The 72,089-nt window shown below is 45.7% G+C and overlaps 1 protein-coding gene across 1 annotated transcript; it reads left to right on the plus strand.

Moving 5' to 3' along the window:
• The first annotated feature begins 339 nt into the window (after nucleotides 1-339).
• LOC147733127 (uromodulin-like) lies at nucleotides 340-45,935 on the plus strand. Its single transcript, XM_086957663.1, has 9 exons — nucleotides 340-514; nucleotides 3,468-3,485; nucleotides 10,859-11,047; nucleotides 14,689-14,790; nucleotides 18,272-18,492; nucleotides 18,908-19,053; nucleotides 26,159-26,356; nucleotides 33,255-33,417; nucleotides 42,944-45,935. The coding sequence occupies exons 1-9, from the start codon at nucleotides 466-468 to the stop codon at nucleotides 43,010-43,012; spliced, it is 1,155 nt and encodes a 384-aa protein (XP_086813789.1). The 5' UTR covers nucleotides 340-465; the 3' UTR covers nucleotides 43,013-45,935.
• Nucleotides 45,936-72,089: the final 26,154 nt, after the last annotated feature.

Below are 72,089 nucleotides of genomic sequence, written 5' to 3' on the forward strand. Positions count from 1 at the left end.
CGTCCTTTCGAGTGGGTGCGTGCGGGGCAGGTTTGAGAACGTGTTTGTCCAGGATGTGAAGGTCGAGCTCTAAACTGCCTGGAGCTCCGTGGGAGAGTTCCTGTCACAGAAGGTGTGTTGCTCGGGAAGGGGCGTGGCGCCGGTATGAACGGGTGCGAAGGGACGACAAATCTATATTCTTACTTTGTGAGGAATGTCCTCCTGCTGTGACAACTTTCAGCGTTGTGTGGCCGTGGGCCACAGGAGCTGTAGAACCGGTGGGTGGAGCTGTCACTGGTGAAGGGCAGGAATCTTACTAAACAGGTGCGCGCTCTGCGAAAGACGTCAGTCACCCGGAGACGCTTAGTCAGAGAAGTCCATGGCCAGCCTGAGAGGACTCTAGGCAGAGGCGCGTGGGGGTAAACCCCAGCTCTTTCCTGCCAGTGTCTGGGGCTCTTCCAGAACTTGGGATGCGAGAAGACCTCGATGAATCCTCTGCTGGGAATACTGCTGGCCGCCCTCCTCGGAGGAGCAGGTGAGATGCTGTACTGTTTATTTATACATATATCTTGTTGGAATAGCGCTTCTGCATTCAAAGCCCTGACATCAATTTTGCCATTAATCAGACTGAACTGAAGCGGCGTCACTGGTTTTAAGCGCGCGAGGGGCATGTATGGTGTGGTAGGAAGCTGAGACTGCGGGTAGGGTGAGTAGCAACGAAGAATGAGTTGAGAGTTGCAGACAGACATAGCAATATTTCTCGGCGCCCGTGTTTTGGTGCTTACAAGACAGACAGAGGTCACGGTGTGGGGTAACGGCCTGAGCTACTGACTTCGGAGTCGGTAGGAACCAGGTTCGAGACTCAGCGTCAACATCCTGTGATTCTGGGCAAATCACTTCATCTCCCCATGCCTACAATTTAGCCGCTTGAGTCCCTCCCAGGTGAATTGATGCTTTACAAATCATGTGTTATTTACTTATAGTTGGCTCTGGAGGGAGAAGCCTACAATGGCTCAGAAATCTACTTCATGCCTCTGCCCCTAGCAACAGTGCACTGTCAACGTACCCGCAGCTTCTCCCGCCATCTAACCATATTCCCCAAACCACTGCACTCTATTGATCCATGCCCTCCAATGACTGTCAAGCTATTAGTCCACGTGACCCAAACTTCCTGGGGCAGAAACAAGCTCCACATATTATCCCTGTACAACAAGTCCAACTTTCTTTCGGCCCATTTGTCAGCTCCCCCGCTTTCTTACCACAGCTCCGAGCACCTCATTCCGTTGTGTGTCACAAACTCCGCAAACATCAGAATGCCTAACGAACAACCAGGCAGTGCCTGTAGGGCTGGTCTAATAGATCTGTGTGGGACTTTTTGTTGGCTTTTTCTGGGCCTGTTGTATAGTAGCTCTCCTGGTTTTTACAGCTCATTAACCTGATATTAAAACAAACACACATTGCCTGCAGCAAGCTCAGATCCATGCAATCTCCCATACCTTCAAAAACACTTACACAGTGTGTCTTCAAAACTGCCCAAATTTGCACACTTGCGCTTTTTTAGCTTTCTAATTCGCTAATGGGGCACATTGTTATTTTGGTGCCGTGGCCTATTTTGAATCCCAGTCCGCTCCCTCGTCCATGTGTGTTCAAAGAGCCTCACTCTTTTATGTGTCATAATAAGCTCTTCATACTGTCTGTGTGCAAAGCTCCTCACCCTTTCGTGTGCTCCAAGATACGCACAGTGTCCATGAACACCAAGCACCTCACGCTCTCTCCATCTGTTGCCAATTCCTCGCACCAGTATTAAGCTCTTCGTCCTATGTACCTAAGATTCTAATGCTATCTATCCATATGCCCCATGTCCACAACTCCACCAAACAAGTCATGTGTCTGAAGCTCCTCACCCAGTCGGTGTGACCATAGCTCCTCACTCTGTCCATGTGTCTGAAGGTCCTCACCCTGTCCACGTGTCAGATGCTCCTCACCCTGTCCACGTTTCAGACTCTTCACACCCTGGCCATGTGTCTAAAGTTCCAAGCCCCTCACTCCGTCAATGTGTCTGAAGCTCCTCACTCTGTCCATGTGTCAGACAAACCACCCCCTGCCATGTGTCTAAAGTTCCAAGCTCCTCACCCTGTCCATGTGTCTGAAGCTCCACACCCTGTCCATGTGTCTAAAGTTCCTAGCTTCTCACACTGTCCATGTGTTTGAAGCGCCTCACTCTGTCCATGTGTCAGAAGCTCCTCGCCCTGTCCATGTGTTTAAAGTTCCAAGCCCCTCACTCTCTATGTGTCTGAAGATCCTCACTCTGTCGCCGGTGTCTAAAGTTCTAAGCTCCACACCCTGCCCATGCGTCTAAAGACCCTCACCCTGTCCATGAGTCTAAAGTTCCAAGCTCCTCACCCTCTCTACGTGACGAAAGGTCCTCACACTGTCCATGTTTCTGAAGCTGCTCGCCCTGTCCATGTGCAAGAAGCTCCTCACTCTGTCCATGTTTCTGATGCACTTCACCCTGTCCATGTGGCTTTAAGGATCCTCACCCTGTCCATGTGTCTAAAGTTCCAAGGTCCTCATCCTGGCCATGTGCCAGAAGTGCCTCATCTCGCCCCTGTATCTTTAGTTCCAAGCTCCTCACCCTGTCTATGTATCTGAATCTCCTCACCCTGTCCATGTTTCTAAAGTTCCAAGCTACTCACTCTGACCATGTGTCAGACGTTCCTCACCCTGTCCATGGGTAAAAAGTTCCAAGCTCCTTGCTCTTTCCCTGTGTCAGACGCTCCTCACTCTGTCCATGTGTCTCAAGTTCAGAGTGGCACAGAGGCAGAAAGGTCCCAGGAAAGGGCAGAAAGGTCACAAAAAACGGGGGGAAACGTCACAAAAGGGCAAAAAGGTCACAAGAATACAGGAGGAAACGAGTGGCACAGAAGGCAAAAAGGTCACAAGAACGGCAAAAAAGGTCACAAAAAACGGGGGGAAACGAGTGGCACAGAAGGCAGAAAGGTCCCAAGAAAGGGCAGAAAGGCCACAAAAAACGGGGGGAAACGAGTGGCACAGAGTCAGAAAGGTCACAAGAAAGGGCAGAAAGGTCACAGAAATGCTGGGGCAGCTAAGCAACAGAAGGCAAAAATGGGCAGAGAGACACGGGGGCCACAAGGGGAGCAGAAGGAAAAAACGGGCAGAGAGACACGGGGGCCACTAGGGGAGCAGAAGGAAAAAACGGGCAGAGAGACACGGGGGCAGCGAGGGGAGCAGAAGGGAAACCGGTAGTGCACAAAACAACAGAACACATCACAACAAAAAATGTGCACATTCTCATCACATATTACTATCTACAGAATCTTGTTTCCATACTACACTGGTGAAAGGTCTCTGGAGCCAGCAACGCTTTAACTTATCACCAAAGACATGAGTAACCAGCAACAGTCAAAAATGTTTTGTGGTCTGGCCCTTGAACTCTGACTTATGACCTCTCTCTCTCTCCCTTCCAGGCGCAGCCTCCTGCTTTGGTAAGTTCTGCACCTTGTGTTAATTTCCTCCACTATAAATTTTGAGAAAGTTGAAACCAGGGAAGATGGGGCAAATAAGGAATATGTCTTGTGACATCAGAATAAAGTCTGACATTTGGTTATCTAAAAATAAATGCTGAAGTTCCAAAAGTGAATTTTGAACTTGATGAACTGTATGATGTGCATATGCTCAAAAAATCCAAGAAAGCAAGCATTACCATTTACATTCTAATGATCATTTAAAAGATACAGTCAAATGCACAGGAACACAGAGAAATATATGTGCTGGTGCACACACCTACACACAAATGAACAGGAACAAGAACCAGTACTACTGTGCATGTATATATCTGTAAACATCAGTGCTTAATTTGAGCCTATGGTTTCCGGTGCTTTTCACCCCCACTTTATTGTCAACACCGGCTCTTATAACTGTCTGCCACATGGTGGCGCTGTTTGTATAATTTTGTGGGGAACACAACAGTTGTTTAAAAAAATAAATATACATTAAAATAACAAATACCTTCCACCCAAAGCTATAAGAATAGGGTGGGCGGCATCCATTAGTCATTTTTAATGTATATTTAAATTCTGAATTGTCACACTTGTATGAGCGTGATGGTTAGTTGTGATGGTACTGTCATTGGCAGCACTGGGACAATTGGTGGTGAAAGCTGCAGTGGCCTCCTGACAAGAGCCCTGGCACTTAATGTTTTTTTTTTAACAAATTAAGTACTGGGAAACATGCACACATGTAAAAAAAACACAGATGTACTCCAGGCTTTCTCAACACAGGTCCAGGAGCTCCAGATCCATGCCAGATTTTCAGCTGAGATACATACCTTAAAGACTACTGTTGCATTTAGTATGGTGTTATTATACAAGCTCTATGCAAATATACTACAGAGAAAAGTTTGGGCGTCCTGACTTAGTTCTGGTAATTCTCGGTGTCTCAGAGTAGTTTACTTTGGGCTTTGTTTACAAGTTCCAGTCAACAGGAGAACATTGCTGGACGTAATGCTACAATATATCACGTTGGCTATGATACGTCAGAAATTTGGGGTCTATTACAATGTGGGGCAGCTCGCCACTACCTGCGTTGGCGATCTGCCCGACAGAATCTCCCGCCCGCCTGCCATTTACCCCCGCCATATTATGATGGTGGAGGGTACCGCGGCAGACGGAAAGACCTTCTGCAGCTTTTCCGCCCAGTCGACCAGGCGGAAAAGGGTTGAATATGGTGGCGGTGTCTGCTAGACACCGCCATCCATATTACAAAAACCAGCCTTTCTGTGGTGGCGTTGCCACCATAGAAATGCATGCGGTTTTCGCAGTTGAGGGCCCGCTGCGGGCCCCCAGGATGTTGTGGGGTGGGGGGAGCACACCCGGCTGTATTTGTATGCATGACGGCCTGCCACGTTGTGCATGCAAATGCACAGATGCCTTTTTTGCATTGCGGCGGGTGCTGCTGACAGCACCACATGCCGCAATGCAAAAAATGCGGGATGCGCCTGCCACTGTGGCGGGCGCATCCTAATTGTACATACCGGGACCGCCGCATACATAGCGGGCGGTCCCATCTCCAGGTGCGTCCGCCCGCCATTGTAATAGACCCCTATGTCTTTAGATCTTTGTCGAGGGGTTGGAATCAGGTTATTGGCAACCTGCTAAGATGTACAAAATTCCAGTCACCCTAAAATGAACAGAAGATCTAATTTGAGTGTTTAGGGTGCTCAGGGAATGAGTGCTCTAAAAATTAAATGTCCCGTTTAATGGAGCACAGAGGATTCAGTGGTTGGGCCACTGGATTGGGTTCAAAGGGGAAACCAGTCATTCCAACAAATGGTTTTAAAGTAGCCAAAACTATTACTACCAGTGCCAACAAAAAAGGCTAAGCAAACCTGTTGCTACCAGATCTACCAACCTTCAGACGCCTATGTCTCGGAACTGAACAGCGACATCCAGCATTTTCGGTTGGTATGTGTATCCGTAAGACTGGACCCCAAGTTTATCAATTAGAACTGGACCTTAGGGTTTGACGTCCTTCAGCAATATCACAGTAATTGCTCGGAGGATGATTTAAGCGGCGCTGGCATTAGAGTGATGGCTCAGAACTAACAGGATACTTGCCTTCACCTTAGGGTTGAGAAGGAATGCTCGTTCATTCTTATGCTGGATACAGTCATGCTTGGGCTCCCTTAAAGTCAGAGATGGTGGAGTGAGACAGGGAGGATGCGGACTCTCCGCATTCTCCACTGGTCCTAGAAGCACTTGATGAAGTTGATGTTCTTGGGTTAGTTCTGGTAAGTGGACTTGCAAGATCTTTGTGGCTGCTGATTATCTCACTTTGAGTGACTGCACAAAGCTTCTGCACATTGTTTACATCTGCTTAAAAATAGTTCCTGAGTCTCCAGTGACAAAGCTCTTTCAAAGTGTGCTTCTGAATTGTATTTTTTCCATGATATTTATATTAAAAAAAGTCTGTTCAGTTTACCCACACTTCAGGTGGCAAGTTAGATGGTGATTTTTTTCCTGTCTAATTTATGAACTTAATCAAGTTGCTGTTATGAAGTGCTACAGTGACATTGTATCATTATATCTGCCTGCAGTTTTTGTGCATGGTTCGGTGAGGATTTGTACTTTTCACCTTCAAAAATAATAGTAGAATTCAAGACACAACAAAAAAGCTTGTTATTAAACTAAACATTATGAGTAAAACAGCAGAATCAGTGACTGAATTTAAAATTCAACATTTTTATTGCAATCATATGATCATCTAGGTGGTGGTCTATTTTCAATTTTCTTCTTTTTGGTGTTTTGGCATCTGCTTGCGATAAGAAATGTAAAAAAAATATTTTCTCCAGTATGGCAATGTCAAACACACTGGTTTGCCAATTCTTGTTCTATTTGATTTTGAAAATTAAACCATTAACCCTCTCAAAGTAAAGTAGAATGGATCATTACCGTACAATAAAACGATTAATGATGAGATTCGACAACGTCATCACGTTAAGACATCACGTTAAGACAATCAATAACCCTTTTAAGAAATGATAGGGGGGAAGAAACCTTTTCTTACTACTTCATCATTTTAGATTCCGTTTTCATATATCCGTCTACATAGTGAGTAACACTGGTAAAACAACTCAAACATTGCCTCTTGTAACATGGGTTCTTCTTAAGCCAGACAAAAACCTAAAAGCTGGGACTCTGTAGGCAGTCCTGATCTGTTACCCATTATGTATATTAGTGGAAGTTTTCCTAGGTGAAACTAATAATAGTAAAAATAATATTCAGCTGTTAGCAAGAAAGAGAACTTCATATGAACCGAGGGCAACAGTCAACACTGCTCAGGGCAACCATATTATACACAACATAGAAGATCATCCTCAGGTAATCACAATCACTTTTCTCAAAGATTTCACATAACAGTTTTAGGTCTAGCCTAGACACAGGTTTGGCTGTTTCGCCAACGTCGTTTTCCAAAGAATTAATAAAATAAAAAGACATAATATATAAATTCGTAGAGGGGCTTTCGCTCCCGTCATCCATACATTGGTCTGTTAAACTTGTATTTAAAATGTAATTCTGCGCATGCCATACTAAAGCTTCTGGCAGTAGGTAAGCCCACTTCCGCCACTGGATCTTTAGTGTGAGTCATGGCATTTTGCTCTTGCATATGTGCACACCGCCTAAAAAGAAGTGCACTTCAATGCTGGGGCTTGTAGACCAATCTCTGCTTTCGGTTCTATTTTACTTTCATGTTATTTTATTTATTTTTGCAATGCTTTATTTTTCATTTACTTTTTTCCCCTAAACATATGTATGCTTTTAATGTTTATTACATATGGTTGCTAAAATAAATAAACATAGGCTTGTCAAGGCCTAATCAAATTGGCTATGCAAATGCTTGTTTGCTGTTAACAGCAATAGAGCCATGTTAGGTACTTTTAAATATATTTTTGATACGACAAAATCAGACTCTTAAAAGAACAAGGCCAATAATTTGTCAACGTCACCATTAGTCGCATCATAAAGCCACACCAGGACCACATGGCGAATGGAAACGTTGGCAGAAACAAATACTAGTCCAGCCCAGGGAATGAACAGGAAATGATTTCCTGACAGAAGGGCATCTCTCTGGAACATTTCTTTAAAATTATATAGGTTTGTTTCCGTCTGAAGTCACTATATCGGTGCACCATACACCAGCTATGCAGTAACCATTGCATGAAGTGCATTTACAATCAAAGGAATTTTTAACAAGGGTAGTATATGGACTTCCTGGAAGGCGACCATCTTAGTTTATTATTGATCACTAAGCCAAGGTAACAATAGTCAACAAACTGCTCTAGTTTTACTCCCTCAATCCAGATCTTCCTCTTGAGAAATTGCTTGCCAAAAGCCATAATCTCAGTCTTGTTTGATTAATTTTCAATCATTATTTTCACAACTTGTCTCCACTTCTGCCAAAGAGTGCTGGAGACTAATGTTCGAATGGAGTCATTGCTGTAGAAGAGGGTGTGCAGTCACTCTTATTCCAATTCAGACAGACTATTATTCACAGATCTCAAAATAAACTCTAGATCACCAATATATAAGAAGAAATAATGGAGCAAGAATATATTACTGCTTCATGCTGTACTTTACCAGGGTGAGACTCCTCAGTCGGGGCAGAGATCCTCGCATGTTAAACTATAAGGAACATTAAAAAAGTTTATTAAAGTGGAAAATAAAATTGTCAAATATTGTTAAATAATAATGTAAATTCATTTAATATAAATCCTTTACATGTAGAACAACATTTTAAATAAAGCTACAACACTAGTAAATTAACTTTGAATAAAAACTTTAATTGATAAAAAATACATTAAAGAAATTACAATTATTGTTCTGACATATAAAATTAAAAAAGCTCCCATCTAAATACCTTTTATGTGCATTAATAATTATTAAAAGTGATGTACAGAATTAATTAAAATTAATGTAATTATTTTCAAAATAAACGTGTTACTTTAATTAGTAAATTGAAAATTGTTTTTAAAATATGTTATAGTTGAATAATACATATGAATTACTTTATAGATGTTTTAACATTAGTTTACGTTTGTTTATGTTTTAGAAAATTTAAAATAATTTTATTTCGTTTAACATTATTTCCTATAAGATTGTATTTTAAGTCCCTACCTCCATTGTTTTCAATGGGAGGGTGTTGGATTACCAGTTGTTCTCCATGTGTAGAGCTGAACTTACTACTGTTTTGTAGCAGTAACTTACACTTGGAGTTTGTAAATTATTTGTATGTGCATTAATAAGTATTAAAAGTGATATACAGAATTAATTAAACTTAATGTAATTATTTTTAAATAAATGTATTGTTACTTTAATTAGTAAATTAAAAAAAATGTAAGATACTTTATATTTGAATAATACATATATACTACTTTATAGATTTTTAACTTTTTAATTTAAGTTTGTTTATTTTTAAAAATATTTTAAATCATTTAATTTAGTTCAACAATATTTCCTATGGGATAGTATTTTAAGTCCCTACCTCCATTGTTTTCTATGGGAGGGTGGTTTACAGTGTGTAGTGCTGAACTTACTACTGTTTTGTAGCAGTAACTTAAACTTGAAGTTTGTGAATACCGAACAGCAGTCAACCTACTCAAAAGTGTAAATTTACTCATAAGTGTAAGTTACTTTCATGAGTTATACCTATAGGCTTTGACCTTCTGTCACTGGTGTAAGTAACAAATTCCAACTTTTACCACATTTTGGCCCGTCTTTTATCTCAGTGGCGTGGCTAATAAAATGTAAGTGGCTCTGTCAGATTTTGTATGTATGTTTTCAGTTTTACATTCACAAATTCAATTTTCATTAAAGATGTGTTTCAGCACATTTGTTTATAATGTAAGAATGAAGGAGCAAAACGTTCCATTAAAAAAAATATCAATATGTATAACACAGGATGAGGACACCACACGTACAATAATGTAAAACTAACTATAGCAAACACCAAGATATGAGTTTCAGTTTGCCATTTTCTCTCCCAGAGTCCCCCTAATTGTAGTACTAAGGCTGTACTTACCATCCAATGACCTTAGGGGGGCACTGCTCTAAAACGAAAGATCCCCAAACCATGACTAACAAAAAAAAAACCATGTAGAATCAGTAACTTCACCCTCCCTGGACACAGGGAGCTATAAGTGTAAAAGATTAAGGGCCATTGAGTGGCAGCTCCCCTTGGACCATTATTACATACTCATTCTAATCCCCTGTAGAGTGGTGCCTTGCCTTTAAACCCATTCCTGCCCCCCCCCCCATCACCAGAACTAATAAAAAATACAACAAACACAGCCACTTTTTGATAAAAACAAGATTGGTGAAGCCATCTTCCTTCAATGAAAAGATTAAAAATGCCAAACCTATGTTGTATGTCAGCATATCGTTGACAAAAATATTGCCTGACATAACTATTGTGGCCTGAATAGCATTTTGCGGATTATTTTCCCATTGGGTGTACACCATATTTTTGTCAGATGATACTTAGTTCATGACATTTTGGTACCTACCTTGCCCTCAAACGAAAAGCCAACCCTTCAAAATTCCCCCACACAAGACTTACTGGACAAACTTAAAAAACATGTAAAGAAAAGGTAGCAAATGGGAACACTGGGCAGGGGGGGCTCCTCTGCACTGGCGGAGGAGCGTCGCCCCACTGCCTGTCTCAGAACCAGCAAATGGAAAATAAAACGATCTTCTAGCATTGTTTTATTTTTTATTTGCCGGCTCTGAGCCAGCTTGTGCAGGGAGGGGCGGGACACGGGGGAGGAGTTCTATGTGCAATCCCTAAGTGCGCATATGTGTTTGGCCATCTGTCTCAGGGCAACCAAAACACACATGCGCACATAGGGAGTCTGTGGCTGTTTCTCCAACCCGGCTGTTCAATGTAGCAGGGTTGGAGAAACCCCCACAGACTCCCTGGCCTAAGCGGAGGGTCTTTTCAGCCCGCTCAAGCCAATCCCTGTGCGGCTCTTCTTTCAGGAGAGCAGCATGGGGATTGAATGGGAGTCTGTGACGTGTTTCCAGTGTCTGCTGTAAAACGAAAGAGAAGTAGAAGCATGGCACAGGAGGTGGCCGGCACCTTAAGATAAGTAATTTAAAAAATATATATTTTCTAACACGACCCCCATGTGCTGTCTCCCCCCATGATCCCTCACCTGTGTTTCCTACACCCCTCACCACCCTTTGTTTTTGGCGGCCGCCACTGACACTGAATCGCTCAGTCTATTAACTTTTGCTAGGCACTGCCTATGGTTTGTTGCTAGTGCTATGAGTACAACTGACCATGGATTCTTCTGTTTCCTCAGGCGGCAATGCACTGTATCCCTGGTGTGGTGATGATTTGTGCGCTGGAAGCTGCACCCTGAATAATGGTTGCTTGTGTAGTAATAGCAGCACTACCTGCATCCCAAATAATTCCACCCCATGTGTCCTTAACTCCAGTTCGTGCTGTCCTGCTTGGCTCTTTTGGGACCCAGCCCAAGCCTGCTGCTCAGGTAAGTCATGTCAATTTGAACAGGATTCCTGTCATTTGATTACAAACAAGAAAGCACACTTCATTATTGTGGCAGAAAAAGAGTTGCAGAGATAAAAGGATGCAGTTTCAAAATGCACATCATACGCATAATTACTGACCACAATTCAAAGGTTCACACTAACATTAGCCTAACCCTAAATGCAATCCAGTCGTAATAACTAGCCTACGTAGTATTGTATCAGAATATCAAGTTTTAAATATTGTAGCCAGAATATCGACTACCAAAATATTGGGAAGGTAATTATAGATGTACACAGTCTTGGACTGGGCTACAGGGCAATCAGGCAGTACCCGATGGGCTGGTCTCACAGTTTAGGGAGTGGGCCGCTTTTCTGGCTGTTTGTGGGTCTGTTTGATGGCATGGTGGGCTAGTTTTTACTGATGCGTGTCCTGATCTCAAAACAAACATTGTCTGCAGCAAGCACAAATCCATGCAGTCTTCCATACCCTGCAAAACACTTACTCAACTCGTCTTTACAAGTTCAGAACTGCCCCGATTTTCAAACATGGGCCACTTTTGTAACTATCTGATTCACTAATGGGGCCACTTTTATTATGTTACGAGGGCCTATTTTCTGCCTCAGTCCAACCCTGTACGTACAGTTTTACTATCCTTCACTCCTATCTTTGTTACCAGTTGAGGTATTTGTACAGATTGGGCACAGCCTTTGGAAGCCGCTGACGCAGCCCGTTCTCTCTCTCTTTTCCTGTAGTAGGCGCAGTACACCGATTGTGAGGTAAACAGTGATAAGAGAGGCAGGGATTCAGGTCAGCTTGTGCATTGCCTCCAAACTTTCTTCTTAAGCTCACTGTGCCACTGGTCAGAGAGACGGGGAGATCCACTACAGCACTCCGGTTGGCCCCTGCAACCTTCCCATCGTAGTCTCCTAAGCTGTCCCTCCACTCAAGCACAGTGGCTGGGCCTATGAGGGCAATCTCTTTCTGCAGGGGTAAATTCTGCTCCCTTTTCTCAGCAGGCCAGACAAGCTCCGGTAGAGGCAGTCCCATAGTTTCTCAAGCAGTTCATTGTATACTTCCAGGTGATGTCCTCTCTCCTCTTGAAGACTAGCTGCTAGAGACACCAATTCTTGTCTCAGCAGTTCCACCTCTTTGGTCAGTAACCAATCTGGAATCAAGTTGTGAAGTTTTAGTCCCACTCTTATAGTCATGTTGCAGACAGGGAAGGTTGATTCACAGCCAGGATCCTAGAATCAGTCCAGAGTGATTTCCTCTCTTATTGTATCTCTCCCCTACACGGCAGATACAGTCTTTGTTTCAGGTGATGGTTTCGTCAGCAGGTTATGACAAGGGGCTTCTTAAACGGAAGCGATGAAAACGCACACACTCACACAACCAGGAACCACATAGCTGCATTTTTTATGAACTACAACATAAATCATCGAAATGAAGCACTTGCACTGTTGTGGAAGGTTGTGTTTTTAGATGTTGCATGCGCCCTGACAAAATATTTAAAAATATGTTTGGATCAGTGATGTAAGAGGCTTGGCCAAGAGTATTATTTAGTTACTCTACAATTAGGGTGTTGCGCAATGGATCGTTTATACATTAAAGGTTGTGGAATGGCGATTTTATGTATTAAAGGTTGGTGTATTTGGCTTGGAGCTTGACTCTGAGGCATGGAGTGTGGGGAGAGAGCCAGCGGTTTTAATTCAATGTTTATTTTGTTTTAAAATGTATGTTTTAAAGACAGGTGTCTAAACATGAATACAATTGAACTTGAGAGTCAGAGGGGTGTCTTCGCAGTGTCAGGGCTCATCATGGTACAGAAATGTACCTGAATGAGGTTAATTAATTAATAATTGTGGGTTTGTAATGCGCTAGAATCGACTCCCGAAGGAGTATCTCTGCGCAGTAGACCTCGGGGGAACCCGTCCTGGCTTTCCCTGTGAGATGGTCCCTACTGGGTATCTCCAAGGTGAAACCAGGCCTCCCCGGCGTAAGTGGGGGCCGTTGTGGAGATGAGGCAAGCTAATGCCCAGAGTTGCCAAGTGTGATCCCTGGTTAGAGTAGGCACCGAGGTGAGAATTATCGAGTCCGCTGACCCTGGTCCACGACCCTGCCGCGTCCGGAATTGAACCCTGGTCCCGGGCCGTCCTCTGCTCCCGGGTCTGCCGCCTCTAACCAGTGAGCCACACCACTCGCCACAGGTTGGTAGGCATCTCACTTTTCAAAAGCAGGAAAAAGTCAGTTCTCTACTACCGATCAGAAAATGGTATTCTGCCACCAACCTTGGACATGGAAAGTAGACCCATGTACTCTAAAGACATGCTCCTTACTTCTCTTCAGACCACAGAGACATGCTCTTGGCCTCAGAATCTTTTCACATAATCTAACCATAGCACATGTCTGTCATGTGTGCCAGGCACAACGCATTTAGATTACCTGTGTAAGCCTACCGTTGTGTTACGCAGGGGTGAGTTATACTTCTGTAAAACCATGCAGGGGACATTCCCATGCCAACAGCGTGTGTTCCCTATCCAGGCCCGATATTCCGTTTTTTATTCTTGTGTTGTGCCCTCTTGAGATACATAGCTATTGCCAGCAGATAAAGCAGGCCTGCTGCCACACAGTATCCCCTGCTTTGTCCCCAGCTCTGTCTTTGCTCTCTTACAATGTGAAAATATGACTTTTTGAACTCCCTGGCAAGTTGATATCTGGTCACTTGGTCCTGGGGTGGTGTTGCTTTATGGATGCATAGACCAGGATAGACAGGAGAAATCCCCCTCTGATCACAGAGTGTGAAGAGGACACCACCTTGCATCTCAAGGCTTCTTTTCAGCTTCGCATGTCTATGGGATCTCAGGGAGTTCCTGCTATGGTGCTTCTGATTGTATCTTCGGCAGAGGCTGTAGTGAAGCTGCTGAGGCCAATTTAGTGGCCGGAGGTATACATACACTCAGTTAGACACTCATGACAGTTTAATTCACCCCTTATTTATGTTAATTGAAGGATGTTCTCATTTAAATGTTGTGGGCTCCATTCATTTTACTTAAACAGACTTCAGTCACTGAACCTCACCTGAAATGCCACTGTACGTTGGCTTCCATGGCTTCCCTCCTGGTGTTGATTTTCCTATCTAGTGGGGCATCCCTGGGGCGGCGGCCTACAGTCTGTTCTTTTTCAGTATATCTGTCCTGCTTTCATCTTCCACGTTCCCACTGTTTCTTGGTGCTACATCTGCCTTCAACCCCGTAAAGAAGTGTTTGCCCACTCGTTTTTCAATCCTCTGTTTCTGCTGTCTTCCAGTAGAGCTGTATCTATCCTAAGCTGAGGTCTCTCCTTCCGTCTGGTGGACATAAGTTCTTCTCCCAGGGGTTCCACTTCTGAGTGGAACTGTCTCTTGAACCTTTTGTTTCTTATTTTCACCAGTGATAGTTTCTGTTCCATGGTGCTTCATCCCTTCTGTCTTCTAGAGGAGATACATGTTTACACGTTGTTCCTGCTTTCTTTTCTCTGAGTAAAGCCATCGCTTAAGTCTGCTGTTCTTTTTCTCTATGTAAAACCATCTTTTGATTCTGCAGTTTCTTGTGCCTTTGGATAACGTTTTCTATTGAATCTGCTGTCTCTTCTATCTCGCAGAGGAGCCAATCTGCTCCCCGGAATGTTTGGATGATGAGATATGCACAGCCTTCAATGGCACAACGAAGTGCAGCTGCAACCGGACCAGGTATCAACTCTTAAGTAAGTCTGCATCCATGCAAGGATTTTTGGGGCTCAGGCCCATTCTTGTGTCCACTGATCATACCTGCTGATTGATGGTGGACCAATACCTTGTGATGCCAGCTTCTAATATCTGGTGAGTTGGCGCTCGGGCCCCCTCCGCAGCCACCCAATAAAAACCTGGCATTTGGTGTCAGATCTCAGAAATCACAATTGCAAAAACAAGGTTTGGTGGGGAAGTGATCTCTTGTTCCTCTATTGAGGATGTTGGCTCTCAAGCCCTTTCTATTCCTAAGGGTGCTGGGTGCGATGAGGAGCGGTCTTTGGTGCCGTAACTGATATCAGCCACATATATCAACTAATGTGAAATGAAGTTTAACTTCAATGAGCCTGTGCCAATCTCATCTAATCCCAGACAGTGAATCTCTGATGTTGGATTATTCTGAGACATTCAAACATTTGGTGAATATTTGGGATGATATTGTTAGCTGAGGCTGATACTAATTGAGTTTCTGAGAGTCTGCTGTTAAGTTAACATGTAATAATCTGCTATGAGGTACTCTTTGCCAGTATGATGTCACAGGTTTTGCAAAAGTCTGACTTTAAAATCATTTTGGATCCCTTCATGCATGGGCATCTGGGATACTAGTTATCTCCATCCCTTACTTCTGCATCACCAACCACCACCTACATGTTTTTTCTGATGTGCAACGGTATAGCACAACATATAGTGATAGAATGGATGGCTGGCAGAGTGTTGTGAGCAAGGGAGATGAAGGAACATGACTAGTGGAACCCCCACGGTGGCAAGTAACCCTACTATGATGTTCTTGCCAATTGGTTGGGAACCTGATCTCACATCCTTTAATGCTGAGAAGGGAGAATACAACATGTGTCAACCAAACATTAGCAGTTACATCTTTTTTGATACATGGATTCGGAGAGTAATGCATGCAAAAACACCTAAAATGGCTCATGCTGCTGCCTTGCAAATATTTGCAAAAAGGAAGTGTCTACGAAAGACCACAGCTGCAGTCTTTACTGTGATGAAACTAGCAGCACTTCTTTTGGGATCCTGAACATGTCCTTGAGCAATGCCATCATATGGGAGGAACAGATGGTCAGCACCTTGTCCTTTCCTGGTAAAACTTCACAGTTTTAGAAACATCTCAAATTTGTCAGCTACGAAGGCATTTTCCTATTCAAATCAACTGGATTAGTACCTTCAGAATTAAAGAAGGGGTGATAAATTGATAATTTATCCTTGTTAAATATATTTTAAGGCTTTCCAGAGGAAAGAGTGCAAAGATAGTGGGTCCTCCCAGATGAGTTGATCGCTACCAAGAAAGCTGTGTTCTAGGTTGCAAGTCTGCGGGTTATAATTGAGCAAGGCCAAAACCAAATTCAGATCTTACCAATGGGCTGTGTTCTTAATAGGAGGACAGAGGTGAAGAAGACCTATGAAATGGCACCTCAAGGAAAAGACTTTTGAAGGCACACTTAGGTATGATGCAGTGTCCAACATGTAATGTTCACAGGAATCAATTGTAATTCCAGTAGCAGTTCAATAGAAAACTTTAGTCCAAGAATATGGCCTTAGGCCTTAGGAGGTTAATGTGCAGATGTCTTCGATAGGCATGTAATCCCTGCAGTGAGTCTATAGCCATAAAAAGGATAGTCTGTGCTCTGTGTAACTTTATGAGTGGGATGCTGAAAGGGGGTATCCTAAAAGACGTTGGATTACAGAGTCTAACATTTAGGAGTCTCCAGTACCTGACTGTGAAATGCAATCTTCTTGTAGATGTAGATGTAGAGTCCATTTATAACGCGCTAGCAATCGCTCCAAGGAGCATCTCGGCGCCAATATGAGGACAACCAGATGAAAAGGTTGCCTTACTGCTAAGGAGACCATAACCGGGATCACACTTGAAATGCAAGCACAGTTCTGGGCCAGATGGTGTTGACAAACGTGTTTGTGAAGCTGGTCTAAGGGAGCCATATGCATAGTGGATGCCATTGGTGATAAGGGACTGGAACCACCACACTCAAGCCACAGGATTTCTGGTACAATGTTCTACTGATTGTTTCAATTTTACTATCCCCTAATGAGGTGGAGTTAGAAGGTCTACATGGGAGTCTTCACAGCCTGTCTGCTGAGAAAATATGTACTTTGTATGATTGAAGCCCCTAGATCTTAGAGGGTGTTTCAAACTACGTAGAGGTTCTCTTGGCAAACAGTGGGAGGGGCGCTTTGGCCAGACAGCATCTTAAAAAGTTGCACTTGAGCACCCCGAAGATGAAGATGGGCTACTGAGAGGACCTTTGTGAACACGATAGGTGTGGACTTCAGTGCAAGCGAATTAAAGGTTCAGGAAGAAGACCAAGGGAGGTAAGTCAGGGAAGGTGAGGTTCAGAAATAAACTCAAAACAGATCCAGGGGCCATGGGGCACCCACCAAGATGAGCGTTTAGCAAGATCCTAAGACTCTCAGAAAAGGAGAGATTGAGGACGGCCCAAAGATAACCAGGTATGAAAGAACCTTGAAGAAACAGCCAAGCAGATAGAAAGAGGTCTCTAATGTAGATTTGAGTATGGTATAAAGCCTTTTGACCTGGTGCCTTCAACAGTTACTCATTAGTACTCGCACACAGGGGTTCCACCGATGACGGGTGATAGAAGGCCTTCGAAAGGTGAAGCAAACTTTCAGGCAGGTTCTAACAAAGGAGTGTGGATTCCAATACTCTGTCTTGTACTGAATTCTTCCTATCCATGTGTAACAGCTTCTGCATCACCACATAATTCTAGTTTTTCTTTGCATTTTGCACCATGTTTGGCATTAGCGAGGATGGCTTTTGAGCGCCTTTTGATGAGTTTTAGTGAAAAAAACATAATAACTTATCTGTGACACTAAATGCAAGTCCTGTGACTGTCAAAAGCAGTCACTTATCCAGACACAAAGTGCAAGCCTTGTGATGGTCAACGGCAAAGTGATGGTCAACGACAAAGTGTCATAGCAGAGACAACTTTTTGCAAGCCAATGCAATTAAAAATGCAATCTAAAGCAAGCCCCTTGCAGGATGTGGAGACAGTGAAAGGCCAATATGTGCAATCGAAAAGTGGCGCAGCAAAGCGGACAACCCGTACGTTCTCCCTCACAGGAGCTTTGTGTTGTGGTTGCATGTGTGAGTGAGTGAGCTTGCAAGCAGGGGGACCCTAGGTTTTTGAAGGCTACATAATTATTTTAAAGTGACACTGATGGACCGAATGTACTCCCGCTCCTACGTATATAAGGTTCTTGATGCATTGTTCATCATCGTATATTGTTTGCAAGAAAATCTCAACAAAAACATTATTTTTTTTAAGTGACACTGACCATTTTAAAGAAGCTATCTTTGCATCATAACTGTCATTACAGACAATTACATACAGTTGTGAACAAGAGAGTGCAAGGTAGTAAAAGTTACTCTGAAAAATTCTGACCTAATGCCTCTGTCTGCTCTAGATCGCTATGACCTCCAGCCCGTGGTCCAGTGCCGGGGTTTGTGGATGAACATCTCCATCAGCAGGTGCCTGCTTGAGAGCTTCGGCTTCGACAGCGCCACAATTTCCCTGAGGAACGACACCAGCGGATGCACCATACTGAACCAAGGCATCCTGGACAACAAGTCTGTGGTCACAGTCCCAGTTCTGCTCCAGGCGGGATGGTGTGGAAATGACCTTTCGGTAAGGACCAGCCCGTACCGGTCTACTAGGCTCCTAAACTGAACGTCTCCAGGCAGAGGAAGGGCTTTTCATTCTCTGTGACTTCAACTCCCTACCACAGAAACAGGGCAGAGAAAAGGGACAGTCTGACGTACAAACAGCAGGAGCAGTATGGAAAGACCACAGAATTAGAGCAAGCCTAGGGTACCTGAGGTGGCATGGGCCGGGTCTCAGGGGGGCGGTGATAGAAAATGCGAGGACAGGGGATTAGGAAAGGACATGGTGGTGATGAGAGGAGAGAAGGAGAAACAGGAAAAACACTTGTTTTAAGGAGTCTTCACCACATTATAAAGTCACACTGCTCCCTGAATGGTGCACACATAGGGGATCCATAGCAGGGAGTTCAAGTCTAACTTTCATTCTCCTTCCATTTTAGGTGAACGCCTCCCGCATGAGGTATTCCAACGCCCTCCATGTGCGCCCAGCGTCCTCTGCGATTGTAAAGGTGAACCCCCTGTTCCTGAGCTTCTCCTGCAGCATCACCCGGGCTGTGTTCTCCCAGCTGGAGCTGGTCCTGAGCAGGTGCGTGTGGTGCCGACTTGTGATTGGTGGGCCTGTTTTCTGGTCAGTGGGGCAGAGATGATCAGTGTGCAGCTACCGGTAAAAGGGCCCGAGTCAACAAGTTTGCCTTCTTGCAATCAGTGGGTCTGCTACAGGGCAATGGGCCTGCTTCTGATCAGCCTGCCCTCTTCAATGTGCACACGTCCAATCAGTCTGCCAGTAAGAGAGCCTGGTTTGATATGTTTACTGAGGGCCACTGAAAATATGCGATTGTGCGACTGCTGCATTTTTTGCATAATTATAGATTTGCTGCATTTGCTAAATAATCCATCAACTGCCTAATATTTAATTTAAATGTTTCTAGCTCAAACGGTTCAAAGGGTACTACAATGCAGCGTAATGTGTTGTTGAGGGTCCTTTACAATGGTTGACTGGTGACCTTTCTATTGTTTCTTACTATATGTGAGTGTTAAACTTGTATTAATGATGTAGATCCTATAGTCTGATAGAGTTACCAAGTGTCAAAATGCAGAAATAATGAAGGAATACCATCACAAAATGTGCTGCATTAAGCTGCATAATTTGTCTTTTCTTGCCACATAATTTAGTCGACCCTGCTGCATAATTTAACCCTCCCCTGCCACATAATTCCAGTGGCCCTGGGTATGCCTGCCTTGAATTCAGTGCAGCCGCTTCCAGTGCACCTATTACTTACTAGGGTGTCTGCTAACGAGCCGTGTTAACTGTAGCGATCAGCTGATTAATGTGCCCGCTTCCCATGAGTGGAACTGCTTCCAATTAATGGGCCTCCGATCATTGTGCCTTCTACCACACAGTGTGCCTGATAACAATCAATGTGCCTGTTCCCATTCAATATGACTTTTTCTATCCGTGTGCCCCCTATTGATCAATGTTCTCGTTAACAATCAGAAGGTCTGCTTCCAATCAGTGGCCCTAAATCGATTAGTGAGCCCACTTCTGATCATTGGGGTTGATTCTGGTCAGTGGACCTGCTTCAAATCACTGCCTGCTTCCGGCCAGTGAGCCTGCTTTCAATCTGTAGGCCTGTTTCCAATCCCAGCACCTGAGTACAATCAATGGGTAGGCCTTCAACAGCGGGCCTGCGTCAGAAGGTCCAAGTACAGACATACCAGCGGGGTCACCCCTTCGGATCATGCATGCAGCAGTACAAACAAGAGGACGCGAAAGGTCCTTCAGGCTCGTGATCAGCTGGCCTTTGCTGCACTCCCATACCAAAGGGTTATACACCTTGAGGAGGACTTGAGTCCAAGGGTCAACCAGGAATTGTGAGAGGAGACGATCATAGGCAGGTTCAGAATAGATTAGGTTTGATTAGGTTTCTACAAATGTGTCATAATTTTCCACCCATTACAACAAAATGTGTGTTTGCTCAACTGTCCAACTGATGTGCAGCTTGGAACATCAATGGCCATGATCCAGAAAAAGCTGGCCAAACACCACGAGACATCTGTTATAAGTGACAGTTTTTGAGAAAACGCTTCCCTTCTCGTGGGCATTATGGACAATGATTGACAGTGATCTAGAAAGAGCTATCCGAAGCCAAGACTACCTCAGTTATAAGTGACAGCAATCGAGAAAGAGTTACCCATCCGCACAGCAACAAGTGCTCCAAGGGACAATGACCCTACAAGAGACAAAGAAAGAGCTGGCCAAATGGAGGGACACATGGTTCATCAATGACAGTGATCGGGAAAGGGTTATCCAATGGGCCGGCAAAATGTGTCATTAGTGATAAATGAGTGAGGGATGGCCTGAGGTTTTCAGATATGTGCTTTGATGAGTAGTCTGACTTAATCGCCATTGTTTGTTGTTGACTTTCCACTTAGTGATCCAAACCCACTTCTTTCTTAGGTTAAAGGCTTGTCAAGCTTTGCTGAGCCTTGAACTTGAGCGGCAGAGATGGAGACTGACAATACTGAGCCTGTATCTGTGGGGATATTGGAGGCCCTGCCTTCACCAAAAATGGAAGAATGCCATTTTGCTATTCAACTGCTACAGGAATGTATACCCTCATTTACAAATGTGTGAGAAAAACTCTCCCACTGTGAGCCCTTGTGGTGCATCCCCACTCCCGGAATATCTGTTCCACATCTAGTCTTTACCCAGTTTGTCATGTCCTGGTATGAAATCCCACCTGAGTCACTACCTAGAGTTTCTCCATCCATAAATTCAAAATTCTAGCTGCCTGTATCTCAGAATAAATGACCTCAGCAGAGTCTATCCTGGTCATTGTTTTTCCATGTCCAAACAGACTGAGGGGCATATTTACAAAGGAATGATGCAGCGCAGCTCTGCGTCATTTCAAACGTGCAGGGATGCAGCGTATTCACATGAATATGGCGCAGCCCTGTGTTTTCCTCAATGCCAGCGCTAAAAAAGCTGACAAGCGCCGATGTTGACACCCATGTGCCATGGTGCCTGCCCTGCAGGGATGATTGTTTATGTGCAGGAAGGGACACCTTCATGCACATAAAGAATTATTAAAGGCAATTTGCTCCTTCTACATGTGCTGTAGAATACACCACAAACAAGGAGAAATATATGTAGTTCTCCTCATTGCGCCACTCTAACACCTGCTTTTCAGTGGTATTCGTTTTTGGCACTTCCCCAGATTTACAGATCCATGTCAATCTGTGGAAACAATGGGTGTTGCGGTGGAATGCCCACAGCAAAACCCAGTGCACACTCATTTGACCCAAAAAACTGCATGAAAGGGTACGATATTTACAATGCAGCATTAGCTATGTAAAGTAGCTTAGCGCCACATTGCAGGAGGGCATTGCGCCTCCATAGTGTCGTACAAAGTGACACCCTTGTAAATATGACCCAGAGAGTCTGATAGCCTTCCCTGCACATGGACTCCCCTGAATTGTATCTATTCTTCTATTGGTCTCCACTCCTGAAAGTTGGGTTTGTCCTCCTCATGGCTTGGACTCCACTGAGTACAGTTTAGCGTCTCAGGGGCAGACTCCGAGGAGTCTTGTTTATCTTCTCTAGGACCGTTTTCTCCTCGAGTATTTGTTTATCCTCCGAGAGCGTGACCACGAATATTCCCTCTAACTATGTTTGTCAGTGTGGCCTGGGGTAGCTCACAAAGGCGGCAAGACTTTTAAGCTTCCCTGCGTTCCCTTCCCCTGCCCATCCTGGGAGAGGAGGCTTTGCACTTCGTCCCAGGATGTGCATTGTTTGAGACTCTTGAGAGCAGCAAGCTCTCGACCCATTGGGCCAGAAACATGTCTGGTGGTGGCAGCTGGTGGGCAGCCACTCAGCCAGGACACTAGTGTTAGGCCATTTTTCAGGGGTCATCTCTAAGATGCCCTCTGAGTGCATTTTTCATCAAATCCCACAATGACATCAGTGTGGGTTTAATGTGCTGAGCAGTTTGATACCAAACTTTCCAGTTTTCAGCAAAGCCATTAATATGCTGTGCTGTTCGTAATGATTCAGAAAAGGGGGTGGTGATGAACAGAGTGTCTGAATTAAGCAGACCACTCTTACCCAGTCCAAAGATCAGGGCTTGATCCATCACCGTTTTTTAGCTCACTGCACCATCCCAGCTCAGAACTTGGCTATATGCAAATTAGTCTGACCCTGGCCCAGTGCATCATGGGAACAGGGCAGACCAAACTACCAAGCCAATTCTTATACTGGGAAGGAAACAAGCTTCCGGGGACCGGTTTCTGGCATTTCAGCCGTCTTCGGCCCGGCTTGCTTGAATCCTGATGGTGCAATGAGCAAGGGGCTCACATCTGAGTATACCCTTCCACGCTTATGGTGGACAAAAATGATTCAGAAAAGGGGGTGGTGATGAACAGAGTGTCTGAATTAAGCAGACCACTCTTACCCAGTCCAAAGATCAGGGCTTGATCCATCACCGTTTTTTAGCTCACTGCACCATCCCAGCTCAGAACTTGGCTATATGCAAATTAGTCTGACCCTGGCCCAGTGCATCATGGGAACAGGGCAGACCAAACTACCAAGCCAATTCTTATACTGGGAAGGAAACAAGCTTCCGGGGACCGGTTTCTGGCATTTCAGCCGTCTTCGGCCCGGCTTGCTTGAATCCTGATGGTGCAATGAGCAAGGGACTCACATCTGAGTATACCCTTCCACGCTTATGGTGGACAAAAATGATTCAGAAAAGGGGGTGGTGATGAACAGACATGAGTCCCTTTCTCACTGCACCATCAGGATTCAAGCAAGCCGGGCCGAAGACGGCTGAAATGCCAGAAACCGGTCCCCGGTAGCTTGTCTCCTTTCTGGTGAAGAATTGGCTTGGTAGTTTAGTCTGCCCTGTTCCCATGATGCACTGGCCAGGGACAGACTGATTTGCATATAGCCAGGTTCTGAGCTGGGATGGTGCAGTGAGATAAATAACGGTGATGGATCAAGCCCTGATCTTTGGACTGGGTAAGAGTGGTCTGCTTAATTCAGACACTCTGTTCATCACCACCCCCTTTTCTGAATCGTTTTTGGCCACTATTGGTGTGGCAGGGTATACTCAGACATGAGTCCCTTTCTCACTGTACCATCAGGATTCAAGCAAGCCGGGCCGAAGACGGCTGAAATGCCAGAAACCGGTCCCCGGTAGCTTGTCTCCTTTCTGGTGAAGAATTGGCTTGGTAGTTTAGTCTGCCCTGTTCCCGTGATGCACTGGGCCAGGGACAGACTGATTTGCATATAGCCAGGTTCTGAGCTGGGATGGTGCAGTGAGATAAATAACGGTGATGGATCAAGCCCTGATCTTTGGACTGGGTAAGAGTGGTCTGCTTAATTCAGACACTCTGTTCATCACCACCCCCTTTTCTGAATTGTGCTGTTCGTAATGACAAACTCCCAACACCATATACTCTTAATGGCATTACTGAACTTACAATGTATAATAATTGGCTTAGATACTGTAGGGTACAGGGCTCATGCACCTGTATCCTCACCACTGATCTAGTGCACCACACAGAGATGTGTGCCATGTCGACTCTTTACTTTGTTCTTAACCAAAATATGCAGCCTACAAAGGCAGTGCATGTGTGTATGTAAAGATACAGACCCTCTAAAGGTGGAACAATAAGTGCTGCAGTTCTTAAATTGTCCCAGCGGAGTCCCAGCTCCATATCAACTTTCTGGAGCTACGGGCGATCCGTTTTGCCCTGAAGGCATTCCTTCTGTCCGAGAAAGAGTAATGCAGGTGTTCACGGACAACACCACCAGCATGTGGTACTGCAACAAACAGGGCGGGTGGGGTTGTGGACCCTATGTCAAGAGGCTCTCCACCTCTGGACATGGCTGGAACATCAGGGCATTTCCCTTTCAACACCTGGCAGTTTTTCTGAATGCCAGTGCACACAAACTCAGCCACAGATGAGTGATGGATCAGGAATGGCGTATTCACACGGAGGTGGTGCAAGGTCTCTTTCGTCAGTGGGGTGAGCCTTGGTTAGATCTATTCGACACCGAAGAGAACGCGCAATGTCAGCAGTTCTGCACTTTGGAGTTTCCAAGGCGGCACTCGCTCGGTGAGGCTTTTCGACGCAAGTGGGACTGCTGCCTCCTCTAGCCCTTTCCACCTGTACCACTTCTACCCAGAGTGCTGAAGAAGATCAAGCGCGACCGGGCCCAAGTAATTCTTGTGGCTCCAGATTGGGCATGAAGAGTCTGGTATCCCGAGCTACTCAACACGGCCATTGATCCTCCGCTCAGACGGCCTCTTCGGGAGGATCTTCTGTTGCATTACCACGGGACGGTTCTGCACCCGAACTCTCCACCTCCTTGCATGGAGATTGAGCGGTGGCAGTTGACATCATTTGACATGCCTCCCAAAGTCTGTGATGTAATCTTGGCAGCAGGCATCCCTTCACTAAGATGGTATACGTCCGTCGATGCAACAAATTTGTGGCATGGTGCGCAGCAAAGGCTGTGGATCCCCTTTCTGCCCCACTTTCTGAGGTTCTCTTGTTTCTCATTTCTTTGGCCCAGCAGGGACTGCTCTGGGCACTATCAAGGGCTATCTTTCAGCCATTTCTACCTTTCTTAGGCTTCCTGACCAGCCTTCTCTTTTCAAGTCCCCGGTTGTAAATCGTTTCTTGAAAGGCAGTACTCATCTCTTTCCTCCTATTCCCTTAGTAATGCCCCAGTGGGACTTGAATCTGGTCTTTACCTATTTGATGTGCACTCCCATTGAGTCGCTTCACAACTGTCCTCTCAGACTCTTAACTCTTAAAACTGGATTCCTGGTAGCCATCACATCTGCCAGAAGAGAAGGCTTCTTTGGCCATTCTGTTCTCCAGGACTTTCTAGTGTGAACTTAGTTTGCAGACCCACCTCCGGGATTTGTATTGCTGGGGTATCTATTCTAAGGTAAGGAATCTGCAATTAACTGTTTCTTTCAGATGAACAAGTTACGTACCTTCAATAACGATATATCTGTTAGAAACATAGGTTAGTTATTGATTCCTTACTGCCCCACCCATCCTTCCTGTTCTGCGAACTGACTTCTAGGGTTAAGGACATCCTTTCAGGGCCCTAGTTTTGTGCACCAGTGTTCAATGTCTTGCATGGCTCTGCGTTTCTGGCACGGAAAGTCGTGTGCCGAACTGACGGCAGTGTCTAAGTAGCTACCGCTATGTCACCCCGGCGACCACGATGCCAACGACAAAAGCGGAGCCGACCGACGCCACCTTCTGACGCGCAGAGGTACTGCTGACGAAAAACTTTCCGGATCCAGTCTGGAGCCTGAGGGTAATTCTAAGGTAAGGAATCTATAACTAACCTATGTTTCTTACAGATATATCGTTACTGAAGGTAAGTAACTTGTTCATCCTCTCCTCTGCTCCTCTGAGTCTGGCTTGTCCAAGTCTGCCTCCCCTCGAATCACTCCTAAACAGAGTTCAGTCTATGATCGCCCAGGCCTGGCCTCCTCCAAATTTTGACTGCGCTTTGGGGTAGTCCTCCTTCTGCCCATTAAATCTAATCTTGTCTAGTCACATCCGGTTCCTCCTGATGCTCTGGTGGATAGCTCTTTTTGAATGCTCAGTGTATGAGGAGTCATGTGTTCTCCCCTTCTTAACACACAGTTTTTTCCCTCCAGCTCGTCGACCCCTGGTGCCCGCTTCGCCAGAGATGTCTCACTGCCTTCAACTGTGATTCTGAATGCGCCACCTCTCTATGTGGGGCTCAAGGTGACCACCAGCGACACGAGCAGAATCGCCTTACGGACAGAAGAGTGCTTCTCTAACCCATTCGGAGACTCCAGCATTGTAAACAGTGTGCAGCTCATCACGAATGGGTAAGGAGGGAGTTTGCTGGGAACAGAGCAGTCCAAGGGTTTGAATGGTGAGGAGAGCTCTTGTCGGTGCACTGCTCAATAACCGCAGTATTATCTAATCTGTACTATGGTATTCGGCCTGTGGCTTTCTGGTTTTTCACAGATTGGGCCTATGCAGGGTTATTCAAGTCCATGGACTGAGACTGTTAGGTAGTCATCCCTTATAATCAGGTTTGTCGATAAGTTCTAGCTAACAAAGAAATTTTAAAACGGGGGAAGTGGGCTCACAGTGCCTAATTCTTAGGAGATGGGAGGCAATGGTGTGACCTCCATGGTGCCTCTGGTCAGGACTGAGCCATAGCTGAGTGACCAAGTAGAACTTGCTGTTGAGACATTTTGTACCATCAAGCGACCTCTTGGCAACAGCTTGAACTACCAATTCTTAGTTATTGGCTTTACAAAGTAGCTGCTGGCACAAGCCAGCGCTTTACAAAACAATTAATTAACTAATAAAGTTTAGAAACTACAGTAGTGGGCTGTAAAACGCTGTCAGCAAAAAAAAATTAAATCATTGACTAAAAGCAAAAATGTATTTGGTATCAAAAAGCATATTTAGGGCCTTGTTATGACTTTGGCGGTATGGGAGCAGGCCTCCATGCTCCCACACTGCTAAATCCAAAACGCACCGCCCTCCAGATTATGACTTTTTAAGTCACTGGCAGGCAGTTCTTTGGTGTTCCCACTGCAGTGCCTTTGAAATAAGAACTACAAAGGGAAAGTCAAAGAATGTTCCTGCACGGACCAAAATGCACAGTGTTGTGCTTTTCAATCCATGCAGGAGCATGGGACTGCATACAAGACATATAGGTACACCATGTGCCCACCTGCATGCACCCCATGGTGCCGAGGCACAAAGGGGCCCTGTAGGGCCCCCTCTGTTTCCTCACTGCCGTACTTTTTATGATGGGCGCACCACCATGAAAAGTGCAGAGCTGAGGAAACTCCTAATATGCATATTAGGTACCTGAGAGCACTGTACCAACGACGGGGATCATGGATACCTGGTGGCAGCAGCAGTCCGTGGCTTCCAACTGCCACAGTCCTAATGTAGTGGGCGGACAGCCAGTCTGGCGCTCTGCAGACCACCACCACGGGTTAGACGATCCATTAGACTGCCAAGCTCGTAATTGTGATCTGTGATTAAATTGCTCATAGCGCTGACTCTGCTTGTGATCTAAATTGGTGATTGTACTCTGCTAAGATCGTAGCGCTTCACTGCTCCTGGCTGCCCACTCTGCATACTGTGATCTGTAATTAAATTGCTCGTAGCGCTGACTGCAAAATTAGCATTGTGTACATTAGCAAAGCCCTGCTTGTGTTGTTTTCGTCTTCGCTTTCTGCTGCCACCATTTTGTTGTTCTGCCTCCCAGCCCCTCTCTCCACCCCGCTCCCGCCTCCCAGCTGACCCCACCTCCCACGGATAGTACAGGAAGGACCCGCCTAACCCTGCGCTGTGACCGTCCTGGCTGGCTCAGAAGCGGTCGCTCCCCTGGCATTGGTATCGTAGCGCTGACTCTGCTTGTAATTTAAATTGGTGATTGTACTTTGCTAAGATCGTAGCGCTTCACTGCTCCTGGCTGCCCACTCTGCATATTGTGATCTGTGATTAAATTGCTCATAGCGCTGACTCTGCTTGTGATCTAAATTGGTGATTGTACTCTGCTAAGATCGTAGCGCTTCACTGCTCCTGGCTGCCCACTCTGCATACTGTGATCTGTAATCAAATTGCTCGTAGCGCTGACTGCAAAGCTAGCATTGTGTACATTAGCAAAGCCCTGCTTGTGTTGTTTTCGTCTTCGCTTTCTGCTGCCACCATTTTGTTGTTCTGCCTCCCAGCCCCTCTCTCCACCCCGCTCCCGCCTCCCAGATGATCCCACCTCGCCCCTCCCCCTCCACTATCCATATATGACAGATGATTCTACGTGCAGCATTCACGCGCAGCGGTCGCGCCCCATGCGCGCCGAAGGTGCGCCAAAGGTAAGCCTGTCTATGCCCGTCCGCGCCTGGACCGCGCCCAGCGCCAGACCCCCTGGACCACGCAAACCCCACTCCACCCGCATAACGCTTGACGCCGCCACCCTTCTAGACCTTAATCCCGGACGCACACCACAATGCTACGAAGCTGCCCCGGGACGTACCCACGGTCCCTTCACCTGCCACTCCTGCAAATTCACCAGCATCAAGACCCATACCACATCCACTAAACCCATAAACAGCTCCAACTCTAACCACCTGAAGTGCATCCTGCTGAACACCCGATCGATCCACAAACATGCCACTGAACTCTGGGACCTACTCGACACTACATCACCAGACGCCGCCTTCCTTACTGAAACATGGATGAACGCATCATCAACACCCGACATCGCCATAGCCATCCAGGACAACTACAAGATCATCCAAAAAGACCGCCCCGTCCAAACAGGAGGAGGCATCGCCATCGTCCATAAGAACACGATCAAAATCACGACCAGCTCCAACGATATCCTTACAACCGCCGAACATCTCCACTTCCAGATCCACACCGACCCTAGGACCACACTCAGAGGCACCCTCATCTACAGGCCTCCAGGAACCCGTAAACAATTCAGCGAAGACATCACTGACCTTATCAGTCCACATGCTCTCGCCTCTGAGAACTGCATTCTACTAGGAGACCTCAACTTCCACCTGGAAAAGAAAAACGACAGCAACACCACCACCCTTCTTGACAACCTGGCCAATCTCGGCCTCAAACAACTTGTTGACACCCCCACCCATTTAGCCGGACACACGCTCGACCCAATCTTCACCTCCAGCAAACACATCTCCTTTGATCACACCACAGCTCTCCATTGGACGGACCACAGTTGTGTTCACTTCAGCTACAAAACCACCTCGACCCACAACCCTCCACAACCTATTCCCCGAAGAAAATGGAACAAAATCACCACCGACCAACTCCTCACATCGCTCAACCTAAACCCACCGCCGTCTCTTCGGAACCAAACCAAGCGGCCATCAATTTCAAACAATGGATCACTCACAGCGCTGACGAATTAGCACCCTTGAAAAACCATCACACCAAACAAGACAGCAAAAGGCCCCCTGGTTCAACGATGACCTTAAGAAATCCAAGAAGCTATGCCGCACCCTCGAGAAAACATGGAGAAAAAACCCAACCACCGACAACATGACCACCTTCAAGGCAGCCACCCGCAAACACCACCAGCTGATTCGGTCCACCAAGAAATCAGCATTCAAGAATCGACTCGATAACAACGCCCATAACAGCAAGGAACTATTCAACATCGTCGAAGAATTCACCAACCCCACCACAGCCTCAAACGACACCACTCCCTCCCAAGACCTCTGCGATTCGCTATCCTCCTTCTTCTACAACAAAATTGCAGACATACATAACAGTTTCAAAAACAGCTCCAACGAACAATCCTCTCCACCACCCTCAGAACCCAAACCGTCCTCTAACAAACAAAGCTGACTCCATCATCGCACCCCATCTCCGTGATATCATCAACTGCTCTTTCAATTCTGCTACCTTCCCAGAAAGCTGGAAACATGCCGAAGTCATCACCCTCCTGAAGAAACCCACAGCAGACCCCTCTGAACTTAAAAACTACCGCCCCATTACCCTCCTCCCATTCCCGGCCAAAGTCATTGAGAAAGCCGTCAATAGCCAGCTCGCCGCCTTCCTTGAATTCAACAACTGCCTCGATCCCTCAAAGTCCGGCTTTCGAGCCAAACACAGCACCGAAACCGCCCTCATCGCAGCAACAGAAGACATCCGAACACTACTGGACAACGGAGAAACAGTAGCCCTCATTCTACTCGACCTCTCCGCCGCCTTCGACACTGTCTGTCACAGCACCCTCATACAACGCCGCAGCAACATCGGCCTAAAAGAAAAAGCCTTGGACTGGATCATCTCGTTCCTAGCTGGGAGAACTCAGAGAGTCCGACTTCCCCCGTTCAAATCAGAAGCCACCGAAGTCATCTGCGGTGTACCACAAGGTTCATCACTCAGTCCCACCCTCTTCAACGTTTACATGAGTCCCCTCGCATCCATCACGCGACAACACAACCTCAACATCATCTCCTACGCTGACGACACCCAGCTGATCCTCTCCCTCACCAAAGACCCAAACACGGCCAAAACCAACCTACACGAAGGAATGAAAGAAGTAGCCGTATGGATGATAAACAGCCGCCTAAACCTTAACTCAGACAAAACCGAAGTGCTCATCCTAGGCTCATCCCCCTCTGCTTGGGACGACTCATGGTGGCCTGCGGATCTGGGCTCAGCACCCATACCTATGTACCACGCACGTAACCTGGGCTTTATTCTGGACTCCTCACTCTCGATGACCAAACAAGTCAACGCCGTCTCATCCTCCTGCTTCAACGTACTTCGTATGCTCAAAAAAATCTTCCATTGGATCCCCGCCGAAACAAGTAAGACTGTCACCCACGCACTGGTTACGAGTCGTCTAGACTACGGAAACACCATCTATGCCGGAATTACAGCCAAATTACAGAAAAAACTCCAACGCATCCAAAACGCATCAGCGAGACTCATTTTGAACATCCCTCGCCAAGATCACATTACCGGCCACCTGAAAGACCTCCACTGGCTTCCCTTCAACAAAAGAATAACATTCCGTCTCCTCACCCACGCACACAAGGCCCTCTACAAACTAGGGCCCGAATGCCTCAACACTCGACTATCCTTCTACACACCCACACGCCAACTAAGATCCTCCAATCAAGGCCTCGCCGCAGTTCCGCGTATCCAAAGATCCACGATGGGAGGTAGATCTTTCTCCTACTTGGCGGCCAAGACCTGGAACTCACTCCCCACTCACCTCCGCCTTACACAGAACCACATCTCCTTCAGAAAAGAACTTAAAACCTGGCTATTCGATAAATAATTATCCACCCCCCCCCAAGCGCCTTGAGACCCTCTGGGCGAGTAGTGCGCTATATAAATTCCTGAACTATTGAACTATTGAACTAACTCTGTGTAAAAGGGCAAAAGGCCAAAAGGCCATCACTTCCAGTGTAGTTAGGCAATTGCTGAAGTAGGCTGACCCATTGTCCCACACTGTATCCTAAAGTGGGTGAAAGAAAAATGTGAATAACAATATAACAGACCAAAGGATGAAGAGGACTGGCTGAAAGTCCCTAGAAGTATATTATATGTATTTATATAATTTTATTGAAATCATAAGATCTTGGTAACACCAGGTCTAAAATCATAATATAAATAAATAACATGACAAACACTAGCTAAAATTCCTTCACGGAAGATGGCGTTGCAAAAAATACATTATAAAAGCGTTGCAAAAAATACATTATAAAAATAATTTGGCCTAATAAAAGAATTAAAATGTCACACATAGTAAAACAATATATATCTCCAAAAGATAACAGCAGCATAAAAGCAAAAAGATACAAAATATAAATCACATAGCATAAACTAGATCAACTTGACAATAGCAATTAACTGTGCAGAAGATAGTTCATTAAAGTACATCCTAGGTAAATGTCTTCATTTTATTGAATAGCAGCAAATATGGACAATACTCTCAATTCTGAATAAAATGGAGTCTATGCTAATATCTTGCATGTTTGTTAGCAGCAGCAGGAAGCTGATCCAGGTCCCAGTGTCTTTTGTGGAGAGGGGCTAGGGAGGGACGGATTAGGTGTGCATGGCAGAGGGTAGGTTAGGGGAGTGATGATGGACTTTCTTTATTGTGATGGTTCGCTGTGGCTGTGGACCATAATGGCCTTCAGTTATCAAGCAGCTGCCGGCTGTTAGAGCTTCTCCTTATTTGACACATAAGAATATTCATTGCATGACAATTTAAATTAAACAAAGATTAATACAGGTTAATATTTAAAGGCATGTTCTCCGCATCACAATTTCTTGCACTGCAATATCAAAACATCTGGGAGGGTGCAAAAGCTACCCACCCTTGCCACTGATCTGCCCACCAACCTTCATCACAGTGAGTAAACTGGTAGCACAGCCTAGAACTGGAGGCACGAGGAGCAACTTTTCCTCTAGGCCTTTTCATCCAACCCTGCACCACCCCATTAACCACAGGCAAAAACAGTTTCCTTACAATAACATGGTTAAAGAGTTGGTAGTTGATATTCTAGAGTCGGTGTTTGTGTAGGACCATATTCTTGACCTCAATATGTTGGCATGCAACCCAAGGTTGGTGGCTTGCTAGAAGGCACAGATATTATCTCCTGAGTCACATTGCTCACATAACCAACTCTCCACCCCCAATGCATTCCTGCTGGCTAAGAACTGCTCACCTTGGCTATGCCCTGCCCACATGGAAGATCCCCAAAACTCTGAAAAGCGTGTGAAGAGAGGCAGGCTGAACCAGCTGCTCTTACAGGAAGGCTTGGTCCTTAAAACGTGTAAACCCACTGCTATTGTAAGCACTGTAGTGTGGGTACATTGATAAAGGCTTGATAGGAGAGAGTCGTTAGTGAAAGTTAGTGGGTGAAGGGGTGCTCTTACGCATATGACCTGTGAGGAGCGATGATGGAGGATTAGGGTTTACCTGTGAAACTAGATTGGGAAGGGTCAAAGCCAGAACTAGTGCCCCCCTTGATAATAGGCTTTTTGGAAGCGGTTGGTCTTCCACCATATGCAAAATGTCAGGAAGTACTCTGAATTTCACATGTGCAAGGACAGTATTCTAGAGCAAGCAGCCCTGGGCTTGAGATCACGTGATCACTGTATGCCGCTGATGAAACATTTCTGAAACATTCCATAGCTGTGCCTGTAGTTCAGCCTTCAATGTCTTTGGCATATTTTGACCCCTGACTGTATTCCTTCCAGACATGCAGCAGACCAGGGAATTAGCACCAGAGTGATAGAAAACGGAAATTCGAGCTTCGTGAAGTTTGAACTCGGGATGTTCAGATTTGTGAATCAGAGTCAACTGTTCATCTTCTGTAGGTCCAGTCTCTGTAACCCTCTGGCTGAAAACTGCAACAGTAAGGTGAGTTCCTCCAGACCTTCAAACCATTGCCTCTGCATGTGTCAGTTGAATGTAGGGTTACCTGATGGCTCCATGTCCCCATCTACACTTTGTTCCTGTCCATCTTCTTCTTCTACAAACCATAATCTGGAAATTTAGTGTAATGTTTCCAGTTGGGGTGAGTTAGGACTTCAATTTCCAGAATGCATTGAGCTGTTAAATAAACGTCCAGGACTGACATTATTTTCTGACCTTGATTAAATGAAACAAATCCTGTACCCTCTCACTCCTTTCTTTCCTCTGTGTGTGACTGTAAAAAGAGGAGAAACATCTCCCCTTCCTTTCCTTTGTCGGTCATTGGATGTTATGTTGTTGGCATTTGTATAGATGACAGTCTGCTTTTAATATGGTCGCAAGTGCTGTTGGCGGTTTGGGGGTACCTCTGCATGCGATTTCAGGGTGTCCATCACGGACTGAGGCTGTGTCATCCTGTGAGGATTTGTTCTGTGCAGGGCTGGCTTTAGTGTTGGTGGCGCCCAGAAGGACAGTCTTGGTTGGCGGCCCTAGGCCCACATGACATCCTTCACCAAGGATTTCTTCTTTATCACCCTGCAATAGTGCCCATCATCTCTCCTTAGTCCCTCTCTCACGTTTATTTCATTTATTTTATAAGACTCTGTAGTGATGAAGGTCCAGTCAGGAAGGTTGTAATTCAGGATGTTTTATTCCATAAAGATAACAAGATAACAAGTAGTAAAATACAGGACATCATGTAGTTATGTTGTAGATCAGAGCCCCACCAGGAGCTGCCTGTCAGCTGCTCAGCCCATGACCAACTGTCGCTGTGCCTCTCTCAGTCCCAACATTCCGAGGCATCGTCAGACTCCAACATTCCAATGAGTCAGAGCACAGGCACTGGCTGAGCCGGGGCTGGTAAAACACCTTACAATATAATATGCAGGATACTACAGACTCCTCAAACCAGTGAAGGATGTCACAGCTCTTTAGGTCTCACATACACATATCAAACAGAGACAATTAATAGAAGCGTAAATCAATGTATAGGAAATGTTATATAAGACAATGAGGGAAACAAGGTTTAGGAGTCATATTTCACCTCTACTGGTAGGCATTGTTAAGAGTTCTTCATCTAAAGAAACAAAGGGGCAGATTTACTAAGTTTCCACTTAATACAGCTCAGTTGTTGTGCTGTGTTGTGTGAAAAGGAGAGAGCAGAACAGCACCAACTCTACTAAGATATGGTGCCTTTGATCTTTCCCCTGGTGCTGGCTTACCTGAGTCTGCCTTGCTGCAACGTACACCCTCTTGCACTATGGTGCAAGAGCGTGTATGTGCTGCCAAGCATCGGTTCTTTACTCGAAGGGTGCCCTCCGGTTAGTCACTAGAAAGGGGCCCGTCCAGTGCAGCATACCTCGATGACTCGCCGAAAAGTGCTGTACAGATAAAAAAAGTAAGTCTAATTTTCATGGAGCTGAAAAAATAAAAATAACATATGAAAATATGTTGTTGGCCTTTCGCCCACAGGTGAAAAATGATAGAATTGAGAGGTTGTGGCATTAAGGTTAGAGTTGCCAACTTTGGAACTGGGGAACCAGGTTTGAGTCTCAACGTTGGCTCAACATCCTGTGTTTCCAAGCAAATCACTTAATTTCCTCATGCCTAAAAAAAATGATATAAGACCATGAGAAATGTAACTGGTGCTCATGTAAATAGCTCCAATGCCTTTGGGTCGAGTTTGCGCAATATATAAAAACTCACAAAAATATCAATAAATACAACTTGCACTCAGCAGTAGGAAATGCATTGTTCTACTATGAAGTCATAGTTGGTTAATGTAATCACTTCAGATGTCGAAGTGTGTAGTCAAAGGGCCACTGAATTGACTTCTGGTTGGTGATCTGGGGGCTAGAAACATATATTTACATTGCAATGAGGGCCCAGTCTGTGAAAGAAAGTACAGTGAAGATGTTGGTCATTAGTTTAAACAATGCATTACACACAGTATAAGATAGGTTGCATGCAGTATAAGATACGCTGTGGTTTTAATGTAAATAAAGATTGCTCCCACGAATTCCTGATGAGACATTTATTTAATCAGACGTGACCCAAGGCACAGCCACTGCCATGCACAGCCAGCAACCAAACTGCATTATATAAATTCATAGAAAGTGCATATGTCATAATGGTGCTTCACATGAACATTCCCCCTCATGTCATTGGCTACATATATCAAGCTCATCACAAGACACCCGCTCCCTTCCCAACAAAATACAAGACCCTTGAATGAATGTATATAAAAAAACAAGAGAAGACATAAACAAACAAACAGACCACATAACTGCACACCAGTGATAACAACAACCATCCAGACTCAAACCCCAAGATAACTTACTACAGCACTTAAAATCCAAAATAGGGATCAATTCCACCCACACTATCCCAAAACACAATCTGCCAAATAGGCAGGATATCTCTTTGGACCTGAACTCCACCAGTATCCCCTTCACCCCTGTAAGGAACTACATCACACCCACTCCTTTGTATGTTCTGAAACTCCTTATCTCCCATAAGGAGCCATGCTGAGCAATTTTCTTCACCATCAGTTTTCACTTCCACCTCACCCTGTCGTTGTCGCCAGATTCCATGTTTCCATGTTTCCAGATTCCAAATTCCATGTTTGTTCATTTTCTAACTTGACCCTGTTTCATCCAACTGCCCTCACTTTATAAGGTCCCCAAAATGTGGACAAGCCTTTTCCGATGCAACCAGGTTTAACCTTGAACCAGTCCTCAATATCAATGAAACGTCTTTGTTGGTTCCCCACACTCAAATTTTTGGACAATCCTGATGCATCCATGAAGGCCCTAACTTGGTGTCTGGCCGCCTACATTGCATCATTTCGAATGGGGACTTTCCTGTGCTGGTATTGACTGTTGTGCTGTATGCCCACAGCATGTCTTTAATGTAGTCCTGAAAAGACAACCCTGCACTACAGGCCATCTGCATTGCTCCCTTCACCAACCTGTTTATCCTTTCCACCAAACCATTCCCCTAGGGATTGTACAAAGAAGTACACACATGCTTTATGCCAATATTGTCCAGGGAAATCCTAATTTCTTCAGAAGTAAGCTGAATGCCATTATCTGCTACTAAAACAGGCAGAATACCTTTCCTTCTGAAAACATCTCCGATAACGGGTATTGCAGACCTAGTGCTGACATTCCTCATGAAGACAACCTCCACGTGTTTAGATTTCACATCCACCATCATGGCCACAAATGTATTCTGCTACAGAAGATGAGTAAAAGAGCCAATGAAGTCCAAACAAACTCTCTTCCACACTACTCCTACCTCGGACACAATTTGAGCCACATCCACACCTCCCAGGCCCACTTTCAACTGCTTCTCAGACTCCTTGCAAATTTCACACTGCTCCACCTAACTTTCCACGTGTCCATCCAGGAGCAGCCACCAAAATCTTTCACTGACGCTTTTGAGGGTTAATGTCTGACCCAGGCGATCCTCATGCTCTAAGTGCACCAACTTTGATCTTATCTCACTAGGTGCCACAATTTTTCAGCTCACATCACCAGACATTTATCTTGAACAGACAGCTCATCCAGTACTTGATAAAAAGCCTTTACCATATCCAACAACGTACTCTCTCTCTCTCCTCACTTTGCCTTTTATCAACTTCACCACCCTTTTATTGGTGTCATCCTACTCCATAATCCTGACCTACTCCTCCTTGGCGACACAATTCTCCAATCCTTTCGTAGCATTATTCGCACTTGCTACCACCTCTTCTGTGGCCAATTCACACTTCATTCATCTGTTTGGTCTGGAAGCCTTGACAAACAGTCTGCAACTTTGCTCTTCCATCCTGGGACATACTCCAATCTGCAATCATATTTTTCTAACTTAACTGCTAGCATCGACAACCTCCCTGAACACTTCTTTGTGCCTCCCTGCCCAAAAACTCTCAATAACAGCTTATGATCTGTCTGTAGAAGGACCGTACTTCCCCAAATGAAAGTTTTAACATAACCAACTGCCCAAGCAGCAGTTAGGGCTCTGACGCAATGACAGAACAATTCCTTTCTGCACTAGTCAAAGTGGGATATGCAAAGGCAACCGCCCTCTCCACTCTCTCATGTCTCTGTGATAGTACTGCTGCAATGCCTACTGCACTGGCATACACTGTAACAATGGCCCTCAAACCTGTTTGAAAGGGCACTACAACACCCACAGTGGCAATAACGTTCTTAATGAGAGAGAATGCAGTTTGTTGTTCTTACCAGACAAATGCCCTTCCCTTTCATAACAGTACCCTCAGACCTTCAGTTTTATAAGCAAAATCCTACACAAACTTGGAGTAATGTTCCTCAAATCCCATAAAGAATCAGATCTCATCCCTGTCAGATTGTACTTCTGCATTACCAATTGCACTGACCAGATTACATTTTGGTTTATCTTCATCCCTGGTACCCTAAATAATCCACCTCTTGCGACAGAAACACACCCTGTTCCTTTCATACTGTCATGCCAGCCATATCAATTTGAGACCAAACTTCACTCAAGGTCTTGTTATGCCCCACAATATCTTCTTCAAAAGTAAGTATATCATCTTGAAGAAATATTACATTTTTGACACCTGACAACACATTAGATATTACTCATTGAAAAACACTTGCTGCTGAGCAGGGACCAAAAAGAAGCCTGTTAAATTGAAAGGTGCCCTCCATGGTAATGAATGAAGTGAGATGCTTGGAGTCGGGTGAAGCTTAACCTGGTGATAAGCACTTCTCACATCTAAGTTATCCATGACAACATTCTCATTTAGGCTGCATAAGTCAACACAGAATCTGAGAGATCCGTCTGACATCTTGGTCATCACGACCTGCAACAGCCATTTCGTGGCCTCTGTCAGATCAATAACTCCATCCTCCATCAACTATAGCAGAATTTCATGCGTTTTTTGTTTGACAGCTATCGGTACCCCCTTCACCACATGTCTCACAGGCAGAGCACCCTTCTTGAGCTTAATTGCATGCATGTATAGTTGGCTTCTATTAGTCTGTTTCGAAAAACACTCTCAAATCAGCTAAAAAAATTCCACATGCTGGTCTTAAACCACCATAATCTGGTAGTCAGCTCTTGGGTTCACCGCGATATGTTGCTCGTACTGGTAAGCCCATCCAAAGATCAGACGACGCACCATTGCCACATATACCTTTCCTTTGGTCTTCGACCTTCAAACTTGATTACTGCAGAAATATATTCTATCATCCCCATATCTGCACCCTGGTAACCTTTCACAATCACATTTGTTCCAAGTCTCCAGCAGGCAAAACAGTATCAAACAAGTGCTTTGGTTTAATAGTATATAAAAAGACTGAATCCACCATCAGAGATATCACTTTTCCATTCACTTGAAAGTTTACTCTTGGGCATATTTTCCTTTTTTCTTCTCTTTCCAGCTTCACCATCAACCATCAGTACTCTCTGTACATGTTCATCTACTGAGGCTATTTTTTTAGCTGGAGGCTTTGCACATGTTAATTGTTAATGTTAATTGTGATTTATAGAGCGCTTAATACCACCAGGTCTCTAAGCACTATGAAAGGGAAGCTACAGCGCCCCGGGTAAGTGCGATGTCTAACTGAGTGGAATTAGGCCCAGGCTTCAATAAACAGGAGGGTTTTCAATGTTTTCCTAAACGGTAGGAGGACCTTCTCAGATCGAAGATAGGGTGGGAGGCTGTTCAACAATTGTGGAATACAGACGGAAAAGGCCCACCCTCCTTTTCTAAAGAGGTGGAACCGCGGACAGGATAGTTGATTCCCTGCAGAGGATCTTAGAGAGCGGCTTGGGGCATACTTCACAAGGCGCTCTTTGATGTAACCAGAGGCTTGACCATATTGAGCCTTATGGGCGATACAGAGTCCCTTAAATTTGGTCCTTTGCTTTATGGGGAGCCAATTAAGTTTTTGCAGTTGAGGAACAGCTCTTGTATATCTAGAAAGTTTAAAAATCAATCTCGCATGTGGGCAAAATGTACCTTTTTTCCACATTTTCAACAGTATTTTCCAGTTTCAAAACGGTTCTTTGTATTTGCTAAATGGAAGCTGCTCCCACATCTGTGACACATTCAAGATGCTACTTTCACAAATAAGTTAGATGCTCCTGGATCTCTTGACACACTACAGCTGTAAGTATTTTCACTGGTGGTCAAAAGTTTCCTTTTAACTGCATTTCCCACGCATGATTCCTCACCAACTTCTGCTACATCAGAGGTGTTTTTACCTTCCGTTCCATTCTTAGGCATTTGTCGCAATCACCTCTCGAATTCTTCTGCCACCTTAGCTATTGTGATGGCATCTTTTAGCGTAGGATTGCTAGCTGCCCACAACCTTTCCTGCATTTTTTTGCTACTGCACTAGTAATTGATCTCTTATTAGTTCTTCACACATCTGACCAATTTGACATTTGGCTGCCAATTCCCTTAATCTGGCTATAGAATCATCAACCGATTCCGATGGTCATTGCGGCTGGCTTTAAAACTTATGGATATGCATTACCACATTCACTTGCGTTGCAAATCTGGTTTGAAGGAGCAGTCTAGTTTCTCTCTACACGACTTCTAACTCATATCCCATCTCATTTACCTGGTCATCACGCACTGTAGGGAGGTATTTAAATACATGGTTGCCCTCTTTGCCCAAGGAGCTTAATATCAATGCTTTTTTTCCCGATTGAGAAAAATCTGTACAATCAACTGTCAAAATGTAGTCATCAAAATTGTCAATCCAGTCCTCCAATTCAATTGGTGGATCACCTGGTAACATCAGAAAGGAGGGGGTGTTACAATAGAAGGTTAATGTTGCACCCCAAAGCTTCATTTGAAGAAAAGACTCAACATAATTTGCTTTTTAACTGTATAACAATTCTGTACCTGATGTCCAGTAAGTGGCAATGCAGCATGAACAGAACAGAAACTCAATTGTTTAGAAAGTTACGTAAATGAATACATATAGCCACTAGATGGCAGTGCAGGATAAGCTGAGACGACTGATGTTGTAGATGGGGAAAAACACAGCAATCAGGAAACCGTGGGTCACTAGGCATCAAGAAATACAAAGAAGGAAGCGCGTGAAATACACGTCTCAAGGGAGCCACGAGGTAGGCTCTTCGATCTTAGCGCTCCATGCGCAAAAGCATTTTCTAATGTCGCAGGAAGACTGATTTAGGTCTGGCGAACACAGGTTGAGGCCTGCGTGTGAAGTTCAAGTCTGAATGCAGCACTTCGGGTGCGAGGCCGTTCTTCCACTGTTATAGGAGCAGCGGTCCAGGCCTGCCAAATGCTCTGAGGGCCAGGGCCAGGGCCGGACTGGCCGCAGCGGGCAGCGAGCACCGGGCACAGGGCCGCTTTTAGGCCCTTGGGGCCGTTTTTGGTACAGGGCAAAATAGGCCCTGTGCCCGCGGTCCGTTCAGGGAGTTACGGTGGGGCAGGAAGGCAGGGGAGAGGCAGGGTGGGGGTGCTAAAAACCGGAATATGGATAATTAGTACTTTGCCACTAGTCCGGCCCTGATGAGAGCACTTGTATAGGCTGGCTGAACACTACAGGAGCAGTGGTCTAGTCCTGCCGAACGCTGCGCTTCGACCATAGGGACATTACCCTAATGTTGATGAGGCTGGAGGCTGACCCATATCAGGGTGCGACCGAAAGCCCCTGGGGCAGTTATCCGTGGCACATACATGCCAACCCTCCCCATTCAGGCCAGAGACTACCAATTTCAAGGCTATTCTCCCGCCTCCGGATTCCTGCATGCAGAAAACAGATTCCTCGGAGGGCTCCAGCTGGTCAGGGACTGGTCTTATGTGACATGGAGTATGCACTGCCAGTGACCTGCTCCTGCAGACCAGTGTACTTTTATCACGCTCTCTCTGCCAGCCATAGCGCTTTCTCCATGCTCCTAAGAAAAAAAAAAAAACATATATTTGCCTTTCTAATGTCCAATCCTGCAACAGCACACTTGCAACTTCCATACATAGCAATAACCTGATTGAGGCCTCATTTGAAGTAAATGGGGGAAATACATTTGCCCAATTATTTTTGCGAAATCTCCCACTTTTCTCTTCTATGATGTTGGCATCTCTGGTGGCAGTAGGAGGTGCTGTTGATCGGTGCTCAGAGTATGGTGGGATACAGCGTTCAGATGTGGCCGTTGGGGCTGATGAAAACTTGTTGTCACTAGATGAGCTTGCATGCAGGGGTGGAAGCAAAGGAATGGAACGTTGTTTCCACACATGTCATAAGCTACATATTTCACGCTCATCACAACATCTTCCTCACTATGGAGGCTCGTTGATTGGTTATTTAGGACACTCTGGACTAAAATCATTGATTTACACACTTCTATTGTTCACTGTCACTATATAGTATGTGTGTTTAGCGTAAAACCCTTTGAAATCCTACATTGACGTGAGCAGAGCTGTAAGAGACTTCAAATAAATGTGAGAGGGGTGCTGTAGAGAGATGAGGGGCACTGTTAGAGAAAGGTAGTGAGGGAATCTGGGAACAAAGAGGTCATTGAGGGCGCCAACAAAGTCTGTAACATTGGGCCTCGCCAATGCTAAAGATGGCGCTGGATTAGTGGCACAAAGAAGCCAACCCATGAAAGCATTTGCAAAATAACAGAAAGCTGAACAGAAACCTTGAGATGGGTAGGCATCAGTACCCTATGTGGTCCACCTGCCAGTCCCATGACCCTTTATGCATATCAATTTACGCCATGTTATCCCATTTGTCAGAAAATTTTGTTATATATTTACAGCATGTTAATATATTAGGACTATTTCTTTGCTAGACTCCCTGCAGTTGTGCATCTTAATATCTTGCCTGAAGCCTGCAGTCCTCCTTGTCAAAAAAAACTCTTAGCCAGCTCCCCAGGAAGACATGTGGCGACCCTGAACCACCCAGTCGTTCATGGCCCACCTAACAAGGTCCATTCCCTGTCATGGATTCATGAATGCCACTTGCCTAGTTGGGCACTTTAGCCCCTTACCTGCTCCTTCACTCTTCACTAAAAGCTATATTACCCCTAGCAGCCACTCCACCTCCCAGCTCACTACCACCTCCCGTCTTTGCTCAGCTGCATGCAGTCCATGGCAGAGGGTGATCGCATGATTAAACACGATGGCTTGAAAACATGGAATATGGCTTGCAAAGATACAGTCATATTATTACCCTTCGTAGAATGTCCCCATTACCTTCCAAAAAGTGCTCTCACCTTAAAATCTGAAATAATGAAACTTTGAGTGAAAGAAAGTCCTGTTAAGAGGGCCTTTTTGTCAATAATCAGAAGCCCAGAGAACTGGGTGTTGTTCGTATACGAGAGTGAGTTCAAGAGGTCACTGGAAGCAACTGTTTCAGTTCCTTTAGCCTGATACTGTATGTGGTAAAACAATGGAGCTGTCTCGATGTAGAAAGGCTGCAGTAACCTCTTCTCTCTTATTTCACAGTATTGGGTATATTGCTTGACAAACCTTCCTGGAGTGGAACACACTGAGGCCTACTTCTTGCAAGTATAAATCTTTCTACTGCATGCTATCTGGGTACAGTATCTTTCTCTCTGTGCAGAGATCCACTCTAATAACCTATACAGTCCTATCCTGTATGAGACAGAAGGTACCAGCAGAATATGGGTATCAGGCCTGCTGCAGAGCACTGATGCTTGCAGCATGCCTGGGCACCATGCAGAGGGAGTCCCAGCAATAAGGTCAACCTGGACCTACGTGGACGCAGTGGGCTTGGTTGACTGGGGAAGACCCGTCTTTGTCACCAGGTTGAGTTGCGTTTCAAACGCCGGTTCTCCATCACCGGTTCTTTCTATGGGGGTATACGCATAGAGCTATTTTTCTACCTCAAGCCACTCTGAAATGAAAACATATCTATGGCACGTTTTCTGGTGCCCCAAAATGCACAACATGTTCCCCTCCGGTTTTCTTAAATATCAAATCATGTTGTATGCTTTCCTGGTAAGTTATTCACAATCCAGAATGTTCTGTCTTTGAAATGGTAAGAAGTGGTAACAGTTCTAAGTGCAGTTCTTATTTCACCGAGCTTGAGGTGTTTCCATGGCGCCACTGAGGCGCGAATACCTAAACTTCAAGGACTAAGCTTCTCTCTGTTCAGTTTTGCAGTTGTCGACTGGCGCGGTTTGTCAGTCGTCGCTCTGGTTCTGGCACGGCGCCCATCGCTGCTCACGCACCCGGGTCAGGTGTCGTGGACACCGGGTGGGGTAAGTTGCCAGCCTCTGAGGTAAGTCAGGAGTTATTTCAGCATTGCCAGGCAACCCGACTGTGCATGGTAACATCTGCCAATGAAGACTGGTTGAGAAAAGCCTTAAGAGGCCCGAGCTCTAGGGAACCTAGGGATATCCTGACAGTCGGCGTGTGAAAGAGAAGTGGCGAAGATGCTAACGTCAAAACCCATGTCACGTGACACGTGAAAGGTTAGGACTGGACAGGGCCAGCCATAGGCCAGGCAGCGCAGGGCTATGGCAGGCTCAGTCAAACGCCAGCCGACCTGTTGGGAAATCTACTGCTTCTCTAGAGCTCAGTCCTCTTTGGAACAAACTGGAATGACAACAAGTGTTATCTGAAACCTGTGCAGTCCTGTCATTGTCCATTTTATGTCAGTGTTGTAATATGCACGTTTGCTCTCAGTATTTTTATGCTATGGGGGTTGGCTAAGCACTCGATCACCATGTCAGGGTTACTTGGCGCTGTGCCGAGATTCAGGGACTTTTAAGGGAGACAAACTAAAGGGAAACCAGCCAGGAGTTTGGACCATAATCAAGGAAGCTGTTACTCTGCTGCCTATGCATCTTTTCTATTTCAGAATGTATATAGATCTTGGTTTTCCAGCCGTAGGGCAAATGTGACTTAACGAGTAATTAACCAGCTATGGACAAAGAATTCTGTGGTGCCAGAAGGAAAAACATGCTATTCACATGCGAGTGCAAAGTTAAATACAGCAAAGGCAGTGCAACAGGGCAAGCAACTCACGTGTGCAACAAAATGAACATATATGACTACCAAACCGGCGAAACTTCACATTCATTTCTGAAGTTCACAATAATACCACCAATATATATCCAACCATGTATGTAAAGCCCAAAGCATTGCGCATATTTTCGAAGTCTATGCACATGTTCTTTGTGTGTCTGGAGATAAACACAAAGGAGTTTATGTGCAAACTGCCTTCTGCAGTACATTAGCAGTGGTGGCCGGTAATTTTGACAGGGAAGGGGGCAGGCGGGCCACAAATACACACACCCATACATTCACAAACACGCACTCATGCACCCATTCATAGCACTCACTTACAACAAATTCATACGTTTATACACACACGCACGCACCTAACATTCAAAAACACAAAACTTACCTCTCCTGCAGCTCCAAGAAAGGTATGCCTCAGAGGTCCTAAGAGGGGTGGGACTGCTGCTTTCCTTTATAGGCCAGTGAGGGAAGGCATCAGTCCCCCACTCGTCACAATGTGGGATGGGTTCAGTGAGAGTTGCTGACGCGACGCGACGCCACTATGAGGACGAGGTGTCACTGATTGATATTCAACTCAGGGCAGTCGGGGCTTAAATCTGAAGTGCCCAGGTCTGAGGCGATCAGTGACGCTCCCTCTTGTCACAAGGGGCAGGGCCTTGAGGTACTTATCCCAGGCTGAGGAGGTCACACCCACAGTGCAGTGAAATCCTCAGCCATACAAAGTTCAGCTCAGATGGCCAGGAGCCAACATATTTACAGGTCACGCCAACTGGCCCTGGCACTTGAGTCAGACCGCCACGGGGGGGGGGGCTGCGCATGAAAAACACTGCAGCTGCTTTTGTTACAGGGAGCCAATAAAACCCGCTCCGGGTAACAAAAACAGGTCCCAGGGTTCCAAAACCGCCCCCCACCCTGGCGGCCTACTGGGGAAAATGCCTGTGCCCGCTGTGGCCAGTCCGGCCCTGCATATTTAGCACGTATCTAGCTACTGGCTGCCTGACCTGAACTAGAAGAGTGTCTCGCACAGAAACTCTTCCTCTCTGGAAAAAGGTAAGAGGGCGTGGCCCCTTCACCCAGATGGGCAGACCGCAGCTGAACATTAGTAGTACCAAATAGTACTACTACAAAATGCTATTCGGTAACCTGCATACAGATGTAAATGCCTCCGTCTCTCCAATTTTTTATATGTGAAGCTCTCCACTCTGACTGTGGAGATCTCTGCACACATATGCCTGCGTATAGAAGTAAATGTGGGAGGAACGGTGGCGTGGCTGGAAAATGCGGAATTCTTGCTACTAAATGGGAGTGATTAAGGGAGGAGTAAGGAGAGGATTAGGGAGGGTTTAGGAGTGAGTTATGGAAAGACATGCACTCACCCACAAAACAGCAACCCATATTGATGTTCACAGACTCCATTTCTATAGTTATACATACAAAAAGGATCCAAACCAACTTTTAAAAAATATAAATAAATCATATTTAATGTTTATTTACATATATTGTGTATATATATATATATATATATATATATATATATATATATATATATATATATATATATATATATATAATGTAAATATATTGTAACTTTATTTTTTTTATAAATTAATTTTAATTGATTCTGTACATGACTTTTATTCATTTTACTATTATATATAAATGTTATAATTTAAGTGGAAATGTTTTATTTAAATCCTAATAATATAGTTTAATTTAATTTCATTTAACATATTCAAAATAATTGTATATTTTAATCAAAATTAAGTTAAATAAGCTGTAGCATTTTTGTATGTTGTGCTATGTTTATAATAAATATTTTAAATTAATTTACATTACTTCTTATCTTAAAATTATATATATATTTTTTAAACGTTAATACATTTCTAAACTTTGCCCTATACTTTACCATACCGAGATCTCTGCCATGACCGTGTGGATCTCCTCTTACTTGTGAAAAGTTACAAGCATTATCCTACACTTGTAAATAAGGCTCCACCCTCACCTCAGGAAGTGGAGAGATGTAAGCCTACACTTTGTAGTAAATTCAGGGTCGGATTGGGACAGAATGTAGACCCATTCCCCCCCAAAAAATGTGGTCCCCTTTAGTGAATTGGAAAGCTAAAAAAGTGGCCCATATATGGAAATCAGGGCAGCAGTTTTGAACTTGTGGAGACACGCTATGTAAGTGTTTTACAAGGTATGTAAGACTGCATGCATTTGGGCTTACTGCAAGCAATGTGTGTTTTAATATCAGGGCAATCAACAGTAAATACCATCCCAGGGGACCATAAAATAGGCCCACAAACAGCCCCAAAAAAATTCCCCCACACTGACATGTCAGACCAGCCCGTCAGGAACTGCCTGGTTGCCCTATTGGCCCGTCCGACCCTGAGTAAAATCACTATATTTCTACAAGAATACACATGAAATGCAAACAAGCACAGGCGCATGCGTTGTCTGCATCTTGAGTAGAAAATTGTGTTTTTCAAGCATACTCATGAAACGAGAAGCATGCATATATATCAGAAGTTCACACTGTGTGCTTGTGAGTGTGCAGAGTTGCCCATGATGTTCTTCAAAGCCTACTTATGAAATGAAATGAAATGCACTGCATTACATCTGAAATACACACTAACGTACACAGGCGCATGCTTGTGTGATGGTGTTAGTGTGTAGACTTAACCCCGTCTTCCTACAAGTATACACATGAAATGTTCCAAGCAGGAACATGAAAAGTGAAGCACTTTGTATGTTTCAGAATTTCACACCAATGCACACAATTGCTCGTGTGTGCATGTGGAGAGTGCAACTCAACATTCCTGCAAGCATGCACATCAAAAACAAAGCACTGCTCACATGTTTGAAAGTTTCACTGTTGTGCACATGTATCTGTGTATGTGCCTGCGATGTGTGAGTGAATGTGTGTGTGTGTCTGTGGTATGCCTGTGTGCATATTCGGGTTTGCATGTGTGCGCATGTGTGTATGTCAAGCCAAAATGTGTATGTACATAAGTGATTTTTCCATTTCTGAAATTCCGCAACAATAAATGTGTGTGTTTTTGGGGCTGCACAAGAGTGGATGTGCGTCATGTAGACAGTGAACTAAACACACACACACACACACAAGCACAAACACGTGTAGATACACAACACCCATGGCGTGAGTCGGTATGAGGTATGACAGTGACATTGATCGGCTGCCCCAGAGTGGTTGTGTGTCATGTAGATAGTGAACTAAAATACACATACAAACAAGCACAAACACGTGTACATACACAACACCCAATGACATGAGTCAGTAGGAGGTATGACAGTGACGTTGATTGCAAAGAGTGGTGATTGAGCTGTGTGTGAATGCCTGCCTGCCTGGAAGTATGACTGAAGTATGAGTGGACAGTAACAAGGTCGAAGCCTTGACGCGGCGTTACTGCTCACTGGTTCCAAACCAGTGCTAATTCGACCACTTTTACCTGGAAGTGCCTGAAGAGCGGCTGTAGCACTCATTGCAACACAGAAAGGGGCAAACATAGTCCCCAGGCTTATACTCCGTGGGCTCGAGTGAGCGAGTACAGTTTCCATTTTACTTCACATGTTCGGGTCCAGCCCTTAGTCTCATGCATGCCAGTGATTTCACAGTTCTGCAGAATTTGAACCACCTCAGAAATGAAGACATCTGCATATTTGATAATTGCCAGTATAACCCCATATGCTAAGTATCTCTACATGTGTTTAAACCCCATAGACAATGAAGGTATATGGTGTATGGTGTACATCCATCACATTTCCTACATTGTACATCCATCGGATTTAAGTTGTTAAACTAATGCAATTATCACATGAAAATACCAGTACACAAAGGTATGTGGTAAACACTTCCAATGTTCTGAAAACAGAAAAATCCCTGCTATTTGGAACGCGTCTGTAAGTGTTAAAATTATGTGGGTAATGAAATAACAGCAAATTTCAGCAATTGTTGCATAATTTAAATCAAATAATGCTTGCATAAACTTTGTATATGGTAAACCACACATTTCGCGATCTTCGCATAGCCAGAAATTTCCAGAACTAATAATGAAAATGTCACTAAAAAAAACATATGCAAGCTGTCAATATATGTGTTAGACCTGTCAGCCTTAGGGTGGTATTCCCCTAAACGTTTTGACTTCCTTCTCCATTTTTCCTGATGTCATTTTTGCTGGCATTAGGACTCTGCGCACTTTACCTCTGCTAACCGGTGCTAAAGGGCTTGTGCTCTCTCCTCTCAACATGGTAGTTCTCACTATCCCCAATTGGTATATTTAATTTACTTATACGTCCCTAGTAAAGTTGTACTACATGTACCTAGGGCCTTTAAGTTAAATGCTACTATTGGGTTTTCAGCACTGGTTGTGCCACTCACTTAAGTAGCACTTTAAACATGTCTCAGGCCTGCCATTGCACTCAGTGTGTGCAGTTTTAAACTGCCATTTTTACCTGGCAAAATAAACCTTTTGCCAGGCCCAAACCTTCCTTTTTAATACATATGTCATGGACTCCTGCAGTGCTGTGCTGACCCGCTACATGCTGCTCTCCTGCCTGGGTGAGGACTGAACCTGCACTTCTTGAACCCAGAACACAGAGTGACTCCAATTGCTAGTTGGCCTGCCTCCTGATCTGAAACCTTGGGGACATAACAGGCTTCCACCAACCTTGCATATGGAACCTGTACTCTGCCCTCTGTGAGTTTACTCAGCCAAGTGGAGTACTGCAGTCCTGGACCCTTGACCCTTGAAAGTGGGCTTAAGGTGCTTTGCTAGCCTATGTGGATCCATCAGACCCGACACATCTTCTCTGCTGCACAAGGAATCCTGACCAGAAATGATGCATCCACTGCTGCATGGATTGGACTCACAGCAAAGACTCCCATTGCTGCCAAAGCCCGCATCACCTTCGGAAATGCCGCAGCGCAACGCATCCTCGGTGCAGGCCCCCACATCAACAGCAGTCTCAATGACGACGACGGACTCCACATCGCTGCCTCACAGCTCCTCGGAACTGATTCATTACCTCGACTGCACAGCACATCCCCGACTCTGTACTTTGCATCGCAAGCCCTCGTCAGCGGAATTCTCGACGCAGATGCAATAAGGCCTCCCACCGATGCCTTGCAGCATCTCAGAACCGACGCATCTTCACCGTGGATCCACGACACACTCCTTAAACCAGGATTTAAGGTACTTTGTGTTTGGCAAGCCTAACTGGCCCTCTCCTTCTCTCTCTCTTCTCCATCTCTGATTGCTTGCTCTCTATGGCTCTGGACTCTCAAAGCCAGCAGCGGCAGCTCCTCTGCTGTGGGAGAGGAGTGTCGCCCGTCCCCCTCCAGCAGCCTCAAAGCATGAAAAATAAAATATGTTTTTTATCGTTTTATTTTTCCTCTGCGGGCTAAGTCTTGTGGGCGGGGCCATCTCGATGGCTTTCACAGAGGGGGAGTGGTGGGCACTGCTGTCAATCTTAGGACAGCTGTTAGAACTGGGGGTCTCTAGTTGGCAATAGTTTGCACCTTTATCCAAATAGGGACCCTTGCTTCTAGTCAGGGTAAGGGGGCTACACTCCTAAAATAACCCCTGCTCAACCCTGTGGTAGCTTGGCACAAGCAGGAAGGCTTATCTCAGATGCTGTGTGTAAAGCATTTGTGAACATGTACAGTAATACAGTGGCAGTCAAATACTTCAGCTTCTTTTGGTTCCTCTCCTTGGCAAAGGTTCGTCTTGATTCCCAGAAGTGATCCAAAGTATTGGGATCTGGGCCCCAATATTTATACAACTAATTTCTTTGTTCTCTGAAGGCAGAGTGTCTGTACCTGGCTAACACCAGTTCTGTCCTCACTGGTGCAGCTTCCTGGCAAGAGGTGGAGACAGCATTGTTGAAAGCAGACCTAGCCTAGGTACCTGAAAGGAAATCTCCTCCCCGACTCTCTATTCTATGAGGGCTCAGGGGAGTGAAAGGAAATCTCCCCCCACTACTCTCTATTCAGCCAAGGTCCTATTCAGCCCAGCCCTGACTCATCAGACTGCTGGAGCCCAAGCCCTTCGGTCACTCACAAACCAGACATGCAATACACAACCTAACAGAGGCAGGCTGGATAGTTAGGTAAGAAAATACCTACTTTCTAAAAGTGGTATTTTTAAACACAGAATGTAAAAATCATCTTCACTAAAAGATGTATTTTAACATTCTGAGTTCAGGCACACTAAATTCGTTTTTCTACCATGTTCCCTGGGTCAGTTAGGATAACTAGGTACCAGGTCTAACAATGGCCAAACCAACATGCGCACTGAGCTCTCTTCCACCCGAGCTTCGTTGCCAGGTTGGAGATATCTGGCCCAGTCTCTCTTGCATCGCAAATCGAGGGCACTCAGGCCAATCATGACGCTGCTCTCATGAGACCAGCATCTGGATTGGCCACAAGGGAGTCTGGGAGCCTGTGACTGCAGTAGACTGGAGCCTGAGAGGAGCAGAAGAGCAGCGATGTGGCAGGCAAGTAATTTATGTTTATGATTTGTTGTGTGTAATGTCTTGTCTCGCCCCCAACTGAAACCAGTTGTTACATTACGTACTTGTGGCACCTCGCTAATGGATTTTTACACAAACGAAAATCTCACTTATGATTTGCCAGTTAAGCAGCAGGAAATTATGTTAAGGGCTGCAGAGTGTCTGCAGGTAAGTAAGCTTGCGTGCCTCTGGAACAGACCACCTGTGTGCTCAGAGCATTCCAACTGTTGCAAGAAGAGTCTCAAATGCTCTTTACATCCCGCACTTTAATAATATGTTGATCAATCAATCAGGGATTTGTAAAGCGCGGCTATTCATCCATGAGGGTCTCAAGGCGCTGCTGTTATGTTCACTTAAATATCTTTATAAAATGTTATGTTACGTGTTTTTATGTAATGCAATATCTGTTTTTTTCAACAGCTCTTTGGCACAGCTTGCAGTTCAGCCTGATGATTGGATGCTCTCCCAACTGAGGGTTGCGAAGTCTCGCAACCCTCAATCTAAACACGTTTTGTGTCTATACCCCTCTTTTAATAGACTCTCTGACTCTGAGGGCATATTTCGCACAAGACTCGTGTATTTCATGCTCTTATAGTTTAAGGCTATGCTGGTGGTTCTTTACTCACTCTTATTCCCCACATGCTCTGTATTTCCCTGCTGCGTTGTTCTAGTTGTGGGTTTCTATCCCAGACATCTCTCTGGGTGGGCTCATTTTGTAACTTTCCACCAGTGGTGGCTGCCAGCTACAGGAACTGGGGGAGCGGGCACACCTTTGCTGCCAGTGTCATGGCATCCGGGTGGAGAGTGGGGGGGATAGAAGAAGAGGGCAGGAGGAAAAAAGAAAAATAAATCACTTACCTGGCTTGCACGTCCTCGCTCCGCCCCATCTTCTCCTCCACTCCAGCATGAGCCCAGCTAACTCCCTTAACTAATCCTGGCTCTGCTCTCATGCTATGAGAGCAGCATCAGGACTGGATGGAGCAAGCGGGCTGGACACTCCGTCAGGCCCTGTCGGCCTATGCTTGGTCTCCACCTCTCTCTCTAAGACAAGTTGTCACATATCTGGGGCAAGTAGTTATAGACGCCTTTTTCACAAACCAATGGGCAAATTTAAAAGGAAATGTCGGAGCGCAGAGCTGCACCAATTTTGACTGCGGTGCACTCCGACATTTCCAAAACACTGGGATGCGCTGTATTTACAACAATACGGTGCACCCCTGTGTCTTCCCTAGCACTGACGCTAAAGTTAGCTGTCTAGCTGCAACGCAGGCAGCCTTGCACCATAGTGCCAATAGATTAATGCCAATAAATACATTTTCCAAGTTTCGTGCTGTTCTTCTCATTTTAGGTTACAACATTTAATGAAATTGTTATTCTGATTTATTATTATGTCATATACAGCATTTGTACTAATTTATCTTTTTTCATGTTTTTTTCTTTGGTTATTTTCCCTTTTCACTATGATATATTACTTTTTATATGATCACATTACTGTAAAACATGTTTCTTGCGTTGCTGTTTAAAAATGACAGCAGATTTGTAATCTCAAATTTTGGCCCTGAAGAAGCGACAGGTGTAGTAAAACACGTGTTGGACTATAAAATAAATTTCAAAACAACCAAATTTGTTTCCATCTTTACATAAGAATTTGTGCCCTGCAGAAGCGAAGAGGGGATGTTTAGAAGAAACTGTGGTCTAGAGGGGTCCTTCCTGCATATTATCTGGGAGTGTCCTTTGATCCAAGACTACTGGAGGGAGATACATAAGTGGATGAGTGATTTATGGGGGGTTGAAATGCGGCTCAAAGCCAAAAGGTGTCTGCTAAAGGTATGGGAGCCCACGGACCTCAGCTCCAAAGGCAAACTCTGGTCAACGCTCGGCCAGATGGTGGCTAAGCGGAATATCGCTCGCCTGTGGGGAGCGTCTATACCACCGACGCTTGTTACATGGAAAACCGACATGGACTGGTGTATGGTACGGGAAAAGACTGTATATGTGTCACGTGGCTGTCCTCAGAAGTGGATAGCACTTTGGACAAAAGGGAACAATTATCGTGGCAACATATGTGAACCTCCCTATGTACCTCCTCTTGACGAACCACTCACTCCCTGATGTATATTTCTGTTATCCTAATTAATCTTTCTCACTGTCCTGGTGATCGGAGCAACCTCATATTTTGCGTAAGTGTACTGCTCCTGTATTTCATTATCTACTGAAAGTATTTACTGACCTCTCCACCTGCATTGTTAATAAAAAGATTTTTTTTTTAAAAGAATTTGTGACCATTAAAATTCGTATTGAACCATTAGATGGACCTCAAATACAGTCTGTGTTTAGTTTAATGTTCCTTTCAATTATTTGGCAACAGCATGTTCCTGTCCAAACTGAGTTGGATGTAGGCAAATAGGTCAGTGGACAGTGTGCAACTGTGGTGATAAACAGATCAGTGTGCAATGAACAGTAACATTGGTAAGTCTGCCACTGCCCTTTTTAAAGCTGCAATTGTAGGTGTCATGTTCTGTTCATTTCTTGTGGGAGGCTAAAGTCTAATTCCCGAAATGTGCTGTGAAGTGGGTTAAGCAAAGATAGATTGTAGCGTCTGAAACAGTGGCTGAAGGAACTTCTGGAGAAGCTGGGCTGAAATTCAGACTGTACGAATCCTTTTATAGTGATACCACGCACAGATGGAAGACACCCCTACAGCACCATGGAGAGAGACAGACACCACAGAGTACATGGATTACCTCCCGAACACAGGCAACCCTCCTCGAAATATCTGAATATTTTAGCTCGAATCTCAAAATTGTATTTTATTTTTCATCAAGGATGACTGAATAGAGATGTTTTGATAATATTTCATTTATAAACGCTATTAAATAAGAGGAAACTATTCAAATGATCAATCTGCCAACAATAGCAAACATTGATGATGGGGCAGAGGAGAAGGAAATAGAGGGTTTATACAGCGCCCAAATACCCAACAGCATATCTTGACACCAAGCTGTGAGGCGAAAGATGAGGACAAACAAGAGGGACAAAACAGTGGAAGATATATTAGGAAGAAAATGCTACACGGGACAAGAAGGAAATGTGTTTAGTTTGCCTAGTGAGAGGGGGCCTGTATTTAGAAACTAAATAAGAGAAACTTAGGCCTTCTAATCTCATATGGTACACCAAAACCAAAACCCTTCTTAATAAGAGGGGAGGAACTAATGGATCTGGGCATCAGGTTTCTCACCCTCCAACACACAACCAGGAATACAACAAGCATTTACAATGCAATGGTCTCGTCTTTGTTAAAGTTAGAGCTATTGGTATTGCTCATGACATTATTTTTGTTTTTAAAAGATATAAATAAATGGCATTGTCATTCACAATGGCAATGGCTTAATCTCTCGCAAATGCGAGACCTATTGCATTTGCACACACACACACACACACAGAGCCACACGCACCCACCCACCCACACACACAGAGCCACACGCACCCACACACACAGAGACACACACACACACAGACAGAGACACACACACACCCAGACAGAGACACACACACACACAGACAGAGCCACACACACACAGAGACAGAGCCACACACACACACAGACAGACAGAGCCACACACACACAGACAGACAGAGAGTCACACACGGAGCCACACACACAGCCACACACACACTGAGACACACACAGAGCCACACACACACAGAGCCACACACATACACAGAGCCACACACACACACACACACAGACAGAGCCACACACAGACAGAGCCACACAAACCCAGACAGAGCCACACACACACACACACAGACAGAGCCACACCTGGCATGCTCCATGGACCTCCAAGACTAAAGCACCCTCTCTATGGAGCTGGCCCCCCTGCCCTGCTCTCCTGTGCATTCCTGGCTCGCTCGCTATCCTTTAAATCTCATGTTCTTCCTCTGACTGAACGGACCGAGACTCCCCGCGTCTTATCTTTGTCTCTCTTCACCTCCTACCTTGCTTCGACCCTTTGTCTTAACATTCGCATACTTGAGGCCTCTCACTCGAAGGTTCCTATTCGCTGTCATTATTTTCTCTACCTCAGACTTCTAAAGCATTCAGCATCGGAACAAAACTCTAGTTTCCTGTGCAAAGATCTGTTACAAGTGCACTCTATTCGTACAGCGCCTTCCTTCCAAGGTGCCCATCGCGAGCCGCGGACGCCCTCTCATTCACAGGTTATGGGGAGGGGGTGCTGAGGTACCCCAGGGGCAAGGCTGCTCCCCCCGACTGCCCCTGCACGACCACCTCATGCCTGCCGAGCCCTTTGGTGACAATAACAAATATTTGAAGGGGGTGCTGCGGCTTTTCTGTCAAGCGTTCGCTGCGCCTAGGCGCTAGGGCCAGGCTATGACATATAACTTAAAAAAAACACAGAAAAGAAATGTGCTTTTAGCCTCTGAGGAACAAGTTTTCATGTCCGGTGTCCAACGGGTAGGGGTGGGGCGGGGGCTCTCCGCGACCGCAGGGCCAGAACGACACAAACAGCAGCCAGAAAGAGAGAGGGCCATCCCACCCCAAACACAGGGCATCCTCGTCCTCTCCCGGGCTCCGCTCATCTGTCGCCAGAGCCCGGTGCAGAGCCACAAATAAGTTATCAAAAACTATGGGCAGGGTTAAGAACAAAAGACTCAGAAACGCTCCAGATATGTCTTTTCTTGCTGGGGCGCTTGAACCGACGACCGACGTGCAGATGCGACCGCCCTTCAACAGAAATTAATGTTCTTTTATCACGCTTCCCCTCAGTGGAATGAAGGAAAGCGGTCTGGCATTGACCACGGCAATCGTTTTAGACGGCAGAGACACACAGCACAGCTCGAGGCATGTTTTTTGTTGAGTGACTGAAGACGTCACGAGAAAAAGGACAGCAAAAAACACGCCCCTCAATCTGAAACGGACGGGGCTTAAAGGGACAGACAGAGCTATTCTCCAATGGCAGGCCGACGTTGAGGAAGCCAGCCAATGGAGAAGAGCTGGCTCCTTTACCTCCCTACTCTAAGACATAATTTCTCGCCCAGCGAGACTGCGCAAGCGCAGCCTGCGCAGGCCGAGACCTAAAAAGTGACACCCGACCAGTCATCGTTGTGCCCAAAGTTGAACCATTTATCTATGAGTTGTGGGAACTTTACCTGTGTGTCCAATCTGTTAGTTCATAGTGAGCATTTAATAAAATGTCAGGTAAGCCCTCACACACCCACCCGGGGCAATGATTTAGCCTCCACATGTTTTACGCCACTGGTGCATCACAAAAAATGACGCACCAGTGGCGCAAAAGTGGCACATGGGCTCATAAATTAGCCCCAGGGTCTTTGGTATTCATCAGGACCTGGATCCATACTCAATATGGCCACTATCCATACATCCATTCATGCATCGTAAAGTCACAACATAATAGTACTTGCTAATGATCAGTGATAATACTTTCACATGAAAGGGGAAGCTCAGCGAAAAGAATGCCCCATGGGGGTAACTGGCTGACTGATCTAGTCGTGGCAGACTCGATCCTCAGGGGCGGCCCGGACCTCACTTCAACGACTGCAGATGGAGTGCTCTCCATCGATTAACACTCCCTTGGCCCACATCAGGGGGGTGGCCAGGGGAGAGAATGCCTTCTCTGCTAGATCGGTGCCTATGAATAGCGTCAATCCTCACAGGTTGCTGGGAGGGTGATTTGCAATAATGTAGAGGCAGATCTTAACCAGGCATGCCCCCACTATTTCTCTCATGGCTAAGGGAGCCACGGATCAAAGCAATGCAGTGCCTTTGGCTGAGCGCCCATTGGTGCGTCGACCTGGCTTTGGGAGTTGGAGACTGGGTTCATTGTTTGGTATCACAGTTATTGTTTTTGTTCACTTATTGCCACTGTTTATCATTGTTCCCATGGGACACAGGGGTAGAGTGGGGCGACTATTGGGGTGCATGAAACAACTCATGGGAGACACCACTGTCTCTACTATACCCCTCTATAACATCTTAATGCAGCATGCTAGGGGCATGGCCAGTTACATCAAACCGTACAGGGTCCACTTAGACTTAAAGTGCCGCCACATGCACAGTGCCTGCTTGCAAGAAACTCACCACACTCTAGGTGAAACTTCATAAATAGCGGAGAAGCACAGTGGTGGGCACCACTTACTTGAGGTACGCAAGGGGAGTGCTGATATAGCTCACTTGAGGAGTACCCTCCATGGTGCAACGACCCTGAACTAACCCGGAGGATAGATATATGGTGCTTGAGGTCTTCCTAGGTAGGGCACTTCTATCGCTTGTTGTGCCGTATGCTCTTAATGTGAACCAAGCCTCCTTTGTGAGCAAGCTTACACCCTCTCTCCTCACAATCACATTTGCCCCATGTATTGGGGGAGGGGACTTCAATATTATTCTGGACACAAACCAAGATAAATCTACCCCCCCGCACCCTTGTTTTGGGTGTCCAATCTTGTGAGAGTGACGTGCTTTCTAAAATGGGCAACGCAAACACAGGCAGTGGATGTTTGACGCCTTTTTATACCTTCGAGGCGCTTGAGCACCGTTACTACTCAAGTGCACAACCTGCACACAAAAATTTACCTATTTCATTGTAGCCCGGAAGCTTCCACCTTGGTGGGGTCAGCCAAATATTTAGGCTGCATGTTATCCGACCACAGTCACCTTAAGTTGACTCTAGATTGGGGGAGCAGCCACCCGGCCATACCCTGATGGTGCCTTCCTATGGAGACACTGCGATGAAGCATTTTGAGCTTCACTGTCTGAGGAGGTGCCTATTACTTTCAAGACAATGTAGGCACCGCTTTCAGATGACCTCCTACAATGGAAGGCCTTCAAAGTGGTCCTAAGGGGACTGTGTATCACAACTCTCTGCAGGAACAGTAGTGCTCTGCAGGTAGCTAACACAGCTGGAAGCTGACATATGTTCAACAGAGATCACTCCTGTGCAAGATGCATCCAATTGGCGCAGGCAAAGCTAGACCATAAGACTGCCTTGAATCAGCTATGCACCCTTGACTTTAGACAATAGTTGACCCGGGAACACTTAAACGGCGACAAGGTGCCCCCCCTGAAACCCAATGGCAGCAATATGGGCACTGTGTGGAGAGAAAGTGAACACTCAGACTAAAATCAACAAGAATTTTTGCTCATACTACACTAGGTTATATGCTCCCCGGCAGAGGTGGAGGTCGCTTGCATCGAGGGACAATTAGATGCTCCGTAGTTGCAGACGGTGTCCCCCTCCAGCGCACAGAGCTGGACGCGCCACTAACAGTGGAGGAGGTCCACTGAGCTATCAAACAAATGGCGAGGGTAAAGACCCCAGCATGGACAGGCTTCCTGTGGAATTTTACGTTACTTTTGCCTGAGAATCAGCCCAGAGACTGCTGCATATATGTACTTGACACTCCGACTCCCGGACACCATGAAAGCGGCGATACACACAGTCCTTCCAAACCTGACAGGCACCTTCTGCTGATGATGTCACATAGGGGCATATTACCAAGCAATAGCGATAATTATCGCTATTGCTTGGTTAGAGACAAAAATTTACCGCTGAGCTGCGGCGATTTTTACCGCAAATAAACCTTGGTATTACCAAGGTTTATCGCAAATGCGATAAAAATCGCCGCAATGCATGAATATCGCTGAAAAGTCAGCGATATTCATGCATTACCGAGCTAATGCTCTTAGCCATGTTATCCACCTCCCGTTGGATAACATGGCTAAGAACTGCTCAGGGCAGGTGTTAGCTTTTGGAGATATTCGCGCTTAGCACGAATATCTCCAAAAGTTGGTAATAGGAGATAGCGATGTTAGCGACTGTTTTCAGTCGCTAACATCTTGGCACGCCCACTTTGCATGTCATTAGTGATAAATATCACTGACATGCAAAGTGGGGCCCAAGATGGTCGCTATCTCCTACTAGCTGTCGCTAACTGGTGTTAGCGACAGCTAGGTAATAGGGAGATAATTTTATCTCCGCTTTCTTGGCTTTTAAAGCCAAAAAAGGGGAGATAAACCCCCTTGATAATATGCCCCATAGTCCTTTATTCCTTGTGGATTCGGACTACAAGGTAACAGGTAAAATCTTGTCTAATAGACTTATTGCTGTAGCCCAGACATTGGTGAATACTGACCAGAACAGTTTCATCCCAGGGAGGAACACCTTCTTAAATCCCTGCCATCTTTTTATGGTTATGGACTGGTCGATATCTTCTGGGACCTTCCCATGGGTGGCATCCTTTAATAGTGAAAAGGCCGTCCACACCCTAGGGTGCCCATATATTTTTGCAGTGCTCCACAGGCTGGGTCTGGGTACAGACTTCTTGTCCTGGATTAAGCTGCTTTGCTCTGCCCCAACGGTCTAAGGAAAAATGGGAAAGCTCAGAGAGGAGAAAGCCGGTGGCAGAGGAGAAAGCCGGTGGCAGTGGCTTACTCGATCCGCTCACGCTTGTGTACACAGCATGCACTGTTAGCGCTGTATTAGGAGCGTTTTTTTAAACTTAGCGCGTTTGGCTAATTTTAACTTGTTCAGTGTAATACTGTGATAATTTGCTTTCTGTGCCTTACCAATTGGCTGACAGCATCTGTTGGGGTACTATTGACCGCCTACTCCCGCCCCGGTCCGCCGCGCCCATCTTGGACGTTTGTTGCGGAGGGTGGAGGAGGAGCCCAATCACTTCCGGGCTCAGGGCTGCAACATCCGCGCTCTAGTCGCGCTGTATGTCTTTTCTATAAATTCCCTGTTTGAAATCACTCGCGTTGTGGAGAGGAGAAAGCCGGTGGCAGTGGCTTACTCGATCCGCTCACGCTTGTGTACACAGCATGCACTGTTAGCGCTGTATTAGGAGCGTTTTTTTAAACTTAGCGCGTTTGGCTAATTTTAACTTGTTCAGTGTAATACTGTGATAATTTGCTTTCTGTGCCTTACCAATTGGCTGACAGCATCTGTTGGGGTACTATTGACCGCCTACTCCCGCCCCGGTCCGCCGCGCCCATCTTGGACGTTTGTTGCGGAGGGTGGAGGAGGAGCCCAATCACTTCCGGGCTCAGGGCTGCAACATCCGCGCTCTAGTCGCCCCTACCCCCTCCATAAATGTGCAGTGGCCCGCGGTCGCGCAGCGGACGCGTGCAGCGGACGCGCCGGAAGCGCGCCGAAGTCGAGCCAAAGTCCAGCCCGTCTGCGCCCGTCCGCGACAGGACGGGGCGCGGGGCGACGACTCCTGGCCAGTCCACATCCCAGAGTATACGGTATGATAGACAGGCGCTATTAGATCTCCGTCCTGGAGTCACCTTATCCTGCTTTCACACCATGGAGGCGCTGCTTGTGCATTGTTGCCCTTCATGCTCTTTCACGCCTAACAAACCACCCATCAGGGCAGGCTCTTTAATTCGAACTAAGGCGGGTCTGATTAACTGCCGCTCTCTGGGTAAACACGCTATACAAATTCATCAACTACTGGAGGATGATGGCTTTGATGTGATGTTTTTCACGGAGACTTGGCTGGGGGAACTTTCCGACCCGGACATCATTGAAGCCATGCCTTCTGGCTTCTCTTTGACCAGACTTGACAGGAAGGATGGCAGGGGAGGTGGTATTGCTATTGCCATTAAAACCCCCCTGCAGTGCTCCCTGTCGCCTCTGACCATGGATCACTGTGAAGCTGGCTTTTTTACTATTTTAGTTAACCCTCAATTCTCCTTCTCTGGCATTCTTGCGTACAGACCTCCCGGGAGACTGTATGATTTCACATCCAGCCTTCTCGAAAACACGGCTCACCTCGCTATTAGGAAGAACAATTTCCTGGTGCTAGGCGACTTGAACGCTCATTTTGATGACCCCCTCGATTCCGGAGCCAAGGACATTAGATCTGCTCTCCAGTCTCTGCAGCTAGATCTTATAAATTTTGATCCCACTCACAGACAAGGTCACCTTCTTGACCCCATCTTTGGGAACGTCTCCAGAGTACATGCTCTTTCTCCCATTCCGGTACCCTGGTCAGATCACTCCATTGTTCCTTTCTACCTGCAGAGATCTGAGCCCGATCCGAAAAAAAATGACACGGATCTTCGGTACCAGCGCCGGAAATGGAAGAATTTTTCTCAGGACATGTTCAATAAATTGATTGGAATAGGAGACTCTCTTGATAGCACTGACTGTGAAATGGCCTATAGTCAATTGCAGGACAGAATTTTAAGGGCCCTAGACAAAACCGCTCCTACTCGCACCTTAAAAAATTTCATTAGCCCCAGAAAATCCACTCCCTGGTACACTGCAGAACTACAAGCATGCAAATCTGCATGCAAAAAATTAGAACGTGACTGGCGCACTAACTTTTGCCCAGTTATTAAACTTCAATATAAACAAGCGCAAAAGGAATACTATAAAAAAGTCCGTATTTCTAAAGCCATGCATTACAAGACTCGCATTGGGGAGGCAGAGAACTCTTCTAAAGAGCTTTTTAAAATTTTTAAGGAAATTTCTGTGCTCACTAATGACAATGCGCCTTGCGACAACTCAGTGGAAACTTGCAATAAGATTGCTCGCTACTTTTCAGATAAGATCACCAACATCTATATCAGTTTCTCTGACAAGCCGCCATCCGGCCATGATTTTACAGAGAGCGTTGTTACTAATTCCACTGAGTCTTGCCTCCAATGCTTCTCGGTTCCTACTCCCGATGCGCTTATAAACATCTGTAAGAGCGTCAAATCGGGTTCCCCTCGGGACCCTGCTCCCCCGAAAGTACTCAGAGAGAGCCTACAGGTACTGGAACCCTACTTCAGGCAGATTATTCAGTTGTCCTTCTCCTCTGCGCACTTACCGACTGATTGGAAGAAGGCTATTGTATTACCTATCAAAAAGAAGCCGAATGTAAGTCAGGACACCTTGGAAAATCTGAGACCTATATCTCTATTACCCTATCTTGCCAAAGTGACCGACAAAATTGCTAACAAGCAACTTATGGCTCACTTTGAAGCTAATAAATGCCTGCACAGCTCCCAGTCCGGTTTTAGGACCAATTACTCTACCGAGACAGCCCTCCTGAGAGCTACTGAAACGCTTAGGGCAGGAGCTGATGAGGGTCATACGATGGCGCTCATAATGCTGGACCTCAGTGCTGCGTTTGACACTGTAGCCCATTCCACCCTGCTACAGTGTCTAAACCAGGCTGGGGTCACAAAGGAGGCATTGGGATGGCTTAAATCTTTCCTAATAGACCGAAGCTTCCAGGTTCAGAGAGGAAACTTCCTTTCTGACAGCATTGCCCTAGAACAGGGGGTGCCTCAGGGCTCTGCCCTGAGCCCCACCTTGTTTAACCTTTATATGGCTCCATTGGCGGAGGTGGTTCAATCGTTCGGCATAAAAATTGTATCTTATGCCGACGATACCCAACTCCTCATCTCCCTATCCCAGACACCCACCTTGGCTGCTGCCAATTTCAAAACATGCATGCAGGAGCTTGTAGGCTGGATGAACCAACACTGCCTCAAGCTCAATGGTTCTAAAACTGAGGTGCTGGTGATTGGGGGTAACTCGGCCAGTTGGACCCTGGACTGGTGGCCTTCTTGTCTAGGTCCTATGCCTTCCCCATGCAAGGAAGCTAAGAACCTGGGTGTTTGGGTTGATCCCAGACTCTCCTACGACAGCCACGTCCAGAAGCTAACAGGAAAGTGCTTTGGTGTACTAAAGACCTTAAATCGCACCCTGGATCTCCTCCCTTTAGAGGCCAGACGCACGATGACTCAAGCTCTGGTTACCTCCCGTATTGATTACGGTAATGTCCTTCTCTTAGGTACCACTGAGAAGAACATTAAAAAACTTCAGGTTCTCCAGAACACGGCGGCACGTTTGGTCCTCAGGCTTCCCAGAAGAGCGGCCTCCAAGCCTACACTAGTTGCTCTTCACTGGCTCCCTATAAAAAAGAGAATCTTGTTTAAAGCGCTCCTTATGTGTTACAGGATTACCTCTCAGGTAGCCCCTGAATATCTGAAGGATCTCGCAATCCCCTATGTGCCCAACAGAGAACTGCGCTCCAAGGGTACCGGGCTTCTGTGTGCCCCCCGGATAAACAAAGCAAGAATGGGAGGGCGCTCCTTTCGTGCGCTGGCGGCCAAGAATTGGAACCTTCTTCCTCTGCATATTAGACTGGCTGAGACAGAGACCTTATTTAGGAGACTCTTAAAAACTCACCTTTTCTCCCTTTAGGTCTCTCACTTTCCCCTGCCTTTCCCTCTCCACAGCGCGGGGACACGCCGAGATGGCGTCACCAGGCGCTTTATAAAATCCTTTATTATTATTATTATTATTATTATATTTGCACTCACTATGGAGCCCCTAGTGTGTGGGTTGTGAGCCAAAGAACCTGACTGGGGAATATGGGTGGACAGGAAGTGGCACATAGTGGCCCTCTATGCTCTTGATGCTTTGATTTACCTCCACGAGGGGAGAGACACTTTAGCTCAACTATCGCCATGTTGGAGGTCTTCAACATGGATTCCGGCTTCGAGATCAGTTGGATGGAGTGGTGCCTCTTACCCCTTACCCCTCTGAATGATGCACAACGCATGGCGTTTCCAAATACCCCCTTCGCTTGGCAATTTTATTTCATCCGCATCTATCACTCCAAAAGTCATTTGATAGCTGTAAATTTGGGACAGTCTCTGTCTGCGGCAAGGGCATCAACACCCTTCTGGTGTGCACTGCCGCTGTCTATCATGGGGTGAGTTGCAATATCCAAAATGTTGATGATACTCCCGCGCTTGCTATGCTTCTTCTCAGCGATCCCTGTGAGACTGGGAAGGGGTTTCTTAAAGGAGCTGCAATCTCAATTGATAAATCTGATATGGGGCACAGTATGACATAGAGTGGCCATCTCCAAATGATATGTCCCGTTGGCTGAGGGTAGACTGGGAGCCCCAAATTATGAGCCTCCTCTCTTGTAATAAAATTGCATATTCTCCTAGCCAGTTTTGAAGGAGAGTTCTGATTTTATCAAAGATAAAGAAGGCAAGCGATATTCCCACCACTAGAATGGATGCCCACCCTTGTGATAGTTGGTAGCATATGATTTTGTGTATTCCTAGTATCAATCTCAACAAACCAGACGACACAAAGCAAAGAAGCTCCTTGACTTTTTGTTGTTTTTACAGTGTTCGTTCTTCAATGGAGCTTATACTTCAATCATCAAGACACAAGGATATGGATTATGGACTGTCCCTATTTTTTACGGTTTGTGCATTTCTTTTATGCTGTTTGTTTCTGTCCAGGTGTTGTACATGTGCCTTTCTAGGGTGCTTTCCCTCGACTTTTTGTTTTTGCCTCTCCTGGTTGTCCGCAGATCTATGGGCTAGCCTTAAAACTTAGAGCACTTCTGACACTTCCATTCAGTGCCAAAGCGCTGTGCTTGTCATATACATATTGGCTGATTTGAGTTAGCTGTAAGTCCCTTGTCTACAGCTAAGAAATATATACCTAGGGCATGTAATTCAAATGCTCTTCAGTGGGTCTGCAGCACTGGTTGTAGCTCTTCAAACGTGCCACAGGTTTGCACTGGCAGGGCCTGTGTGTGCAGGTTACTGTTAGTCAGCTTGACATTTAAAAGCTACTTGTCAAGGTTCTGCATGTCTCTCACCACATTGGAGTACTCCCTGGGGGCAGCGTGCAGTGTCGGGAAGAGGTAGGACATGTGCGCGTGTGCGCTAAATGCACTGTTAGTGAATGGCACCAGATGGTGTGTTCGATATAGTAAGGCCAGCTTCTCGCATTGATTGACATGAGGGATCTAGGGAAAGGCTATTGAGCTATATTTCCTGTGTGAAGAAGAGTGGCAGTATAGTGTTTGATATTGATGCGTTGGTACTGCCAAAAACTCTCTGGTAGTATGAGTGGATTCAACATTACTAACGTAGATATGCCACTTTGGGAAAGCGGGCATTTCTGTGCTTGTGGGTCTGTGTGCATACGCCTGTCTCCAATCCACATCGGGTTACTGGGGGGACAGCTACATCTGTGCATTCCTGATAGACAGCCATAAAGTAGGGGCTTAAGGGAAACTGCAGACCTCTGACTCTGAGGGGCCTGGGATGAAAAAGAGGGGGTTGAATTGGCACCTGCATTCCAAGGGGCAGGTTCCAGATCCTACTAAAGATATTGATCAAATCTCCCAGGGTAGGATGGCAGACGGGACACAATTTAGAGAGGGCTTGTGCATTTCAAAGGTGGCTTTTTGAACTACTCTCATCTTCAAAGGCCATTGTAGGTATAACTACTGGGGCTCTGCCCTCAGGAGTGAAAGATGCTTTTGGGATTGAAACCTTTCTCCCCTCCAGGGAGGTATGGCATGCGTGGGTACCCCAATGTTTTCCTTCCCAGAAATCCCTGCAAACCATAAATGTAGGTTAAAAAAACAGTTTTCCATACATTTTTGCGTGGGAACTCCGTGTCGGCACAAATGTCCTACCACCCAGTGTTCCCCTTGTTCTCCAGAGTAAAATGATACCTCACTTGTGTGGGTGGGCCCAAGGCCTGTGACTAAGGCAGGGGGGGCTTAACTTGTAAAACTTAAATACTACTTTTTCAAAATTCGTTTTTGGCCTGTTCTGCTTTGGGGCTCCCACACAAGTGAGGTATCCTTTTACTCGGGAGAACAAGGGGAACGCTGGGTGGTAGGACATTTTTGCCGGCACGGAGATCCCACGCAAAAAAGTTTGGAAAAGTGATATTTTTTCCTAATTTTAACGTTTGCAAGGAGTTCTGGGTAGGAAAACATTGGGGGACCTATGCATGCCATACCTCCCTGGACTCCCCCGGGTGTCTACTTTTCAGAACTTTTTGGGTTTGGTACTTTCCAAAGAATACCACCGAAGCCCCGGGCCAAAAACTCAGGTGCCCCCCCCCCCAAAAAATCAAGGTCGTTTTGCAATTGGGTATTGTAAATTCACCACCGTACGATTTGAACCGTTTCCTGTTGCAGCCACTATGCCAACCCACGCAAGTGAGGTACCATTTTTTTCGGGAGACCTGGGGGAACGGTGGGTGGGTGGAAATTTGTTTATCTACGCAGATTCCAGAACTTTCCACCACAGAAATGTCAGGAAAATTTGCTTTTTTTGTCAAAATCTCAGCTTTGCAAGGGATTCTGGGTAACAAAACCTGAGGGTAGGCAGAGGAGTCACCCCATCCTGAATTCCCCTGGGTGTCTAGTTTTCAAAAATGTATAGGTTTGCTAGGTTTCCCTAGGTGCTGGCAGAGCTAGGGCGCAAAAACAAAAGGTAGTCTTTTTGTCCAAAAAGTGCAAGATTTCACTGGGAAATTGAGGTGCGACCATGTTGCGTTTTGCGCTGTTTCATGTTGCAGCCACTATGCCTACCCACGCAAGTGAGGTACCATTTTTTTCGGGAGACCTGGGGGAACGCTGGGTGGGTGGAAATTTGTTGATCCACACAGATTCCAGAACTTTGCACCACAGAAATGTCAGGAAAATTAGTTTTTTTTGTCAAAATCTTATTTTTGCAAGGGATTCTGGGTAACAAAACCTGACGGTAGGCAGAGGAGTCACCCCATCCTGAATTCCTCTGGGTGTCTAGTTTTTAATAATGTATAGGATTGCTAGGTTTGCCTAGGTGCTGGCAGAGCTAGGGCGCAAAAACAAAAGGTAGTCTTTTTGTCCAAAAAAGTGCAAGATTTCACTGGGAAATTGAGGTGCGACCATGTTGCGTTTTGCGCTGTCTCATGTCGCAGCCACTATGCCTACCAACGCAAGTGAGGTACCATTGTTTTTGGAAGACCTGGGGGAACGCTGGGTGGGTGGAAATTTGTTGATCCATGCAGATTCCAGAACTTTCCACCACAGAAATGTAAGGAAAATTTGCTTTTTTTGTCAAAATCTTAGCTTTGCAAGGGATTCTGGGTAACAAAACCTGAGGGTAGGCAGAGGAGTCACCCCATCCTGAATTCCCCTGGGTATCTAGTTTTCAAAAATGTATAGGTTTGCTAGGTTTGCTTAGGTGCTGGCAGAGCTAGGGCGCAAAAACAAAACGTAGTCTTTTTGTCCAAAAAGTGCAAGATTTCACTGGGAAATTGAGGTGCAACCATGTTGCGTTTTGCGCTGTTTCATGTCGCAGCCACTATGCCTACCCACGCAAGTGAGGTGCCATATTTTTTGGGAGACCTGGGGGAACGCTGGGTGGGTGGAAATTTGTTGATCCGCGCAGATTCCAGAACTTTCCACCACAGAAATGTCAGGAAAATGTGTTTTTTTGTCACAATCTTAGATTTGCAAGGGATTCTGGGTAACAAAACCTGAGGGTAGGCAGAGGAGTCACCCCATCCTGAAATCCCCTGGGTGTCCAGTTTTCAAAAATGTATAGGTTTGCTTGGTTTGCCTAGGTGCTGGCAGAGCTAGGGCGCAAAAACAAAAGGTAGTCTTTTTGTCCAAAAAGTGCAAGATTTCACTGGGAAATTGAGGTGCGACCATGTTGCGTTTTGCGCTGTTTCATGTCGCAGCCACTATGCCTACCCACGCAAGTGAGGTACCAATTTTTTCTGGAGACCTGGGGGAACGCTGGGTGGGTGGAAATTTGTTGATCCACGCAGATTCCAGAACTTTCCGCCACAGAAATGTCAGGAAAATGTGTTTTTTTGTCAAAATCTTAGCTTTGCAAGGGATTCTGGGTAACAAAACCTGAGGGTAGGCAGACGAGTCACCCCATCCTGAATTTCCCTGGGTATCTACTTTTCAAAAATGTATAGGTTTGCTAGGTTTTCCTAGGTGCTGGCAGAGCTAGGGTGCAAAAACAAAAGGTAGTCTTTTTGTCCAAAAAGTGCAAGATTTCACTGGGAAATTGAGGTGCGACCATGTTGCAATTTGCGCTGTTTCATGTCGCAGCCACTATGCCTACCCACGCAAGTGAGGTACCATTTTTTTGGGGAGACCTGGGGGAACGCTGGGTGGGTGGAAATTTGTTGATCCACGCAGATTCCAGAACTTTCCACCACAGAAATGTCAGGAAAATGTGTTTTGTTTGTCAAAATCTTAGATTTGCAAGGGATTCTGGGTAACAAAACCTGAGGGTAGGCAGAGGAGTCACCCCATCCTGAATTCCCCTGGGTGTCTAGTTTTCAAAAATGTATAGGTTTGCTAGGTTTGCCTAGGTGCTGGCAGAGCTAGGGTGCAAAAACAAAAGGTAGTTTTTTTGTCCAAAAAGTGCAAGATTTCACTGGGAAATTGAGGTGCGACCATGTTCCGTTTTGCGCTGTTTCATGTCGCAGCCACTATGCCTACCCACGCAAGTGAGGTACCATTTTTTTGGGGAGACCTGGGGGAACGTTGGGTGGGTGGAAATTTGTTGATCCACGCAGATTCCAGAACTTTCCACCACAGAAATGTCAGGAAAATGTGTGTTTTTTTGTCAAAATCTTAGCTTTGCAAGGCATTCTGGGTAACAAAACCTGAGGGTAGGCAGACGAGTCACCCCATCCTGAGTTTCCCTGGGTGTCTACTTTTCAAAAATGTATAGATTTGCTAGGTTTCCCTAGGTGCTGGCAGAGCTAGGGCGCAAAAACAAAAGGTAGTCTTTTTGTCCAAAAAATGCAAGATTTCACTGGGAAATTGAGGTGCAACCATGTTGCGTTTTGTGCTGTTTCATGTCGCAGCCACTATGCCTACCCACGCAAGTGAGGTACCATTTTTTTTGGGAGACCTGGGGGAACGCTGGGTGGGTGGAAATTTGTTGATCCACGCAGATTACAGAACTTTCCACCACAGAAATGTGAGGAAAATGTGTTTTTTTATCAAAATCTTAGCTTTGCAAGGGATTCTGGGTAACAAAACCTGGGGGTAGGCAGACGAGTCACCCCATCCTGAATTCCCCTGGGTGTCTAGTTTTCAAAAATGTATAGGTTTGCTAGGTTTCCCTAGGTGCTGGTAGAGCTAGGGCACAAAAACAAAAGGTAGTCTCTTTGTCCAAAGAGCGCAAGATTTCACTGGGAAATTGAGGTGCAACCATGTTGCGTTTTGTGCTGTTTCATGTCGCAGCCACTATGCCTACCCACGCAAGTGAGGTACCATTTTTTTTGGGAGACCTGGGGGAACGCTGGGTGGGTAGAAATTAGTTGATCCACGCAGATTCCATAACTTACCACCACAGAAATGTCAGGAAAATTTGCTTTTTTTGTCAAATTTTTAGGTTTGCAAGGGATTCTGGGTAACAAAACCTGGGGGTAGGCAGACGAGTCACCCCATTCTGAATTCCCCTGGGTGTCTAGTTTTCAAAAATGTATAGGTTTGCTAGGTTTCCCTAGGTACTGGTAGAGCTAGGGCGCAAAAACAAAAGGTAGTCTTTTTGTCCAAAAAGTGCAAGATTTCACTGGGAAATTGAGGTGCGACCATGTTGCGTTTTGCGCTGTTTCATGTCGCAGCCACTATGCCTACCCACGCAAGTGAGGTACCATTTTTTTCGGGAGACCTGGGGGAACGCTGGGTGGGTGGAAATTTGTTGATCCACGCAGATTCCAGAACTTTGCACCACAGAAATGTCAGGAAAATTAGTTTTTTTTGTCAAAATCTTATTTTTGCAAGGGATTCTGGGTAACAAAACCTGACGGTAGGCAGAGGAGTCACCCCATCCTGAATTCCTCTGGGTGTCTAGTTTTTAATAATGTATAGGATTGCTAGGTTTGCCTAGGTGCTGGCAGAGCTAGGGCGCAAAAACAAAAGGTAGTCTTTTTGTCCAAAAAAGTGCAAGATTTCACTGGGAAATTGAGGTGCGACCATGTTGCGTTTTGCGCTGTCTCATGTCGCAGCCACTATGCCTACCAACGCAAGTGAGGTACCATTGTTTTTGGAAGACCTGGGGGAACGCTGGGTGGGTGGAAATTTGTTGATCCATGCAGATTCCAGAACTTTCCACCACAGAAATGTAAGGAAAATTTGCTTTTTTTGTCAAAATCTTAGCTTTGCAAGGGATTCTGGGTAACAAAACCTGAGGGTAGGCAGAGGAGTCACCCCATCCTGAATTCCCCTGGGTATCTAGTTTTCAAAAATGTATAGGTTTGCTAGGTTTGCTTAGGTGCTGGCAGAGCTAGGGCGCAAAAACAAAAGGTAGTCTTTTTGTCCAAAAAGTGCAAGATTTCACTGGGAAATTGAGGTGCAACCATGTTGCGTTTTGCGCTGTTTCATGTCGCAGCCACTATGCCTACCCACGCAAGTGAGGTGCCATATTTTTTGGGAGACCTGGGGGAACGCTGGGTGGGTGGAAATTTGTTGATCCGCGCAGATTCCAGAACTTTCCACCACAGAAATGTCAGGAAAATGTGTTTTTTTGTCACAATCTTAGATTTGCAAGGGATTCTGGGTAACAAAACCTGAGGGTAGGCAGAGGAGTCACCCCATCCTGAAATCCCCTGGGTGTCCAGTTTTCAAAAATGTATAGGTTTGCTAGGTTTGCCTAGGTGCTGGCAGAGCTAGGGCGCAAAAACAAAAGGTAGTCTTTTTGTCCAAAAAGTGCAAGATTTCACTGGGAAATTGAGGTGCGACCATGTTGCGTTTTGCGCTGTTTCATGTCGCAGCCACTATGCCTACCCACGCAAGTGAGGTACCAATTTTTTCTGGAGACCTGGGGGAACGCTGGGTGGGTGGAAATTTGTTGATCCACGCAGATTCCAGAACTTTCCGCCACAGAAATGTCAGGAAAATGTGTTTTTTTGTCAAAATCTTAGCTTTGCAAGGGATTCTGGGTAACAAAACCTGAGGGTAGGCAGACGAGTCACCCCATCCTGAATTTCCCTGGGTATCTACTTTTCAAAAATGTATAGGTTTGCTAGGTTTTCCTAGGTGCTGGCAGAGCTAGGGCGCAAAAACAAAAGGGGGTCTTTTTGTCCAAAAAGTGCAAGATTTCACTGGGAAATTGAGGTGCGACCATGTTGCAATTTGCGCTGTTTCATGTCGCAGCCACTATGCCTACCCACGCAAGTGAGGTACCATTTTTTTGGGGAGACCTGGGGGAACGCTGGGTGGGTGGAAATTTGTTGATCCACGCAGATTCCAGAACTTTCCACCACAGAAATGTCAGGAAAATGTGTTTTGTTTGTCAAAATCTTAGATTTGCAAGGGATTCTGGGTAACAAAACCTGAGGGTAGGCAGAGGAGTCACCCCATCCTGAATTCCCCTGGGTGTCTAGTTTTCAAAAATGTATAGGTTTGCTAGGTTTGCCTAGGTGCTGGCAGAGCTAGGGTGCAAAAACAAAAGGTAGTTTTTTTGTCCAAAAAGTGCAAGATTTCACTGGGAAATTGAGGTGCGACCATGTTCCGTTTTGCGCTGTTTCATGTCGCAGCCACTATGCCTACCCACGCAAGTGAGGTACCATTTTTTTGGGGAGACCTGGGGGAACGTTGGGTGGGTGGAAATTTGTTGATCCACGCAGATTCCAGAACTTTCCACCACAGAAATGTCAGGAAAATGTGTGTTTTTTTGTCAAAATCTTAGCTTTGCAAGGCATTCTGGGTAACAAAACCTGAGGGTAGGCAGACGAGTCACCCCATCCTGAGTTTCCCTGGGTGTCTACTTTTCAAAAATGTATAGATTTGCTAGGTTTCCCTAGGTGCTGGCAGAGCTAGGGCGCAAAAACAAAAGGTAGTCTTTTTGTCCAAAAAATGCAAGATTTCACTGGGAAATTGAGGAGCAACCATGTTGCGTTTTGTGCTGTTTCATGTCGCAGCCACTATGCCTACCCACGCAAGTGAGGTACCATTTTTTTTGGGAGACCTGGGGGAACGCTGGGTGGGTGGAAATTTGTTGATCCACGCAGATTACAGAACTTTCCACCACAGAAATGTGAGGAAAATGTGTTTTTTTATCAAAATCTTAGCTTTGCAAGGGATTCTGGGTAACAAAACCTGGGGGTAGGCAGACGAGTCACCCCATCCTGAATTCCCCTGGGTGTCTAGTTTTCAAAAATGTATAGGTTTGCTAGGTTTCCCTAGGTGCTGGTAGAGCTAGGGCACAAAAACAAAAGGTAGTCTCTTTGTCCAA

This window comes from Lissotriton vulgaris, chromosome 2_1 (assembly GCF_964263255.1).
Source record: "Lissotriton vulgaris chromosome 2_1, aLisVul1.2, whole genome shotgun sequence".
Taxonomy (NCBI): domain Eukaryota; kingdom Metazoa; phylum Chordata; class Amphibia; order Caudata; family Salamandridae; genus Lissotriton; species Lissotriton vulgaris.

Coding starts and splice junctions, on each gene's coding strand:
- LOC147733127 (XM_086957663.1), top strand. CDS start 466: ATGAATCCTCTGCTGGGAATACTGCTGGCCGCCCTCCTCGGAGGAGCA. Junction 14,791..18,271: donor GACCAGGTATCAACTCTTAA/GTAAGTCTGCAT, acceptor TGTCTGCTCTAG/ATCGCTATGACCTCCAGCCC. Junction 33,418..42,943: donor CTGAAAACTGCAACAGTAAG/GTGAGTTCCTCC, acceptor CTTATTTCACAG/TATTGGGTATATTGCTTGAC.